Raw genomic sequence first — 72,089 nt, 5'->3', positions numbered from 1 at the left:
TTTCAATTGGAAGGTAGTAAATGCTTGTGATTGTCTGCATGGTAGGATTTCTGAGGGCAAAATACCAGGGTTATTCTAACAGCAAGTTGATACTGTCCTCGGAAAATGAGATATTTCAGGAGGTTACCTAGTTTGTACCAAACAGACCTCATTCCTAAATTTCTCATGCCTTTTATCATGCTCAACAAAAGCACCGTTCAGCTGCATCTTGCCTGACAGTTAAGACACATACAATGCCCATTTTGTTCAAATGAATGGCAGTAACCTTTATTCTGAACAAATAGCTAGTACACCAGGGGAAATGCAGCATTGTCTCTGCAGTTCCTCTGTGTTAACTCCTCATTGGTTATGGCTGAACAACAATCATATTTTCCTCTTCTCCATTTTGCCAACTCCAGTTCCGGTCTCCGTCAGTGATCACTGTATGGTTCATTAAGTTTTTGTACATATAAACTGATATTTAGAGTTGTTATTAAGATCTACAAGTGATGGGATCTGACCAAGTTTCTTGCACTTCCTCAGCTTTTCACCTACGTGTCTGGCCAGGTGTTGGCAGTTCCTTTCTAGGGTATACAGATACTTGTTACTAGAGCGAGAAGTTCTGCCTGAGCAAATTTCCCCTCTTATTTCCAGGTATACTTAGTGTAGCGCTGTGTGGATATCACTGAGCAAGCCTCTGAGGTGGCCTGCATCTCTGAACTATGATTCATTGTGCTTTGTCAGCATGTTAAGTGTCTTGAAGCACAGTGCTGCAGCTGTGGCCAAAGGAGCTAGTGAATTCAGGACTAAAAAGGCCATTAATTATAAGACCACTTCTTTAAAAGCAGGAGCCAGAATCTTCTAAAAAAAAAAGACTTAAACTATGATACTAATGCATTTGAAAATTGTACCTAGTTTGATGAAAACTTTAATTGATGGTAATCAGGACCCTGCCTGCATGTGTTCAGTAAATACATAAACTAATACTTTCCTTACTTTTTAAGTTATTGTGTATGAAATATTAATTACTTCTGCCATGTATTAGTATTTCAGGGTTTTGTGCTACAAAAGATCCATCACTTGAATAGTTACTTATAGTCTATTGTTCAGAGTACTGGAAATGCACAGAGACAGCCCACTCTCAATTTGGCAGATGGAGTTCATGAAGCTAATTAACAGAAGATACTTGATTGAAATAAAGACCCATTTAGGATGAAGCTTTGCACAGACGGAATAGCCTGAATTACCATGGTCTAAGACCATGGACCTTCTAATTATGTTTAATTTTGCTCTAAACTTGGTTAACATGTAAGTACCCAAAGTACTGCTTTTATAACTAGAGCATGATGATAAGTGAGTGTTCCTGAAGTGACCAAAAAAAAAGGTTAATATTGCACAGAACTGTGAGCTGTTCCCTGTGCTTGAAGTCCTAATTTCTTGCAATGTGTTTTCCTTAGCATCTTTGGTTACTTCTGGAAGTGAGGAGTCTTTTTGAGTCTGTAGCCACCTCAGAGAGCTCTAATAATACACTTAAGAGACGCATTATTCTTCATCCTGCTTCAGTAAATGCATGAAATGCATTTCGTGTGACGCCCCGTGCTTATGTTAGTAGACACAAACTGATCAATTTTCACTTGTGTTAATGTCTCCCAAATCTGAATCAGGATACTGATCTGTTTCTGACATTCCTGAGCTGTGCTCTCTGGGGAGTCAGACAGCTTGAAATGTATCTGTCAACTTTGTCCTGAGAATTTGCAACACAATGCAAACTGACAGCCATAAGCATAGAGCAATGCTAAGGCTGCCTGGCCTAATACAACTGAGATAACTCAGTTCCCAGATTGTACAGGCCATGCTTCTGGTGGAGAAGTAAGGACTTCTATGACTGGGAGTAGTTCTCTAGTAACTTCTTTACTGCTCTGTCCTGGTAGGTTCCCTTAATTCTTCACTCATTCTCCTGAAGGGATTCAGGCTTAATCATTTTTTTAACATCTTTCTCCCACTCTTTCCCCTGGGTTGCTTGGTATGCATAGGTAGAGAAAGGACCACCTTCTCAGCACTGCAGCTTTTTTGGATGTGGTTTAATAAGCTGAGACAATGTGTTCCAGCACAAGCTGACTCTGGTTTTGCGGTGACAGGGGGAAAGAGACTTAGTGAACTGGCAGCATGATTGACATGTAGCTGGGGATGCGGAGGCTTGGAGCAGTGGAGAACTGGGCTGTAGTTAGAGCAACAGATTGCTCGGCCGTGGGTTGAGAGTTTCCACACAGTGTATGTGAGTCGGTGGCCATTGCATTTGCTGTTGCTATCTGTTACTGTTGTGCTCTCTGTGTAGTTGGTGCTGTGTCTGTAAGCAAGTGTCTATTGCTGTGTCAGGTATTACATAGGATGGCGTGGTCCTCAGAGTAAAGAATCACAGCAAGGTAACAGCAGAATCACAAGAATGTGCTCACGCCCAGGGGGATGGGGGAGAAAGAAGCAGGAATGCCCGAAGGTAACCTAGGACTAATTAGCATAGTAAAAATCATACCCCTCGGAGGGGACCTTACATGCTAATATCAGACCGCCTTTGTATAATGAACTAACCCCTAATCGGTACACGCTCAGAAGACCATTAGTTATCTAATCGATAGCTAACCAACGAACGAGTATTGTGCAACTTCTTCTTTGTTGTAACCTGCACAAAAACCTACAACTTCTCTAAGGTGGTGTGCTAGCTTCGCTAACTATTGCCTGGCACCCCCTTCTGTACAGAACTGGATTAAAGCTTAGAAGGTGGATTTCGACCCCATGTGCTCATTGGCTCCTGCGCACCAGGCACAGACCTAAGCCCCGACTGAGGGACAACAATGGTAAGGCCTATAGGGATTTTGGCACCTGCTGGAGCGACCTCATGGCTATGAGGTTTCTCCTGCAGAAGGATGTAAGCACATGCAACACCCTCTGCCAAAGAGTGTCTTAGAGAAGGAAGTTTCTGGGCATTTTGAGCAACCAGAATGGTATTTGGCATACGGTTTGGATTCTGGGACACATTTCCCATTGGAAACTTCAGCATGGAAGACTTGTTAATTCTACACCTCCTTTAAACCACAAAGCCCTTGCACAGAAAAGAACAGGTCAAATGTAAAGCGGTGCTTAATTTATTTCGTGGATTGAGGGCCAAATGAATTATCTGGCTGTATTGTCCTTTCTTTGTCACATTCAGTTAGGTAGTCTGTTTAAAAAAAAATAACCTAAATCTTTTGCCTTTCCCCCCCCCCTTTCCTTTGTCCCCTTTATTTGTATTAGTCCAAAAGTTGAATAAACAAGGTGTCTTCAGCCAAAGATGTGGCAGGAGGCAGTTGTCTGCAAAGGGAGATGCTGAAAGTTACACTTTTAAGTATGCAGGTCTAAGGAATAGCCTGCCTTCCTAATAAACCATTTCACTCTTGCATGTCTCATCAGCATTGTAAATATAGAGCACTTCTCTGCAACTTAACCTGCCATCTGGGACTGAATTCCAGTAACAACCCGCCATAAGGAGTAAGTAATGAATAAATGTGAGTCAGCTCTGTTGTTAAGAAATACAGCTTTGCATGTTCCTGCTGTAAATTTCACAGAATTTTTCCTCTCTTCTGATTAGAGATCTGCCAAATTATCATGGAACAATTTGGATAGTCTGCAAACAGAGCTGTTTTCTGGATAGCATAGTGAAATTTCTAATAATTGAGAGCCCTTCTGTCTACAGAAACTTTTGCTTGTTTGTTTATTTTAATAACATGGGAGGCAGGAGATAAGAGCACAAGCTGTCATTAGAGCTCTGCAGATACCAAAATGGCCTCTAGCTGTATGAAGACCAGCATACAAATGTACTTCCATAACAATCACAACAAATATATGTTGCTCTTACCAAGGCACTTCTCAACTGCAAAATATTTCATGAGCGCTAACCACTTGGCTGTGTTTCCAAATCAGCCGTCAGTGTCTGAGAAGCCATCTCAGCTACATGCGTAGGTGAAAGCTGGAGTTCATTGTGTAAGTCAGTAAGTAAGTTGCCACATTGCATTTTGTTTTAAATCTCTGGCAAATCAGTATGTCATAAACTACTGGAGGCTAATAGAAACAGGGGTAGATCTAACAGAGCTTTTGCTGGGAATTTGGCTGTGATACAAAGGGCTAGATGCAGCTGTGGATGGGGAAGGGGAAAGGGAACTAGCAGCTGTGCAGCCTTGTAGTGTGAGTGTGAGAACGTGCTGCAACAGACTGTATCAAGGGGTGGCCGAAACCCTTGAGTCTTCTTCCTAAATTTGCTCTCATTTATGGCATTGAGACACATTAGCTGTGCTTGACCTTTGATAGGGGAAATGGAATTTTGCAAGTTTTTTTAAACATGTCCAGAGCGTGAGAGGAAGCTTGTGACTTGTACAATGCAGTGCCTCCCACATTTCCATAGATATGCTGCATATTTTGCAAAATCTCAGTACGTTACAAGCAAGCAGGAGAGAAGAGGGCAAGAGGAAAACATCTGTTTATATAAAGCAGTGCACCAGTGCAAATTCAAAGTGCAAAGCTCAAGAGCTGACAGAGTGCAAGCAGGAACAGTGCTGGTGCCATTCCCGTGGCCAAGTACTCAACAACAAATTTGCAAATACCACTCTTGGACTGTGCTTCCTTTCACTTCCCATTCAGAAAGCATTGACACTGTTGCCAGTTGGTATTATTTATGCTAGTTTACTAGTATTTGTCATTTCTTTATAGGAAGGAAAACCAAGGCTACTACCATTATTCCACAAAGGCCATGCAATATCCATTAGCAAAAACAGTTTCGTTCATTACCAGGCATGACTTAATTCAAACTGTGATTTAAGATGTATGGCCTTTCATTTAATTTCCAACCCTAGCTTCAAAACATGTTTGCCCAAATAAAGAAATGTAGGTAATCTTTTACAAGTATATCAGCATAACATTCTTGTCTGTGTATCTTAGAGAGAATGTTTTCTTAAAATAATAATATGCATGAACTGCCACAGTGCTTGCACTTTCTAAGCATTAACTTCCTTCAAAAAATTTGTTTTAAATCTCAGCCTATGGAGACTGAGATGGTCCAGAACTACTGTGTTTATTTTCTGCATTTTTTTTCCCCTTGGAAAGATAAACCGTGCTATCTAACACATGTGATCTCATGGAAACTCATGACACTCCAGTCCAACCCTTGTTTAACAACTGATGTTTATAAATGTGTGACTTTCTTAATCTGCTTTTCAGTTTTCTGGTAAGTCTACAAATGAGGCATAAATATAGATTTTTTTTTTTTCCCAGAGGCCAAGTTAAAGCTGTGACCACTTTTGTTTGATACACCGCTATATTTCTGTACATATGTATTTACGTACATGTATGTATTTCTAATGCATAACTATGAGCTCATAGAAATAGTCTCAGAAATACCTGAGACATATCCACATGTTTTTGCAGAAAACCTCTTCAAAGTGCTGAGATGTGTTGTATGTGTTAACTCTGCATGAATCTGAGCAATCTCTTTTTTTCTTAGTACGAAAATGTTGTTATGCTAATTCACCCTCATTTTTTGGCTGTGTGCAAGTCCAGGTGTTGATTATAATGAAAGTGGAGAAAAAGAAATTCAGACAGGCCTGCATGAAGCAATGACACGTGCTTTTAACTCACTTTGTTGCGGTAGAAATTCCTTACTGACATGGCCTATATCTGTTAGTCAGTCATGTAGGGACTGCACTGTCAGTAGCACTAATGGACTACAAGCATGGCTGTTACTACCAATACTGAATTATATAAAGGATGGCCAAGGTAAAGAAGTGGGAATACATTAGTCAGTCATCAGTTATCTGTGTGTATCAAGAATATATACCCTGAAGTGTAAAGCATCTGGACAGTGATAAAAAAGGGAAAAAGAAAAGGGTTCTGTGAAGGTAGTTTACTTCAGACCATTAAGCTAGGGAGATCCAGAGAATGAGGTTATTTTCCTGACCAAGTAGAATATTATTTAAAGTGTGAGTCTAGCTGGGTATGGAGTTTGTCTGGATCTGGATCTGCCGGGAATGCAACTGAAGAGCAGAGGCTGTCTAGCATGTTCCTGCTGCTTATTGAGAGCCATTGTTAATGAAGAAATTGGAGAGACGGCAACTACAAAGGGTGATCTTTCAGACCTGATTCTTACTAATCTGTTAAGAGTGAAGGTAGGAGGCCATTTCGGTACATGTGACAATAAAATATACTTTTCAGCCTTCTCAGGAAAGACAAGGAGGAGACAGCAACATAAAAGCAGTGGCTGCCTTCTAGTATTAATGTGAACTGCAGTCTTTCTTGAGGCTATGTCTCCATCTGCTTGCTCTGTGCCATTTTCCAGAAGATTTTCCAGAACCTGTCCTGTTAATCTGTTCTCACAGAAAATGATTCCTGCTCCTTCCTCACGTCCAGAAGATTTAACAAGAATGCAGCAGTGAAGACTAGGAACAATGCAGCTTCCTCTCCAATACTAACCCTACCTCTTTAGCAAAGCATACAGCATATAGCATGTATATTACTTTGCTGCAAACAAACATTCAGCTGTTCTTTTAAAGAGAACCATGAGTGAAATTTGAAGCCAGTTAGCCATGGAGAAGTCTGTGACAGTACTCACCGTGTGCCACCATAAATCTATAGAAGCCTTACTGATTTTTCCACCCAATTCCAGCCACTGTTTAAGGAGTTCTACAGTTCTGCTGCTGCTTTACTGGTTTTCGTCTAAATGCAGAGGGAAGATGGACAGGATGGGGGAGATGAGATGTGTATTCTCTATCTTCTGGTAGCTTGGTGTTCAGGTTGGGAAGTTGGAGCACAGCACTGTCAGTCATTTAGAATAACTAGGAAATCAAATGATCAATTGTTTATGTGTACAGCTTTTACTGCACTGTAACATGACCTGAGGTATACTGGGGAATTCTTAGAAGTATGGTTAATACATTGAAAGATAAAGAAGAATATGAGTAATTTTTTTTTATCTTTCTGGTCCATGTTTTAGTTTAAAAATTGGTTGTCCTCCATGGTAAAGTGACTGCTCATCTGCAGACCCCTACAGTGGAGGGAAAGGGAGCAAAATATTGAGGAAACAGAAGTTTAGGAAAATATAAAGTGGGGTGATGGCAAGGCAGAGAGACATCTTTCAGCAGAATGCTGCCAACTAAAGGATGGTTAATTTCCCAGTAGGAGGAGCCAACATGGATAATTTGACAGGATGAACATGTTCCTGGTGATACACTGGAGAAATAGGAGAGAAAATGATGAGTGGCTGCATGGAAAAGTATGTATGTACCTTCCCCTGCAGGTGTGGAAAGGATTGACAGCTGTCTGGCAGAAGACAGGTAGGAACATGAGTGTAAGCATAAATAAAATGGATGACAAGTGAGTGCCTTGACTGTCTCCAGCTGTGTGGTACTTCTTGGCTTGTGTGCTGTATTCCTCAGGAGGGTCACAGACAGCAAATGGGAGAAGGTAGAATGGAGATCCACACATTTAATGACAATATCTAGAGCAAAAATATCAAATTGATAAAACAACTTTGAAATAGGCATAAACGGGGAAAGGAGGGAAAGACAGCATTATTTAGTAGTTGTGAAGGAGCTCTGTACAAGTGATATGTGAAGGAGAGCTCTTGATGGTAACTGTGTGACTGCAGAACATGTAGAAATGTTTGCTGCATACAGATTATAGCATGGTCTGACACAGTGGATCTGGCTCTGAAGCAGAAGTCAAAGTGCCTGTATGTGATCAGGCTGGATGTCTCAGCAAGGGTGCAGCAGACTATAGGAACAGGAGTCAGGAGCAACTGCAACAAACATCTTCAGCCACTTCAACCATGTGTGCACAATCATATGCAACTGTGGTGGTTATGAGTTGAAGAAACAAATTTCCCCTAAGTCACGCAGGCATCTCTGGATAGTCTTACTGCTAGGAACTTAAGCTTAGTCTCTTATTTCAGGGCTTTTTCTTTTTGGTTTACATGCTTGTTCCCCCAGTAGAGAGGAAGCCTGGCTGTCGTGTGCTCACGGCAATGAAAAAGCAGAGAATTTTTTCTCACTTTGCATGTTCACAATACAGTATGTATAAAATAACCAGATATTTCTTTTCTGTAAACAGTGATGCAAGGGAATGTTGCAAAAACATTTTGCATGAGTACATTTTGAAGTTGTCTGTGTTTGGCATAGCCAGACAAGCACTGGGGAGAACTACTGAATATTTTACTCCAAAATGCAGAAATTTGACCTGTGTGTTATTTGACAGATGAATTTGCAAATTATTTACAAATTTCTGACGGTGAGTTACTCATTAAGAACAACTTCAGATATTCTGAATGGGATGTGTGATAGCTGAATGTCAGGTTTCTTACCCGCTAACTGAAAGTTTCAAAGACTTGAAAAAAGAAAATCCGTGGTGCTGTTAAGATTGTAGCAACCTGGAAGACTGCTTTCTTGCAACTGTCTCCTCTGCCTCCACATGCTATGGTCCTTTCAGGTTTTTAGTATAGATTTTTAGACCATGCTGTCTCCTTAATATGCTAGCAAAGGCTGAGACTAGAACAAGGCAGAGCTGGGGTTATAATGATTTGGGTGTTATGTTTGTTCAAGAACATGCTTGGGATGGTGAAGATATGGGACATTTTTTGGAGGTGATAATGGTTTAGAGTGATATTTCTGAATGAAATTGCTCTCCTTCAGTTCTGATATAGTTTAGTTGTCATGCCTCACACTTGCTTACAAGCAGGGTATCAACCCAATTCAAGCTTTTAATTACCCTTTTCAGAATAGTGCTGTGCATTACCTGGCCTGGGTCAAAAGCCATCCTCACTAAAATCAGGAGTGAGGCAGCTGCAGATTTTGAGCAAGATCAATGCTATTGATGGTATCACATCCTGTATTTAAGCTACTGTTTCTTGTGAGCCTGTGAGCTGCTTCAGCCACTGAAAAAAAAACCCTAAACCAAACACTTTATATTTAATATGAGTTGTTTTAGTATAAGAGTGTTGAGTCTGTGGAAGAGACAGAGATACTGTGCACCTGATTTGGCTGAAGGATGAAATAATGCAACAGGCTTTTTCCTGCAACACTGAATCTGCACCAAAAAAAGAGAGGAGGCAAATTTTTCCATGAAGTGATGCAACTCTGTTACATTAAGATCAAATCATCCTTGAGCTTTCTAACTGCATCCTCGTATTCCTGGTGAAATGTGATTAGTTTTTCACATGCTGAAGCTGATAAAAATTGGAAGATTTAACTGTCCTGTGAATTCTCTTATGGATTTGTGTGTGTTTTTCATGTCTGGTAGGTGCTTGAAGTAACATAAGTTCTCCTGCCGAGAACTTGTCAGTGTGATATGGTGCTTTAGTTTGTCATTCAATCACTGGTTTCTTCATTTCCTCCAAACTGTGATCTACAGATCTTTTCACTGTAGCAGTGCACCATAATTCATACAAAACAGTTTCAAGCTCTTATAATCCTACCATGCAGCAAAATTGGCCAGAGTCCAACCCAGAGGAAGGTGAAACAGCCAGCATCACTCCATCCATCAAGGTAGCTCAGGCCCCTTGAAATGAATCACTACGTTCCAGACAGCCCTGAACCACAGACAACTGTTAAATTTAGGACCTGTCCTGCAATCCTGTCAAAGTAAACCTCATGCCCCCACCCAGAGAAATTTTATCTACATGAATGCTACAGGACTAGGCCTTAAAACAGCTTGTCATTTTAAGAGTATGTCCCGAAGTTACTTTATAATAGGAGAGGAATATTGAAATACATGATACATCAAGGTGGGGTATGGGAGTTGTATGTTCTTCTGAAAAGCCTAACTGACATTTTGGGTTCAGGAGCATATTTTTTGAGTTTTCTGTCCCACTTTATTCAAACAGTTGGACAGTTTGAAGGATGGTGGACAGCTGGATACTAGACAGAAGGATAATTGGACAGTTTGAGGGACAGTGGGTACATGCGAGAGATCAGATTTCATAACCCAAAGGCAAGATCTGAACAGCTTCTTCTGAGGATAATTAAGGGGTGGGCTCTTTTTCACCTCAGATGGTTTCTGGGGGTTGAGGTCTTTGGATAATCTTGTTCTTAGCAGCTACCAACATATGCGATCCTTCCTGCCCCCTCCTTGAGCCATCTTATATTTCATGGGATATATTGTACCTGTTTTTTCATTTTCTTAGTCGACTGCAGTGATGCCCACAAACAGGTCTTTAGAAACACCACTTTCGGTAACATTTGTCACATAATCTCAAATGGCTACAGAGCAGATGTCTTTCTCTTAGGCAGTTATCAAGTCATGCTTAATATTTAGTGAAAAGTTAAAAAGCACGTTAAAAGAGCAGTTCAGATGGCCTATTTTGGATGTCTTTCTGGGAAGTGAGGAGTTGAGAAATATTTCTCTCCATTAACTAGGAAGGTAGATAGTACAGTACCAGGTGTATGCATTATACAAGTCTGCAAGAGGTCAGATAAATTCTACTTTCGCAGGATCTCATAAAACTCTTCAGTTTGCTCTTTAGCCTTCAGCAAAGCCATCTTCCCAAGATTTTCATATAGATCTCTTTAACTGTTAATTAAAAGGTATATGTATATTCAATGCATTCCCAACATTAGTGATATTGTTCAGTAGTGTCTCTCGGTGGATAGAGCACTAGATGAGGTTTTTGCTCTCACTTCTCTCCCTGGCTCACTGGGGACCTCTCTCCTCTACTGTTTATATTTTGTAAAATAAGAACTAAAAAATCATACCCACCTCCATTGAGACTTACTGGACTGTATAAATTTTTTTGTTGTTGTCATTTGAATCAGGCTTCTGCAGTATTTTCATGTTTAATTTTGGAATTATTATATAGGGAATTTATTTTGGGTCTTTGTGCTTGTCAGGTAGCAGAATCCTTGGTAACAGAGAAGAAAATATGTTAACTGTCTTTGTCCCACTCTCTGATGAAGTGTGTATGTTTTGCATTATCTTCATCATTCTCCTCTGGGTAAAAGACCTGCCTAAAGTGTATGTAGGAAATCTGAATCTAGCTGGTTTCTGTCAGCACAGACCTCTCACAGTGAGTTCAATCATGCCAACCTATGGCCATCTATTGGGCAAAAAGAAAAATCTATCTTTTCCCTATTATCATCAGGGTTTACAAGCAGTGGGGCAGTAGAGAGAAAATCTTTCTCCATGCATGCCTTACAATGCCTTTGAGAAGTTACAGCCTTCTAAATGGTGCCCTTGTGCAACTCCATTGGACTCTGTGTAGTTGTTTTACAGAGATATATGGGAATTTTCTTGGACATTGGGAATCCCAAAGCATCATTAAGCCCATTTACAACTTTCTCAGTCAGCAGGAGGACAAAAAAAAAAAAAAGGAAAATTTGCAGAACTTTTTTTTTTCCTCTAGTCTAGATTAGAGAAGAAAGATGAGGTGCAATGTCTGGATCCTCTAGAAGACAATTAGTGGAATGATTCTCCATCAAAAAGTGCAGTCTCATCAAAACCAAGATGTTTCACAGAAATATGCTATCTTCAACAGGAGCTTTGGTGAGGAAAAATTTCAAACAAATTGCTCTGATGTTCCCATTTCATTTCACTAATATCAAGCAGTTGGCTTTCTAAGAGAAACATGAGTCATTTTGATAAGGTAAGTCGCTTAAATGTTATCATTCCAAATAATTTCATTTGGACTGTAATGCTAACATTTATTTTCACAACATATTATACTTCATGGATTCTGTTTAATATTTGAGTATGAATTCAAATCTAAGCTAACCAAGGCAATAAATCAAATCTAATAACTAAATAAGGTGAAACATTTTGACATTTTAAAAACAAATTAGGTCAACATTGTGTAAATTAAATTTTTGCTAGTCCCAACTGGCAATATGTCACAGTTTTTATTTTGCCTGTATTTTCAATTGTTTAGGTTTTTCTTCTGATTGAAATAGAGTTCTGACCTGTTCTAGTGGCATCTTTTCTACTGCCATTACTGCTGAAGCAACTTGGTTCTGGTGACAGTGGTGTCACAGAGAAGCCAAATGCAGCATGGCAATTAGTGCAGCTGCTGCTGTCTTGATAGAAAGAGATAATTTGATCATCCCTGCAGAGTGCTAAAAGATTTCCCATCTTATGTTAATTTCCACTCAACTGCATATTGGGCAAAGAATAAGGTTAGACAGCTTCTTCCTAATATCCTTATGGGTTATGAAAGCAATGCAGCCCCACTTTTTAAAAGCAGAAATTATCTGGCAGACAAACACGTAACCCTGTAATCTGGAGACAAAATCTCTGAGACAACTGATGGGATTTCCTTCCCTGTCAGATTATCAGTCAGGTATTGTAATTCAACTTGTGCTCCAGTGCACATAAAGAGAGATGGTATAGATTAGTCACTGTTATGTGTGTGGTAGTCACACTGCTTAACAATGCTGAACATCCCTGGGCTATGTATACTCTTGTGGAGGGCCAGAGGTCCTCCTCCTAGTGATTAAGTGGCAGAACAAGGACGACAGATCAAGGAAGTACTTTTACCCTGAAGCAGAAGAATTGATGACCAGAGACAGCAACAGACTTGCCGAGACCATAGTCAGCCTGTGGCAAAGTCAGAAACTCAGTTTAGAGCCCGAGACTATCACCATTTATCAAACCATCTAGGAAAAAGAAATTTGGTACTTTTCTATTATTCACCTAAAAATTAAATTAGTGAATGGAAATATATAATAAATTTATATAAAAATTACTAATTTCATATTTTGGCATTCAGGTTTCTTTTCGTATGCTATAACCTGAACTGTCATTTACATTTCTGCTTGTTGAAGTCAACACATAACCACATCCACTTGTGCACTGCAATATCTGATCTGTTCCTAACTCACCTCAAATAGGCATGTTTAACTCCAGTGAGAACTAGATTCAGAACAACTGAAGATGGTTGTTTTCCCTCACAGAACAACTTCTACTTTAAGGATAGAATCAGGAAACCTAATGTTTTGCCAACGTTTTTTAACCATCCCATACCTCAGATAACAATGGACATGTTGGTAGAACAGACAAGAAAAGAGAATCACAAGTGGACTGTTGCGTTTGAAAGGTTCCATCCAAAATTATTAGTAGAGACAAGAACTTAACTCAAGAGGAAAAAAACACCTTGAGAATGTTAATTCCACTTGAATCTTGAGACTTCTTCCTCTCGTCTCTTCATTCACAATTCCACTCTTTTGCAATCACATTCATTGCCCTACCTGCAAAGAATCAAGGCTCTTAAGTTCAGAGTGAGAACTTTTAATTCCAATTTATCCAGTTTTACTGAATCTTATATTCAGTATTTTTCTCATGTCTTCAACCATATTTGTCATTTACCTCTTCCTGCCTCCCAGCATAATATGTGACAAACACAGTACGTACTAGGTGATACACCTGTATGCTAATTAATGCTTTTTTGGCATTGGTAGTAATATAATGAAAAGAATCAAGAGTTTTAAGTACTTCAAATTTTAAAGCAGCCATAAAACAATGGCTATAGCGACTCAGACCATCTTACTACCTGTCTCTGACAGTGGCTAAATGCTTAGGGACACATAGAATAGGGTTAGGCTTCTCCCTTTACATCCTCCATCTTCCCACAGTCTGTGGCTTATGAAACTTATATAGCATTGTTTCCAGCATGTGGTTTTTATTAGCCCTCAGTAACATTTTTTTCCATTAATTTTTCTTGAATTCTTTGTATTGAGTCTCAACAACTTCCTGTGATAGGGAGTTTCCTGTTTTAACTGTACGCTGTACGAAACAGTATTCCCTGAAAATTTCATTTGCTTTGCCATAGCTCTTGTATTGCAAGACACAATGAATAATTGTTCCTAATTCACATTCCTCATATTGCTCATAATTTTAGGTACCTCTGTCATATACCTGTTCAATTGCTTTCCAAAATGCAGTGTTCTATCTATTTAATTTTTCCTCAGAGAGGAGCTGTACCATGCATTAGATGATAATTTTCTTTCTGTGTCTTTTCTACTAAGTAAGAGTTAGGGAAACAAATATTAATTACACTAGATATAAGAAAACAAGATGACTGAAGCAGAAAAAAAATGTTGCTGCATATATAATGTGTGATTTGAAAGTAGCTGAGGGGTAGCTAAAAATAACAGGTCAGCAAAGTAACGCACAGATGCGATTTCAAGGAGGGTGAATGAAATGTTCATGAATTACACTACTGAAAACAAAATGTTAGCAGTATTTAAAAAGTGATTTGGCCTTGATTTAGTGCTGAAGTCAATAGTAACAGCGGTAGGCCAGTGTTACTGGTGCACATGAAAATATCACTCCTAAGGACACTGCTATACTTTGAGCTCCCCTGACTGGCTTGTTCTGGATGTTAAACACAACAAATAAAATGAAAAATATTCACTGAGCAGAGACGAACTCTGGCTTTGCTGTATTTTGCAGAAATAGAATAACATGTACTTTCACAAAGATCCATGCACAACTAATGCAGTGCCAACACAGTGATGTGCAGAATGCAGACCTAAGAGATAATTCTGCAATAAAACATTTAATTTAATTGATTTAATTTTATTTATTTAGAGAGTAGGCATCTGAACTTTGAAAACCTGTTGTGAGCCTGGGCTACCTTTAGGTCCTACTCTGGGCAATAGTGCAGTATTTCTTTTCCCTCTTTTCATCCCCTAAAATTTGGTTTCATTCAGATTTTGTATGTAGGGCTTCTAAATCTTGAAAATTGTCACAGCTAGGAAAAAAGCTTCCCACCTGTATTCCTGAGCAAGGCAGACTGTGAGGATTACTCTGGAGGTGGGACAGCTTGAAGCAATGGCAATAAGAAGGACTGGAAAAGGTCAGATTTGGATATCTGCAAGTAGAGGCAGGGGTGGTTTGAACACAGTTAGGTGAGAATGTGAAGGAAGAAATAAGCTGGGAAGATTGGAATGCATTTTGAGAGGGGGGCAAGTCACCACTGCAGCCTTCTTCCCTCCCAGGCTCAAGTGTGCAGTGTTGCAGAAGCAAATGCTATATATTAAGAAGATACTTGAGTCACCTTCAAGGACAGAGGCCTTCAACGTGGCAGTGGTCACACAGTGATTGCAGGACAAATGGGTTATTCCAAAGAAATCTTGTTACGTAGACATCAATATTTAGAAGGCAGATGTTTGTAGGCAATGGAAGCTAACAATCTGAGGGCTGCTAGAAAAATTTCAGGAGAAAGATGGGACTGACTGAAAGAGACTGGAGTAATGCATAATATTTTCTAACATTAAAATATCGCTACAAAATGGAAATGTGCGGAGGGGCACAGAAGTGCAATGTCTTTGCCTGGACTAAGAAATATCAAACGCTTCAGCCAGTTCCTCACATTTCCTTGCTTTGTACCCAATTTTGAACAGGTGGGTTAATGTCTTATGTTATTTTTCCAAACAAAGAAAATCTGAGCCCATAGTCTGTTACATGTGGTTAGAAAAAACGTGTGAGAGTCCCAAGAATGAAACAGAACAAAACCAAAAAGACTAAAGATCACATGAAAGTCAGTCAAAGAGGATGTATAATGTACTTACATATACAAGGTGATCAGCTCCTTGAATTCATTCAGCCAATAGCTGAATTCTTTTTCATGTCTATATTTTCCTCACCACAGGGAGGAAACACGGACTCTGCAGCCCCTGCAGTCAAATACAGTTCTGTGGGACAGCGGGGAGAAGAAAGTAGAGAAACCTCAACAGGAAATTTCCAAATCTGTGAAGAATCAAGTAGAAACAGTTGCAAAGCATAGCATCAATTTACAGAAATTTAAACCTGATGGAGCAGAGTAGTAGAAGTGAGTATTACATAGAACTAGAGGGGAGCACAGCAATCAAAACAGTAAGCAATGCAGACAGCTCTAACCGCACATTTTCACCTGACTGCCTTAAACAAAACAGGCTTAGGATCCCCACTGCTCACTTCACCCTGGAATAGTCCTATTCCCTGTCTGAAAGCTACTGTGTGTCTGGCTGAGGACAGATACAATCCACACAAGGAGCAATCAGAGCTGAACGCCACCCTTTTTCCTTGGTGAAGTTTCCTTGGAAAAAATACATAATTTCTAAAAATAACTTGTTACTGCAAGAACCAGGAAGAAAAAATCTCTGACAGGTTGACTGGAACTTCCCAGCTGTGGTAAAACCATCCACCCTCTGTACTCCCACTTCCCAAAAGCCAGCAGCATAACTTGGATGGGGGGAAAGGCATGTATCAGACCTTGGGGCCGAGAGAGGGGTACGAGCATCTGCCAGGGGAGCTGCATCCAACCAGGAGCACTCCCCACTTGCTTCTCTGACAACAAAGCCCCGGTGCATGCTCTCACCAGGAGGGAGAAACAACTTCCATGTCTGGAAATTCCCATTTATCAAAGGCTGTCAACAGGGATGGGGTTGTCCATGAGCATGAGACCCACATGAAGGCCTGCGGACAGCAAAGGCACCTGGCCTGTCCTCGCCAGAGCATGCCTGCTCCAAAGCTTGGAGCTGCCTGTTGGAGAGGAGGCCACTCTACCTTGCCATGGCCTGCAGACATAACACACCGACCTCCAGCTGTCAGGGCTCAGGCTGGCAACCCTCGGGGCAGCAGCAGGAACCACTCTGACCCTGTCTGTGGGGTTGTCCCTGGGGCTGAGCACTCGGGCACAGGGCTGGTGAACTAGGTGATGGCGGAACCCGTGGTCAGTGAGGTCTCCAGGTCCCTCCCCCCAGGCCCATCTACTGGGAAATTCCTGTTCCTGCGCCTGCGCCTGCGCCTGCTCCTGGCGCCCTCACCCCAGCTGCTCCTAGCCCACCTCGCACTCATTTCTCCTCAGGCCCCTCGGCCTCCGCCCCCTCCGCCCCGCCCCAGGCCGGCTGTGACTGACAGGCCGCCTCCAGCCCCACTGATGGGCTCAGCCGTGGCCAATGGTGCAGCTGTTGCTGGACGTGCACAGGCGGCCCGAGCCCCTCTTCACGGAGCCGCCCTGTGCCTGCTGCCCGCCCCAGCACAGCAGCGCCTCAGCCAGACGGGGCACTGGGAGACGGCCTTCAAGAAGGGCCGTTGTACCTGGTGCTGTTTTCTCAGCAGCGCAGGGTGTGTGCACAGCTCTGCCGTCCCTAAGTACTCTCGTGGGGTCTGGGCCTGCTCAGGGAGGGAGGGAAGGGAAGGGGGGAGAGGAGAGGGAAGGGGAGGGGACAGGACGGGACGGGACAGGACAGGACGGGAAGGGAGCTGCCAGGAGGGGAGCTTCCCTGGATTTGCTCTGGATTGGCAAGTGTTTCTGAAAATGCAGGTCTGTCTGTGTTGCCAGCCACAGCCCTGGGCAGGAGGAGCTGCGTGATGGAAGCTGCTCACATCAGCAGACTGGCACCTGGCAGGAGACAGGGCTCTGCCCCCGGTCACACCACCCATGCTGAGCCTAGCACTCAGGGCTTTCCTCAGGCTTTGCTTTCCCCTGGGTGATGAGGATGACAGACACCCTGTCCTGGTGTGGCCCAGGGAATCTTCCTGTGGCCAGAAAGAAGGACAGAGCCCGTCACTCTTCCCACAGGGGCTGGCCACTGTCCTTCACTTCTGTCCTGGGGCTCCCCAGAGGGCCCCACAGAGCTTCAGGGCCAAGCAGATGCCTTTCGGGCATCTCCGAAGCCAAGGTGTGGCTGCCCCTTTGCTTCTGCAGATGCCGCTGTCTGCTTCCCACTTAGTGGTGAAAACGGTTTCTCTTCATGGCACATGGACTGAACAGAATCCACTTCCTTGTTAGTCTGGGAGGACTGCAGGGAAACGAAGTCACAGAATGCATGCAGATATGAGGAAAGTGAAAAGGAGCCATGTCAAGGTTTTTCTGCTGTTTCAGATCTGAACATTTGTTTGAATCCCAGCACCAAAGTCAGTTTTGTTTCCTCCAAGCTGCACAGCTTTTCACCAGCAAAAGTGAGTTGGGCTGAGCAGACTTCAGGATAACTTGACTCCTTTCTTTTTTAATTGTGTGCCTACACTTTCCTTTTTTTCCAGCAATTTCTCTCTTCCCCTTTCCCCCCCAGTTCCATCCTCTTTCAAAGGTAATTATGATTTGACTTTCTGGACAGATCATCAAGTAGGTAAACAGAGGATATACATATAGTCTGGTCTATACCTTCAGAGCTGTAGGCTGAGCTATTCTACCTTTAAAGGCTAGATAGAGCTGGGCTATGGGTAGAGTTACTGTTTTCCAGTTATTGTTTCTTTTGAGGTCCTGTGACAGTGATGGTAAGGTCATCAGCCTGCAGCTCTGCAGCAGTTAAAACTACCACTGAAAGAGTTTTGATGGCAGATGCTGTTCTGTGTGTCATTTTCAATAATCATTTCATTGAGCTGGAATTATTTCTATGTGATTAGGTGATGATGTTCTTCTTGCACTGGTTTTCTGTTTCTGGAGCGTGTCCTGACAGCAATTGTCATCCAGAGCTTTCCCGTCTGTTCCCGAGAGGAGTGATGGCCACGACGTGGAATGACTCCTGTGAGTAATGGCTTCACCAGTAGGCTTGGATTTAGTGAATCCCTATGGACAAATGGATATAGCACGTGCTCCATCCAAGAGTTTTGATGTGCTGACACTAGAGTGAATTTGGAGGTGTTTTCTCCTTCTCTTCCTCTTCCCTGTTCTTCCTCCTCTTTTTCTTCCTCCTGCTCCTCCTCCTCTGGTTCTTCCTCCTCCTCCTCCGGTTCTTCCTCCTCCTCCTCCTTCTTCTCCTGTTCTTCTTCATCTTGTTCTTCCTCCTCCTGTTCCTCCTACTCTTGTTCTTCCTCCTCCTCCTGTTCCTCCTCCCCCCTTCTGTTCCTCCTTATCCTCATCCTCCTCCTGCTGTTCATCCTCTTCCTCCTCCTGTTCTTTTGCCTCCTTTTCTTCCTCCTCCTGTTCTTCCTCTTCCTGTTCTCATTTCTCCTTGTCCTCCTCCTCCTTTTCTTTCTCCTCCTTTTTTCCTTCCTCTTCATCCTTTTCTTTATTCCCCTCCTCCTTCCCCTCCTCCTGTTCCTCCTCCTCCCCCGCTTCTTCTCCTGTTTGTCTTCCCCTTGTTCCTCCTGCTCTTCTTCCTCCTCCAATTTCTCCTCCTCCTGTTCATTCTCTTCCTCCATTTCTCCTTCCTCTACCTCCTGTTCTTCTTCCTCCTCCTCTTGTCCTTCCTTTTCCTTGTTATGTTCCTTCTCATATTTCTCTTCCTGCTCTTGTTCTTCCTGTTCTTCTTGTTCTTTGTCATGTTCTTCATCCTGTTCTTCCTACGGTTCTTCCTCTTACTTCTGTTCTTTTTCTTTCTCCTCCTTTTTGTCTTCATTGCAGTTTTTCCTCCACCTCTTCTTCCTCTTCCTTATTCTCCTTCTCTTTCTCCTCCTCCTCCTCCTCCTCATACACCTCTGCATGTTTATCCTCTGCATGTTTAACCTCCTCCTGTTCTTGTTCTTCCTAGTCCTTCATCTTATACCCCCCCTTCTCCTCCTCCAACTCATCCTCCTCCTATTTCCTTCTGTTTTTCTTCTTCCTCTTCCTGTTATTCTGTTTACCCTCCTGTTCTTTATCCTCCTCCTCCTGTTCTTTGCTTTTTTCCCCACCTTCTCCTCTTCTACTTCCTCCTCTTCCTTCTCCTTCCTCTTCCTTCACCTCCTGCTCCTCTTCTTCACCCTCTTCCTCCTCTTCATCTTCTCCTACCTCACTCTTTTTCTCTCCTCCTCCTCTTCCTGTTCTTTCTCCTGTTCTTCCTTCTCCTTCTCTTCCTATTCTTAATGTTCTTCCTCTTATTCCTTCTCCTCCTCTTCTTCTGTCTCTTCCTCCTCATCCCCCGTTCCCCCTCCATTTTTCTTCCTTCTCCTCCTTCTCCACCTCTTCCTTGTCTTATTCCTGTTCCTTTTCCTATTTCTTCTCCTCTTCTTCCTCCTCTTGCTCGTTTCTCATCTTTCTCCTCCTCATCCTATTCCTTTTCATCCTCATCCTATTTTTTCCTCCTCCTTTTTCTCATCTTCCTTCTTGTTTTCCTCATTCTCCTCTTCCTCCTCCACCTTTTCCTCCAACTTCTCCTCATGCATTTCCTTCTGTTTCTCCTCACCCTTTTCTTGCACTTTCTCCTTGACAATTGTATGAGATTGAGTAAGGCTCAGTGCCGGGTCCTGCACTTGGATCATAACAACCCCATGCAACGCTACAGGCTTGGGGAAAAGTGGCTGGAGAGCTGCCTGGCAGAAAAGGACCTGGGGGTGTTGGTTGACAGCCGGCTGAACATGAGCCAGCAGTGTGGCCAAGAAGGCCAGTAGCATCCTGGCTTGTATCAGAAATAGTGCGTCCAGCAGAACTAGGGAAGTGATCGGCACTGTACTCGGCACTGGTGAGGCCGCACCTGGAATACTGTGTTCAGTTTTGGGCCCCTCACTACAAGAAGGGCATTGATATGCTGGAGAGTGTCCAGAGAAGGGCAATGAAGTTGGTGAAGGGTCTAGAGCACAAGTCTTACGAGGATCGGCTGAGGGAGCTGGGGTTGTTTAGTTTGGAGAAGAGGAGGCTGAGGGGAGACCTTATTGCTCTCTACAGCTACCTGAAAGGAGGTTGTAGCGAGGTGGGGGTCAATCTCTTTTTCCCAAGTAACAAGTGATAGGACAAGAGGAAATGGCCTCAGGTTGTGCCAAGGGAGGTTTAGACTGGATATTAGGAAAAATTTCTTCACTGAAAAGGTAGGCATGCATTGGAACAGGCTGCCGAAGGAAGTGATGTATAAGAAAAGTAGAGGTGGTGCTTAGGGACCTGGTTTAGTGGCAGACTTGGTAGTTTTAGGTTAACAGTTGGACTCAATGATCTTAAGGGTTTGGCCAACCTAAATGGTTCTGATGCTGACACACGTCCTGAGCACAGAGTGCAATGTGCAGTGTTCACATACACACAGAGTGCATGCATATGATCAGAGGATGGAATGCCTCTCCTATGAAGAAAGGCTGAGAGAGGTGGGGTTGTTCAGCCTGGGGAAGAGAAGGCTCTGGGGAGACCTTATTGTGGCCTTTCAATACTTAAAGGTGACTTGCCAGGCAAAGCATGCGCCAGGATATGTTTGGGCAGTTGTGACAGGGCTGCCTGTGCTGCTGGGGGTTGACTTGTAGCACGCTCCTACCTGGCAGGTGTCAATGCCACCCTGTGGATAGCCAGCACAGAAGTTGTGGGCGTGGATGGCCCCTCTATACCACCAGCTGCTGTTACAGAGGTTGACATCAATGAGACAGACCTTGGCCTCCTGCAGGACATCAGGTGATCCTCCAGCTGTGAGCATAGAAAGGAATTAACACCCAGCAGCTCGTTGCCAGTTCTCCTTCCCTGTCTGGGTGAACCCCTTCCCTAGGGCTTGGGTTTGCATCCTGAGAGGCATTGTACCGGTGTTTCCCTTCTGTCTTGCTTTGGGTAATGGGTCAGGCCCATCTATCTATAGGCATATGTCCGCGCAGCCTGACTCTGGCTTTCGCCTCTGCTCTCAGGAAGCCTAGCCCATCTCTCCAGTGTGCCAAGCTTGCACTCAGGACACGAGCACTTTTTGGGAGCTCACATCTTGCAGTCAGGGGGAACCCCAACCACTGATGTAGCAGGTTGTCAGCTCTGACACTGTCAGTGAGGTGTCGGGCACACAGGCAAGCTGTATGTAGTAGCTGCACTGGACAGGCTGGTCCAATTCCAGCAACGCAATGTCATTCCTCTCTGAGATATTACTATAATGTTCGTGAATCAGTAGCCACTTAATATTGCGCACTTGGGCCTCAGGGCCCAGCTGAGTCAACTGGATGTCCCCGATCACCATGTGCCACATTGTGACGTGCCTGGAAGGCAGATGGAGAGAGGGGTCAGAGGAAGTGGAACCATGTGCTGCAGCAGCCCAGCAGTTCCCTGCCTTCTGCTTCACGAGAGAGGAAAGCAGTGCTACAGAGGGTGCGACTGCTCTAGCATGTCTTAGGCATGAGGAATGTCGAACTGGAGGCTGCTAGGAAGCAGTGGCATGAGCCCAGCCTTGTCCTGAGCAGTCTCTCAGCTGGGCTCTGGACCTGGCACTGGGCGTACTGCAAGGAAACGGGATGGGAGTAGTGCATGGTGCTGCAGACAGGGCACCTGGTAGTGTTGAGGGGATATGCCCTTTCTTTGGTCCTCCTTACCTCGCCTTGAAGCAGTGAGCTGCTGTGAGGACCCACTGTGGGCTGATGAGGGACCCTCCGCATATATGCCCCATGCCTATTTTCCAGGGATCCTGGATGCTGACAATCCAGTGCCAGGCCACTGGCTGCGCATCTCTGCCACCCACGATGCACGACGTGCTGTAGCGAGAAGCCGTAGGCTGGAGCCCACACATCTCCCTGTAACCAGAAACTCATTACTGCCCTGCTCAATGGCTTGCTGCTGTTCAGGCTGAAGGTCAGCCGTCTTCCCTCTCCACAAGGGGTTGCACGGAGAGCAGGGCCAGGGAATCCTGTGGTGTATGCATGTGTCTGTCTGCCTGCCCCTGTTTCTGCTTTAGCCCCATAGATGAGTTGTCCCAGCAGCCTGGGTGCTGGCAAGGAACTGACGTTCCCACATGGGGTTTGGGAAGCAGTGGTGTGGCCACAGGGGACAAGCAGGCACCCTCCAATGAACCCTGTAAGGGTTGCCCAAGCTCCCTCCTGGAGCCTTGGGCCACTTATGCACAGTTGTCCCATGTGCCATTTGCAGACCAGCACTTAGCCAGCAGGATGAGGAGAGGGAGCAAATTCATCGGTGCCAGTGGCATGTGGCAGCTGCAAGAACTGAGGGCCCATCGCTACCAGTGGAGCAGCCAATGTAGTGCCTGCAGTACTCGTGTTGCCTGCGGTGCCCTTGGCCCCAGGGCTGATGTCACAGAGTTGCTGTTTCCGGCTGCTGGGCACGGTGGCCTCTCGGGGTGGGTGGGGGTAACATGGCGGGTTCCAAGCAGGAGGTGAGGCAGAAGCTGGGACTGGACACCCCCGACAGACCCCCGCTGAATGCTCTGCTTTCAGGATGAGGTGTGACGGATGTGCTCGACCCCTTGACCAGACTGATGGTGGTTTGGTGCGGGCTCCAGAAGAGGGGTCCCAATCCAATGTCGGGGGAGGTTTCAATACGATCCCAAGGACGAGATTAAGATGGTCAGATGTCGTACAACCTTTTACTTCTTTTTGAGGGGAGAAGAGAATGGAGGGAGGAGGGAGGGCAAGGGAGGAGGGGAAAAGAATAGGAGAGAGAGAGAGAGGAGGAGTTTATCACCACCACTTCGAGTCCGATGATCTTCACGCTGGGTCTTCGGTGGCCTCGGGGTTCGTCGGGGACCGAAGGGGGGGGAGCCTTAAGGGTGCAGGAACAGAAGCAGTGGTCTCGCGCGCCGCCCCCGCCGAGGGGCACGTGCACCCCTTACATAGGGGCTCTCACGCATGCGCGGATCACAAATGCGTACGTGCGGTTCGCCACGGACGTGCTGCCCCCGCCTCTGCTCTTTCCGCGCCTTTTGTCCCTGGCTCGGCTCTTTTCGCGCCTTTAGTCCCTGTGCAGGCGCACGAGGTTTTTTTTCTCAAAACTGTGGAGAAGAGGGTTTTCTCGAAGCGCGACGCTGATGGCGGTACAGCGGCAATGTCGAGACAAAACCGCATTTGGTACCGGTTCTCTACAAGAGGTAGAGGCCTGAGCCGTAGCCAGGCCATGAACTCTAGTTTCAACTTGTTCTTTGAAAAGCCACAAACGAGCAGAACAATGCAGTGAGCATTAATGCATATGAGCTGGGAACACCTATCATGTGATTAACACATGAACAGCAGGTGGCTTTTCAAGACTCATTTATAAAGGAACAAAGAAAGTTGTGGGAATAAGGAATCTCCTGCATACCTTTTCCATCACATGTAGTTTGACTACAAGCCAACCACTTTATCCTATAAATATGACAACCTAAGTAAGCCTTCTTTGAGCTCTTCCTGCTAGGCAGTGTGGCTGCATGGCAGTGATCTCCCCTTGAGCTGGGACACCTCTCAAGATTTCTTCTTGAGGTAGAGAGACCTTTTACCAACGACAGATCTTTGGTAAGTGACCGACATTGCGCCTAACCTTGTAGTATGGTAACTTTGATTTTGTCTTGGTAACTTTGTTTGCATGCCGAATTGATGCTAATAAAACATTATATAAACTTTGCATGTACAATCCCTTAGAGATAACCAAGAGTTGACCAAGTCTGAGACTAAGGTTGGACCTAGCTGCACCTAAGCTCCATCAGGAGTTTAGAAAGCAAGGGGGTCTACTCTGAACCTCGTGGCTCAACAGGAGGGTCTTCCTTACTCTTTGCATCTCCAGTCTCTCATGAATCATTCTAACTCAAGTGTAACTGATTTTTCCGTTGTATGATTCTTCCATGCAGTAATTAATAGAGTGAACCTTACCATCAAACAAGTTGCACTTTTACAACATCATATTAAAACTACTTTTGCTAGTACCTTTGTCAGTGATGCCTTAAGTATTCTAAATCACCCATTCACAACACTGTGTGCCATTGAACTATTTTCTTCTCTGTTCATTTAAAACCTAGATCTCATGAAATACTTCCCAGGTGTCAAGTCCTGAGCCAGTAAAGCACTGTGGGAAGTCAGCACTATTCCAGTTGGCAGAGGTAAAGTTATACCCATTAGCATCACAATGGGAAGATGTGTGTATCTTTTCCCCCAAAGAGTACGAATTGTGTAAGCATTGCTCTAGTATCAAATTTATTATTTCTAGAAGCATAAATTAGTAAATAATGGAATTGTAAGAGAATCAAGCAGTGGCAATGGCTCTAGGGACCTAGCTTTTCTTTATACACTTGTTAATGTGCATGGTTTCTTGAAGACCACACAGAAAGTTAAGCTTCTTTTTAGAAAAATTAGCCTTATAACTATAATAAAAACAATGCTCAGGACAATAGCAAAGACAAGAGACAATGTCATTTTTCTTAATGAGGAGCTGGGTAACAGGATTCAAAAGGTAAAGCTTTGGTTGGGGAAGTTTAAGTTGGATATTAGGAAAAACTTCTTCACCGAAAGGGTAGTCAGGCATTGGAACCGGCTGCCCAGGGAAGTGGTTGAGTCCCCATCCCTGGAGGTACTTAAAAGACGGGTAGAGGTGGTGCTCGAGGACATGGTTTAGTGATGGACTTGGCCGTGACAGGTTAACGGTTGGACTCGATGATCTTAAGGGTCTTTTCCAACCTTAACGATTCTATGATTCTATTCTATTCTGTTCTATGACTGGAAGGTGCATTGCTGAATCGGGGACCAAGAATAAGAAGAGAAAAGTAGACTTACAGATCCTCAGGGATCTCTATGAAGAGTTGGGAGTTGAAGTAGTGTATTAAGTTCTGAAATTGGCAGCTGCCAGCAGTAATCAAGAATACTAGGTCAGGTTTCCCAACAGTCCTAGAAATTCTCTGTGAGTCTTAAATATACCTTGTAGAGGTCTCCCCTTTGATATGGATGAATTACTCAAAAACCTTTGAGGCATGGTGTGCAGATATTATTCTTTTTGATGATTGAGAGATGAAGAAACATGCTGCATTCCAGGTAAATAAGAGAGGATGCTAGCACCTTGCTTGTATACTGTTTTTGCCTTTTTTTTTTTTTCCCCCCCTTCAAAATAACTTCCTATTTCAGTGAGGAAAATGGTTCTCTCAATCCCATCTAGTGGCATCCAGCCATATATTCTTGCTGGTGAGGTTAATCCCTCTCAGGGAAAAAAAGACAGAGATTGGATGCACTGAAATAGAAATATTTCATGCCTTGTTCCACGGATAGTAATGCTACTATCTGACTTTACAGGAACTTACATGAGTGGAAGAAAACCTGTCTTACCCTACAGGCAGTCCCTGGCAGTAGTAGAGTTTGTGGGTACGTGCTACATTGTCAGCAGTGCCTCTGCAAGGGTGATTACACCTAACTGTGATCAGCGATCCATAAGGGCGTTTGACTACTGCAGCCCTGGGACAGCAGAAAGGCTGGTAACACTTAGCCAGGGACACCAGAAGTTTTTGAGGTGTCCTCTTAGGACAGCAGCAGGTCTTGAGTAGTGCTATTCTGGAGTAAGGCTGTTGCTGAGTCCAGCCTGACTTTTGGAAGTCAGAGTTAAAAGTTGTGATGTGACTGTGAAGCTTGTGAAGTCCTAATTTGGGGGAAGGACAGGTGCTTGTCCACAGGAGTGCGGAGTTTGCACTGCAGTTGGCAGAAAAAGTGAAGCTGAGTCTGTCAGCATGACGTTTGCATGTTGGACAGGTTTCCGTAATCTCTCTCTTAGTGATTGCTCAAATGGATTCCTACAAGCCTAATTTAATATACAAAATGAATGTTAAAGGCTCCGATTCAAACTGAGAAAACTGTGGCAGACGTGCTAAGGACATCCTCCTTATCTCTAGCTCTTGTAGTATATTAGTGCTGTTGATTTTTTTCTAGTTTTTGGAGGTCTCTGTAATGTTGGATTGTAATTGGATACATAAAACGTGAGAGATTCAGCATAACTTTTCAGATAGCTGTTCAGGACCTGGTGTGGAGCATCCCAAATAAACGGTGTTCATTATCACCTTGAAGGTGTCTTAGGTTTGCAAGGTTATTTGGCAGACATCTGTGCCATGCTACTGTAACTCCAAACCGCAGATGCTGTGCACTGGAGGGGATTGGACTGCTGTCTCCATGCTGCTGACTTGGCAGGGGTCTGGCGCGTGAGAGCCTGTCTGCTTCAGCACGCCACGCTGCTCTGCTCCTCCTTCATCTCTCTGCTATGTGGATTAACTAACTTCATCTTTTTTCTTTCTTTTCCCCTCCTTCCCTATGTCTTCCTTTTTGATATTTCACAGTATTTCACAGATGGTGATAAAATAAAATGCAGAAGTGGGTTAAATTATTTTTTTAAAAAATTCTGAGAATTTCTAAGTTTCTAAAAATGGTTGGAGCAGCTGCTAAGCAGTCTGAAGCCTGGGAAGCTGTTGCTGATCAGCTCTGCTCAGTCTCTTGCTGTGCCTAAATGCATGCTTTGTCTTTAGCCTTCAGCACGGAGGCATGAGAGTGAAGGGAGGCAGTGGTGAGGTTGCCGGGTCACCTCCAGAAGACAAGGAGGCCACTTCTGCCGCAGAGGGCTAACAGTACTAACAAGGCTTGGCTGTAAGCGGCGTTTGGAGACTTGAGCTGTAATGATCACAGCTTGGGAGATTTCTAGTTCTTGTTCTTTTCTAGTGCATGCCACTTTTGGTATTGATTTTTATATTTATATAATTAGATGTGAAACAGTCACTTTTGCAAAATTAGACTTGTGCTAATACCAAGTGAGTTCTGACTTCAAATGCCTTTCATTGTTTTGTGGTATATATTTGATGGAACGACTTCAATGAGCATGAATGAATTGCTTTACAGTATGATAATACAGTGGTTAGTTAAGCAAGGTCTGTTGGGAAGAAGATCCCCTCATCTACCGTGATCTGGCAGTTGAAGTTGTAATAGCAGCTCCTTGGATTTCTTGCTACAGTATTTACCTGTTCAAGTGTCTAAAAATTTTGCAGGTGATAGATTGTTTGGGAATGGCATGTTAGAGTGCTACCTCAAGTCACGTAGCCCAGAACTGCCTTCTGCTCTCGGCTAGGTTCATACATGAGAGCTTAATTTTTATCCTTGTTTGCATCTCTTAAAAAGCTTTGGAATATTTTCATCCATGTCTCAAGGGAAGGTCAGAAACGTAACTGCAGGCACGTTACGAGCCTGATAGAAGCAGTTTTGGCACAGCCCTGGGGAGGAGGCCATGGACCATTTGCCTCTAGCTGACAGTAAGGGCTCTTTACACTAAGCCAGCTGGCTGCACTGAAGCAGATGGTGAACACTCACATGAACTTTCCCACCAGCTGAGCTGTGGGGTTGCAACAAGCAGGCCCAGGGCAGGAATATCTGATAGTGACACTGCTGTTTCTGTAGTGAACATCTAACCACAGCCCTGCACTAAATCCAGATGGAGCTGGTGATATCTTCTCCTAATTTCAACAAATGTTGAATTCACTCAAGTTAGCTGGGCAAGATGCCAGCTTGTGTCAGTCATTCCAGCTCCCTGGAGAGCTTAGGGTTCGGATTAGGGTTTAGGGTTTAGGGTGAGGCTTAGGGTTGGGGTGAGGCTTAGGGGTTAGGGATTAGGGTTAGGATCTGGGGTTAGGATCTGGGGTTAGGATCTGGGGTTAGGATCTAGGGTTAGGATCTAGGGTTTGGCTTAGGGTTTGGCTTAGGGTTAGGATCTAGGGTTAGGATCTAGGGTTTGGCTTAGGGTTAGGATCTAGGGTTTGGCTTAGGGTTAGGATCTAGGGTTAGGATCTAGGGTTTGGCTTAGGGTTTGAGTTTGGCTTAGGGTTTGGTTTAGGGTTTGGGTTTGTCTTAGGGTTCAGTTTAATTTTTGGTTTAGGGTCTAGGGTTAGGGCTAGGGGTTAGCATTCAGGTTTGGATTTGCTTTAGGTTTAGGCATTACGGTTAGGGTTTGTGTTAGGGTTAGGGTTAGAGTTTAGTGTTTGGGTTAGAATTTAGTGTTTGGGTTAGGGGTTATGTTTAGCGTTAGGGGTTACAGTTAGGTTTCAGATTAGGTGTTAGGGTTAGGCTTTAGGGCTTGGGGTTAAGGTTATGGGTAAGGTTTAGGGTTAGAGTTAGCCTACAGCTGAATTAGTTTCCAGCAGCCCCTGAGGTGCTTAGAAACACAGAAGATGTCAGTAACTAAATTATTTTTATTCTGTGTTTTGATAGAGGTTCTAAATCTACGGCTGCCTAAAAATGTTGGCATTTTTTTTACTGACTTTTAAAAATTTTGTCTTTTACTTATACATATTTGCACACACATGCTTCTCTTTTATTAGACGTTGTTTCTCCCTTTTGTCTCCTCCCCCTTCTCTCCTACCAGTAAAGGGGGAGTGCGGTATAAAGGAGAGAAAAATTGTATTCCTGCATGTTGCTCTAAAGTCAAGACTGTTACAATAATTTTGTATATTTTTCTCAAAAAGTTCTCCTACAAGTACAAATGACATTACAGTGATATTTTTCCCCCAAGAGTTTAGATTTAATAGAAACACTGTTGACAAGTCCTGACTTTAGTCTGAGTGTCCCACTTTGAGTGGGCCAAAATCGCTGTGGGCCAGAAGAGACTGACCCAGAAAAGATAAATTAAGAGGAGGGTGGCAAGCAGTAAATAACAGCTGCAGCTGAAAAAGGACATAAAACTGTTTTTATGATGGTATGACAGGAAAAAAACCTAAGTGGAGAGAAGATGGCTTTGCTAATAAATGACAAATGGTGTAGCTCTGAAAATTTTACAGATCTGAAATGATTTTATGGAAGTAATATTAAAGCAGCCTATGCAAAGATATATTTGCAAAATAGAAGCATAAACAGCTCTAACCTAACTAGGAGACATATGGCTGGGTTTCCTATCACAAAACCCAGTATGCAATGCCAGGACAGAAAATGTGTGCTACTTGCACTTTCATTATGAATTTGCTCTCAGTCAGCCACAGAATTGCTCCAGGACCCATGCTCTGACACTTGTCCTTGGCGTAAGGAAGCAAGCAGTAGTCCCCAGGATAAGCTCCCCTCACATGCACCCTGGGCTGGTCCTTAATGTTAATTGTAATTCAGTGAAGTGTCAGCACAGGGCATGTAATAACAGGAACTTCTCAAAGGCATCTGCAAACTCTAAAACCCAAACAATAATAAAAAAGTCTGGTTGGTTTCAGTGTGATGCACATTTGACTCAGTGGAATGTTAAGTCTCTGAAAGTCTTAGAAATGAAACCATAAAAAAATATACCTCAGGGAAGAAATCTTTTACTTCCAGAGAGGCTGGGAGTCAGCTGCTTGGCTCAGGATTTCCATTCTGTTTTTGTAATGTAAGGAGAGATGTCTGTAATGCAAATCACCCACAAAGGAAAGTGGATGATCCATTTTCCTCAAGCAACAAATCCTGCCATAATCTTGCAAACACCATAAAACCCAGTTTACTCAATCATTTGATGCTTTTTTTGCCCCATGTGTTAAACTGACAAGGCAGGATTTACGAAGTGTTCCTTGTGGGATGGGACAAAAAAGAAAAGAAAAATTGTAAAAGCATGTAGCGCTTTAATTAGGCCTTTGTGTAACACTTGGTAATGAGGTCATTGCCTGTTTCATTACTGTCTGGTACTAAAGGACTTGCTTTCAATCCTTTTCCAGTCTCCCTTTAGCTGTGACTGGAGTCACTGGGCAAATGATGTTCTTACAAACTGGATTAGTGGCTCCTCCATACCATGCAGTCTGTGGAAAAATTTTATTAGGAATTTGTGACTTCATTTATTTCTGACGAACCATTCCAAAGAGGAGAGTTTGCTCTGTCCCTTGATCCTTCCCACTGTAGCCCCTTGGGCAGCACATCATCTCTCTCTGTTTATCTTCTTGCTCTTAGGTGGGCCTGTTGTAGATGCAAGTAGATGCTCAAGAGGGATGATTTTTCCACTCCTTGAAAAGATTTGGGATTAAAAATAAAATCACATCCCAAATCAGCATAAAAGGCTGAAATGTTGTCAACTTCTGTGACTCAAACAGTTGAAGGGGAGAAAACAAAACAGTTGAAAGAACAAAGTTACCCTAGCAATTATGGTAACATTTTATCCTCTTACTATGCATTCATTTAAATTTTTAAACAAAATGCTTCCAACTGAAAAGTATTACTTATTTTAGGAAATATTAAAATGTGGTATTTCTGAGGATATTTTTTGAAAATTTCAGAGAAAATTTCATAGAAAAGCATTCATGGAAAATTTCAAAGAATTGGCAGCATCCAATAGAAATCTGGGGATTTGGGGTTTGGGATTGGTTTTTGTTGTTGTTGTTGTTGTTGTTGTTGTTGTTTTTTAAAAAATTCCCTATTAACTATGTGTGCAGGCACTTCAGAAAAATAACAATCTCTTATGGTTCTTGGGTGATGAAGCCTTTGAACTACGATTAAAATAAAATAATGATACATCAAGGTTCTTTCAAAAACAACAGCCCCTATCTCTCATACTCAAAACATTGCAACACATATATCTCGCTCATCGAAAATAAACTTATGGGTAGCCAGAGTTCTAATGCAAGAGCAAGATTTTGCCCATTTTACAGAGTATTGATTATTTTACCAGATCTATAAAGCAAAAATAACTTCTCTGGGAAATAATAGCATGCTAACAAAAGAAGGTTTTGTTTCTAGCAGGGATGCACGAGTAACAGAAGGAACACATAGCATCTTCCTGGGCAGGTGGATAATAATAGCCTAAGAATAGAAGACAAACCTAAAGGCAACAGAAGGATGATTAATTATTATTGAAGAAAGCCCAACAGGTATCTAGGAATAAAATTTGTGATTTGTCACAAGCTGTGACTGGAAAACAATAAAAACCTGGAACAAAGAGGAACACTATATGCAGTATAGTGGATGTAAGACATGCATCTTTTTTTTTATTACATCTTTATCTAGGCCTGTAAAGGCTAGCATAGATAGGAGAGTAAATAAGGTTGTATTATCTTGAGATCCTGGTATAAAACTGATAATTCCTCCTATGACATTAGAGTATTATTTTTTTAAAAACCTGTTATTTTATTATTTTTAATAGCTTTGCTCTGAGGATTTTTAGCAGCAAGTATAATCAGAAAAAAATAACCATTGATTTACAGGAGTATCCTGATGTGATGAGAGTGTTCTTATTTTGTTGCTTTCCTGTATATGTCATGAAAGCCAAAAACTTCTAAATACCTCCCACTCCAGTCATGTTCTGTCTAGAAAAAGGATTATCAAGAGATTCATTTATGCATTGTTTGAAATCTTTCTTGGAAAGGTCAGCTCCCTCGAGAACTGATACTAGCAATTTGTTCAGAAGCATAACTAGCTGTTTGCATCATCTTTTTTCTAGTTGTGCAAGTTCTTGGACTAAATTAGGCTGAAATAGAAGTGTTTGAGTTGATGTCTCTATTCAAGACATTTTTCTTTTAGAAAGGACTGGGGGACAATTGCACCCGCTTTGCTCAGCACAGTGATCTAGAAAGTTTTGTTTGTGTGTGAAAGGAAGTGTCTCCTGCTTTTGCATGAACTATGAAGTTCTCTTTTGGCAGTTCAGGTTAAAATTGGCATTTTTTTAAGAGCTTGTTAGTTAGTCCCCTCTGGCAGCTGCCATCTTCAGAGTATAGTTGCATTTGCCATCACATCTGACACTCTCTGCAGGGGTCCTTGTCAGTACGTGCTGGCTGTGTGATGCCTTCATAATGCACCAATCAAATGGAGAGCTTAATGCTTTATAGAACATTACAAAAATATGTGCGTAGTCTTTACATCTGGGGTGATGTGAAAGCTGCAGAATAAGAAACAGGTGAGTTTAAAAAAAAAAAAAAGTCTTTATGAATGCAAGGCTATTAACTCCGTACCAGAGCTGTGTGGTTTGATTAGCACAGGCAGAACTATGCTCAAGGAGGAATGCCAAGGAGATTCAGATGTCCCTTGCACAACCTTAAATTCGATACATTTATGACAGTGTTCCTACAGCTTAGTCTGATATTATGGGCTAGATGCAACATGTTTCTGGGTCAGCTGCTCCAGCCTTTGCTATGCAGACAGGATAATCTGAAATCTGTGAACCTTTGTGAGGGAATGATGTAATTCCAGGTCCTGGGGGCAGGAATGGACTGAATATGTTTTTATGTCATTACTATATATCCCCCTTCCCTGTCTTGCCCCATCTTCTGTGCTTAAATAGCAATGGATGCCAGGCTTTTCCAGCCTCCTAGTTCATGCTAAGGAGTGCAGTTTGTTCTGTGTTGGAACTTCCTGGGGTGCTTATCCTGTCCAAGGGATCAAATAATCCAAAATGTCCTGGAGGCAAGGCAAAACCATGGAGCTGGACCAGCACATGATGAACAATTGGTATCCTCCTGATAGTGTAGCATGTGTATCCTATGCAGTGTGTGTTGTTCCTCACAACTTGCTCCCACCTTCTATCATCCTATAAAGCAACTTTTTAAAACTATAGAACCATGGAGAGCCTCAGCTGGATGTGAAATAATGCAGTGTAGCTTGTCCTAACTCCACAATACTGTGAGAATTGGTTATAGTCCCTGCAAAACCCCTTGGCACAGGATGTACGTGATAAGCCCTAAGAATGATTGCTTGTTCACAGCAGTGGGCTACACAGTCTTCCAAAAGGGGAAAGTGATTCTTACTAGTCTGATCTAAAGATGATCAACAGTAGGTATGTGCTGGCAGATGTCTTTAGGAAGGGCCAGTCCCTGATAATGCAATGGACCAATTTAGTTCCTAGAACAAAAAATGAAGGGCACCTGTCACTTCAGGAAAATAGCATATGATTCGCATTTTGAACTCTTGGATTACAAAAAGCGTGCTTTTTAGCCTTAGTATGTAAATGCAAAATTACATGTCTGTTAAAACATTCAAGAGCTAATGTGCTTCTGGCTGCAATTGACTGCATTAATGACTACTGTACGCAGTTCAAGACATATTCTGGAAAGTGATGTATGCCATCTATTTATTGGTTGCTTAGTAAAGGGATATGCAGGAAAGCATTAACATCTGTTATCAACTCTTTTAAAAAAGAGTTTACATTGTGAGCTTTTACTTCCATGCTTCTCATCTTAAACCTGTGATTTGTCCCTGTTCCCCAGTAGTCTGTCTTACAGCTGCAGGAGCTCTTTGTATCTGTTAAGCCCCAAGAGTGACTACAATTAAGATGTTCTTATTCTTGCTGATACAAAAAGGTCTTCTTAAAGAAGCCTGCCTCTTTTTAATTTTTTATTCTCCTCCCTGATTTTTTTTTCTTTTTTGCATGAAGTGTCAAATAACTAAAATGAGCATTTATTTTCACAGCTTTGCAAATTAGATGCTCATCAGTTTCAGGGGAAGTAATAGATATTGAATTAGTGAGATAGATTGTGTAAATGGTGTTCTAGTCTATCTATCTGTGTTATTGGTTTAGTATCATCTGATTCTTTAATGGCATACAACTTTTGTTGACTATATGTAAATGTAGTGGTGGTTAGGTCTCCTCCAGAGATATGAACTAGACTTTCAAGATTTAAAGCATTTTAACAGAGCTTGGACTGAGAAGTCTACATCCCATACTTTTGAAAGCTGTCTAGTCTTAGACATTGAGGTTTCTTTAAAGACTTGTCCCCAGATGTAAGCACCAAACACTTTTAAAAACCTCTCTTGGTGCATAATGCTTTCATTTTAAATATATGTATAATTAGTGAATGTGATACTTACATCCTTAACATTTTATATATTGAACTGTTAATCTACTTATGTTGATTGCACCCTGCTTTAATCAGGATGCAAGAAACAGGCTATTAAAATGACTGCATTAATAGTCCATTTTTAAGTGGCTCATTCACAGAGACAGGAGATCTTACACTCTTTGAATGTGCTTTTTCTTGGTGAAAAATTCTACTGTTATGGAGGAAGGCTATTTATAGCTATGTTGTTTAGGCAAAAAGTAGACCTGGTTGAATAATTTACTGCAAGGAGTATTAGCTGTGAATTTAGTTCTATTTTCTGTTCACAAATCATTCATGAAATGACGTGATTCTTTTTGTGAATGAACAATGTCAGCCTATGGGTTATTCTATCGAGCTATTTGCCTGATTGCTTCTGGATATGAGAAATTTTCCACCTGTAGGTAGTTTCATCCAACAGCTTGTTTTCCATGGGATTTAATTGGCTGCCAAAACCAACCTCACTTCTTTTACTTCAGTGGACAACTGAACTTGAAAATCACAAGTATATTTCTGCAATAACAGTAGTACTCACCTGTAGACAAAGGTCTACAGATCAATCTGAAGAATAACCCTTCCTCTGTCTTCATTGCAAACAAAATTTCTTCCCTGAAAATTGGCAAAAATAGCTGACAGCACATAGCAGAAAATTTGTAACTGAAGGACAGTCTAGTTTTGATTTATGTGCTTAATTTTGAATGAATGCACTGTGTTCATTGTTCACCTATGTCTAGCAAGAAGTCATTTGTCCTATGCAAATGACTTTAAATGAGGAATTCTGAAGTATGGTTACAAACAGCCTAGTCATGTCACCTGCACTCATCTGTTTATGAAAAACTCATACGTGTGGCAGTGAAGGTTCAAAGCAATGGAAAAAAAGATTGAAAGTGCCAATTTTACCTGGGTGCTGGAATCCCATTACTAGAAGTAACATAGGCACTTAACACTTAAATCCTCAAAGATATTTAGGTGCTGAATTCAGTAGTAAGTAAGTACATAATGCCTTTAAGGAGTTGAGCCTTAGTTAACCTAAGTCTCTATAAAAGCAAAAGATAATCAGATTCCTAAGTGTTAGGCCTCAGTTGGAGGCTTAGATATTATTATGAATTAGCTGAGAGCCAAAAACAAAGCAAAAGGGCATAGAGGAAGGCATGTTTCTCCTCTTTTAAAGTTTTCATGTAGGAAAAGTAGTTCAGAAAAAAATCTGTTTTGAAATGCTGTCTTTTCTGAGGATTGAAAGGTGCTGACACAGAATAGAGTTTCCTTGTTTTCTTGAAGTCCATGAAAAATTATTTGGTTTAATTCTTTTGTTTTGTTCGTGGTCTTTTCTTAGAATCAGGTTATTTGCAGCAATGTTAACAGCAGGTTCAGTTCTCTCCAAACTATGCTGAGATGATTAAAATTGAAAAGCAATCTGTGAATAGTTCTGAGGATAATCTTAATACTACACTGTGATTTACATGGTGCTCTACGTTCCCAAGCTCTTAGCAAGATCTCTTCAGATATTTTGCCCTAAACCAACTATAAAGCAAATATTTTCCTGCTAGTAATTAAGTCCATTTCTGTGTCATAACATGGGTCCCCGAAGCTGCATTAGCCTCTCTGAAATTACTCAAGTTAGAAAACTGATAATAAACCCATAATGCATGGTGAATCTCAGTACTGTGCAATTAACATTGCAGTTTAAACCTTAATTAGATTTTGCCTTTGAAGGCAGCGGATTTCAATGTAATTTAATGGTTTGTTTGTTCAGTGTCTCTCTGCTTCCATTTAGTTATGGCACTTTTAAAAATAATTTTCCTTACTAAAAAGGCAAGAAGAGGCTGAAAAAGGTATTACTACTGCTCAATATGGGAAAAGGTAGGTGGGGAGATTCTTAAAATGCTTGACATGCTTGAGTGGAACTGCGTGGATATACAGAATCCTACAACGTAGCGGTACTGTAAAACTATGAGGCATCCTTTTGACTGCTGTGTGGATAGACTGGAAAGCATCAGTTTTGTAGTCCCTTAAACTCTTTTCAGTGAAATAAACTGCAGTTCTTCTCTAGGCAGATTTTAGTTTAGATCCCACTATAAATATATATTAGTCTTGCATGTATTAGATCAGAAACACATTAACAGCATCACCTGTTGGGGCCTTCCCTTTTGTAAGTGGTAGTAATCATACTGTCCCTGGCAAAAGGCTGACCAGCTGGCCTGCTAATTATGAACTCCTAGTAAGAGGTGGCATGCTGAAGTAATACTTCCTCACTCAGCTTATCACTGGCTCAGACAAACAAGCAAGTTATCATGACTTAGCAAATTGATGGTCCCTTCCAACCCAAAACATTCTGTGTTTCTATGATTCTGTGATCTATATCAAGAGTACTGCAGCCATGTGTAAGAACTAATTTGCTAAAAATAAAATTATATATGGTTAGCCAGTTACGACTTTGAAGTAAATTTCACTCTTCAGGATTGTCCTGGTGAGGCCCTAAGCCAAGCTGTTGACAGAGGTAAACAGCCACACCACAGAGCTTTGGTATAAAATACTTTTCTCTAGCTACCCACCTGGCATAGACTCTAATTACTCTGAAAATTTGGAGTCTAAATCACTGGCTTGTTCTGAGAAGGGAAACAAGCCTTACTCATTAATGGAATGATGCCAGGGATGTTCCTCGTTCCTGTCCTTATTCCTTCTGTTATTGTTTAATATTTCATGGTTTTATACATGCAAAAACTACACAAGACCTTTATGATCTTGTAATCTGATCTCCAGCATCTGGTTCATGCATTTTCACCCAGAGATTCATCTGTCAGAAGCTGTGTTCCAAAACCCAGCAAACCTCAGAAAAAGCCTTTACCCTGAGGACCTTAGGATAGGTCAAGAACAGAAACACAGGAGGGGTGAGTGAAGGGGAGAGAAACGCAGTCGAGAGTCATGTATTTTTCTCTGCATGTATTTTCTGGTCTCCCCCGCCCCCACAATGTTTACTGAAACACTACCTCTGCAGTTGCTTTTCTCTTCTGTTCCTTGGACCTTGATAAAAGCTGCCAATAAATGTGCTGAGGTGAGCTGATTGGAGCAGTGTTTGTGTCTATGTGTATGTTTGCAGCTGCATTATCTTCTCTATACTGGTATAAATGTTATCACCTAGGGAAGGTCTAGTTTAGTGGGAGCAGTGCTTCTGGAAGCAATGCAGCCTGACTGAAAGAAAATGCCCTATTTCTTGCATACTTATTTGGGAAAGCTACAAGAAGTAGTGTGGTGTGTATTGACCTTTTTGGTTTGCTGCTGCCCCTGTTGCTTGTTCTTTTGGCATTGGGGCAGAAACACAGATTGCTCTTTGAACTGGACAAGAAATGTGTGTAATCCTAGTATGGCTGACTGTACAGATTCTGCAAAACCCCTACACTCAGGTCCATCCAAGGCTTCTCATTGCCAAAAAGAAGAAATAATGAGTGGAATACTTTCCTTTAAATGGGGGGAAAAAAATTCTCTACTTAGAGGTGTACCTCAGGAATGGTCATAGAAGCATAGCAGCTTTAAGCTGTTCTCTTTAATTCCCTTTCTTCTCAGTGATGTTTCTATTGCAGAGGTATCAGTGAGAAATCCTCTGATTTTTGGTTTACAATCCTGATGGTTCAAGTTGTCAAGTTCCAGTTTTAAAACCTGGTGAGAAGGTACATGTAAGGAGAGACATGTGATACTAGTTGTACATAGCAATGGCATTAGAGACAGGCATTAAAGGAATGAGCTGACCTGTCAATATGGCTTTCATCTAGACTAAAAACATTTAATTTTCTGAAGTAATCCTTCAAAAATGAGTCAGAAATTTTATAGATTAATTTTCAAAAAAGTTGACAAAAAAAAAAAAAAAGAGGAGACAGAGGAAGGGGTTAAAATATGACTATAACATACCCTAGGAGAACCAATACAGTGGTGAAATGAAATGTGAAGAGGTGAATAAAAATAAGGAGAATGTTTTTTTGTATCAATGTAAATGCACTGGAAGACCACTGAAGTTCAGACTCCAAGGCTTTCAGGAAATCAAAGATGAGGGAACTAGGCTTTCTGATGTTAAATTGTAGAAGCAACCCGATTGGGGAGATCATTTACTGAATATAATCTAGAACATCTCAGACTCTGTGGGAGTCAATCTGATGTTCTGAATGTTCTGTGTAATCTTTAATGCAGTAGTGGTGTGTCACGCTTCACAGTAAGATATGGTGAATGTACCTATCATGCTTTGCAGGTTGCCTCTGGCAGAAAAATTGCTTGTGCTGGATTGTGTTGGAATTGCATGATATGTGAAGTAGAAACAGAACACAGATGAAACAGTAATTGGGGGAAAATGGAAAAGAAGGTGTGGGGTGAGGGAGATGGAAAGCAACAAAAAGTAATAAACTAGAGGAAATCCTTAGCCTGGAACAAGTGGATCTAATCAGCTGGGGAAAGGGGTTCCTCTGCTTTTTCATCAGTAGGATTTTGGTCCAAAGCCAATGCATGAACAAATGAAGAGTAGCAATGTACCAGAGATTCTGCTGCCATTTTGCTGTGCTACTTAGAAATAAATGAACAAGCATTCAGGTAGCTCTACAACTACTGCTCCTGAATACAAAGATTGTATGATTAAAAATAGGTTTCAAGGCACATTTAATTTTTCCTCAAGTCTTTAGGCAGTTTCTCTGCCACATCAAGTTATTATTTCCTACATGGCATGGGGAGAGTGGACAGCTTGGGTACAAAACCAGATAGTGCTAGTGATCAATATGAAGGACCTGTGGTGGAATGTATATAACTAAGAGGAAAAAAAGAGAACCAAAGAGGGCACAGCTTTCATGTTTGTTAACTTATTCAGCTTAAAAAAACCAACCCAAACAGCAGAAAAATGTGAAAAAGTATCACAACAGTGGACTGTTCTTCAGGGAGTGGCACTGGTAAGTCTAACTTGTGATTTCCGTAGATTTGTTTGGTTGGTTTCCCCTTTGGGTACTTTCATAATGTAGCCCAATGCTTTTGTGTTTACTTTAGTTTTTAAAGTTTAAAAATACATTTGAAGCAATTTGGAAGCACAGCAGAAATGAAAGGTTGCCAAAAGTGTGTTTATCATGTGCATATGGATAGGAAAATTAATAAATCACCAAAATGCACATACACTATGCGAAGACAAGTTGATTGCTTCCTCCAAATTAAGTCAAGTTAAATGATCTCATAGATGACTGGCATCTTGGTAAATAAGTAATGACCTTTGTTTTAGGTGGTTGCCCTCCCTGGAGCACCTACTCTTGTATAAGGAAGTCATTGATTATTCATTGCACCTCTCTAAAATGTCCCAATAAATTTTGTGACAGTTACTGTGCATTTGGGATAACATGGGATTTGTATTTGTTTTGTGATCATAAAAAAAATTGCAATTGCCTTTTCTTGGGGTTGCTGTTTTTGTGTTGCTGTGAGGGACAGATGTTTCTTTTCCATCTCATTCTGCTGAAGATATTTATTTCTTTCATCCCTGCCTAAATTCATTGCAATCCTTTTTCATTGTTGCACCCAACCTCAACTCTACATCCTAATAACACTCCACTGTTTAGGCTGGCCATCATGTTCCAGAAATTGTTCACTCTTTCTTCATTATACCTGCTCTTTCGCCCGCACTGTACTTCTTTCTAGAAACGAATGCTGACTTCTTAATGTCTTACTGCCAACCTAAATAGCATATTTTGTCAAGAGTACATCTTTATGCCTTGCATTCATAGGAAAAACAACTGTTGCAAATATGAAATAATTTCTGTTAAGTCCACCTCTTCATTTTAAATCCAGTCAATTTCAGTATCCCATCGCAAATACAAACTTTCTTCGATTATGACTTTCTGTAATCATCTTTATTCTCCAAACTGTTAGAGCTCCCTTTTCTTTTCTACTCAACGGACTTACCAAAAAGCATGACCTGTATTCAAGGATGCACCTAGAATACATTTTAGGTGGGCCCCAGAAGCCAGCCTCAGATTTGCCTTTTGCAGTGACAAGTAATAAATGTTTGCTAGCAAAGTCTGTGGAAAGGGAAAAAAAAAAAAACACAAGGCACTTTCTGTCAATAGAAGAGAAGAAATACAACTGGATTTCTACACACATATATATGTCCAAATCTCAGTCTTTTTCTTCTGATGTTTCTTTGTTTGCATACTTTCTCAGTCCCTTCATTAACATGGTTAGAAGTTTTTTTAAAAAGAACTCAGTTCACACTGAGATATCTGACAGAGTAGTCAGATTTTCAGTGTAACTTAAAGTAGCAGCTCCTCTTTACAGATACAGTGATGGGAGTGTGTATTCTGCAGTGGGATGTGTTCATTTGGATAGGTGGCTCCTGCGTACTCACAGATTGGTCCCAGGTAGGCCTAGGTTCCTGTGTTTAGGTTACACACTATTCCTGGCAATAAGCAAGCTTGATGTAAACTGACATTATATTGCACATGTTGTAGAAATCATAGAATCATAGAAACACAGAATGTTTTGGGTTGGAAGGGACCATCAAAGATCATCTATTGCAACCCTCCTGCCAGGGGCAGGGACACGTTCCACTAGACCAGGTTGCTCAAAGCCCCCTCCAACCTGACTTTGAACACTTCCAATGACAGGGCATCCACGACTTCCCTGAGCAACCTGCTCCAGTGTCTCACCACCCTCATTGTAAAGAATTTCTGCCTTATATGCAATCTAAACCTACCCTCTTTCAGTTTAAAACTGTTGCCCCTTGACCTGTCACTACAGGCGCTAGTAAAAAGTATCTCTCTGTCTTTCTCACAAGCCCCTTTTTAAGTATTGAACAGCTGCAATAGGGTCTCCTCAGAGCCTTCTTTTCACCAGGCTCAACAATGCAATTCTCTCAGCCTTTCTTCATAGGAGAGGTGTTCCAGCCCTCAGATCATTTTTGTTGCCCTCCTCTGGATCCACTCTAACAGTTCCATGTCTTTCTTGTGCTGGAATCGTTTAGGTTGGAAAAGACCTCTGAGAACATCAAGTCTAACCGTTAACCGAGCACTGCCAAGTCCACCACTAAACCATGTTCCTAAGCACCACATCCACACGTCTTTTAAATACCTCCAGGGATGGGTACTCAACCACTTCCCTGGGCAGCCTGTTCCAGTGCCTGACTACCCTTTCAGTGAAGAAATTTTTTCTATCCAACCTATACCTGCCCTGGTGCAACTTGAGGCCATTTCCTCTCATCCTATCGCTTGTTACTTGGGATAAGAGACCAATGCCCACATTGCTACAACCTCCTTTCAGGTAGTTATAGAGCGCAATAAGGTCTCCCCTGAGCCTCCTTTTCTCCAGGCTAAGCAACCCCAGTTCCCTCAGCTGCTCTTTGTATGACTTGTTCTCTAGACCCTTCAACAGCTTCATTGCCCTTCTTTGGACATGATCCAGCACCTCAATGTCCTTCTTGCAGTGAGGGGCCCAAAACTAAACACAGTATTCCAGGCACAGCCTCACCAGTGCCACGTACAGGGGCACTATCACCTCCCTGGTCCTGCTGGCCATGCTATTCCTGATACAAGCCAGGATGCTATTGGCCTCCTTGGCCACCTGAGCACACTGCTGGCTCATGTTCAGCCAGCTATCAACCAACATGCCCAGGCCTTTTTCTGCCAGGCGGGCGGCTTTAAAGCCTCTCTTCTCCAAGCCTGTAGCGTTGCATGGGGTTGTTGTGACCCAAGTTCAGGACCCAGCACTTGGCCTTGTTGAACCTCATATAATTGGCCTCAGCCCATCGATCCAGCCTGTCCAGATCCCTCTGTAGAGCCTTCCTACCTTCAGGCAGATCAACACTCCTGCCCATCTTGGTGTTGCCTGCAAACTTACTGAGGGTGCACTCAATCCCCTCATCCAGATGATTGACAAAGATATTAAACAGAACTGACCCCAATACTGAGCCCTGGGGAACACCCCTTGTGACCAGCCGCCAACTGGATTTAACTGCATTTACCACAACTCTTTGGGCCTGGCCATCCAGCCAGTTTTTTACCCAGCAAAGAGTATACATGTCCAAGCCATGAGCAGCCAGTTTCTCCAGGAGAATGCTGTGGGAGACAGTGTCAAAGGCTTTACTAAAGTCCACGTAGACAACATCCACAGCCTTTCCCTCATCTACTAAGCAGGTCACCTTGTCATAGACGGAGATCAGGTTGGTCAAGCGGGACCTCCCTTTCATAAACCCATGCTGACTGGGCCCGATCACCTGGTTGTCCCATATGTGCCTTGTGGTGGCACCCAGGATGATCTGCTCCATAACCTTCCCTGGCACCAAGGTCAGGCTGACAGGCCTGTAGTTTCCCGGATCCTCCTTCTGGCCCTTCTTGTAGATGGGCATCACATTTGCTGACTTCCAGTTAACTGAGACCTCCCCGGTTAGCCAGGACTGCTGATAGATGGTGGAAAGTGGCTTGGTAAGCACCTCCGCCAGCTCCCTCTGTACCCTTTGGTGGAGGTGAATCACCTCCCTCCACATGCTGGCCTCCCTTGTTTTCATTCAGCCCAGGATACAATTAGCTTTCTGGGCTACAAGTGCACAGTGCTGGCTTATGTCCAACTTTTCATCCAGCAGATGATACCCGCAAGTCCTTCTCTGCAGGGCTGCTCTGAATGCATTCTTCCCCCAGTCTGTACTGACATTGGGGATTGCCCCAATCCAGGTGCAGGACTTTGTATTTGGCCTTGTTGATCTTAATGAGTTTTGCATGGACCCACTCCTGAAGCCTGTGAAGATCACCCTGGATGACATCCCATCCCTCTAATATATCAACTGCACCATGTCCTGACGGTAAGTAGATTCGAACTTGATTCCAAGACTTTCAGAGTTTTGCAATGCAGTTTGAATTCAATAATGGAGAAATAAGAGATGCATAATCCAGCTTCTGTGCTCAGGATAGCCTGAAATGGGCATGGTTTCGGCCAGGTAGGTGTGGAAGACTGAAAGAGAAGTATCTATGTACTTTTCTGTATGTGAATGTCATCAGACATTTATGTATTTTAGTTTCTTGCTCGTATACTGGAAATATTTTTTGAAATACTTATTAATTTAGTAACTGTTTAGTAAGCATTTTGCTGGTTAGTATTCCTGCAATATACTACCTCTAATGTAGTAGTTTCCTCTTGATCGATGTAGGTAGGTCACCCAGCTGGCTTTCCTGGATTCCCATCTCGGGGCCTGCTGGGATGCCTGCCTGTGGATTGAGGATGTGGGCAGTGAGGTTGTTAGGAACTCGGAGCTGGATGGACTGATTTACTTGTTTGTTAGTATCTTTTTGGTTGTGTGTGATTTACTTGAATTAATATGACTTCAATTTGTCTTTTAGCCACTCATCACACTTACTGAGGCACATTTCTTGTAATCATTTGCAATCCAAAGATTTTCCTGTGCTCTGATTTTTAGATATACTATTTGTTACTTAACACAGGAACAGAGGTGGCTGATGATGTACAGATTATTTCTAAAGCAACTGCACAGGCAGGTGTTTTTCAGAACTGAAACCATAATAGTTAAGCCTGTTCCTGGGTATAAAAAGTCATTGAAGTTGTGATCAACTTTACAGATGCTGTGAAATATTTTCTTTGAATAAAGGCACGTGTTTTTCTTGGAGCTTAAGTTCAGATTAGAGCTAGTGCTTGCTCTTGGACTAATAGCTAATGGATATCAATGAATATACCTATTCCTGCTTTGTGTCTAGTGGAGGCTGAGGGCATCCTTCTGAGTATCATCAGGTCATGCCTCAAAGACCATAAACTCTTCCTCCTATAACCGTCTCTAGCACAGGCTGATGACATTCCCTTTGGTGCCTCTAGTTCTGAAATTATTCCTCTTCAATTCAGTGTTATTTTTGGATCTAGAGTGCAAGAAGCTGCTGGAGCTGTAACTTGGGTTTCTTTCTCCCATATGGCACTTAATCCATAACACTTGACATCCTGCTTTGCCCTGTTATGTTTTGTAACTTCATGTCCCCAGACTGCCTGCCAGGGCATCAACATTATGCCACACTGAAAAAGATTGCTGGATGACCAGCTGGGTGACAGACCTAAAAGCTCTGCCTGGTAACAGATTCCCCAAACAGTCATTAGTCAGTCCTCATATCAATTTTTTGGGCTGTCCTTTTGAGGCACTCCCAGGTTCTTTTAAGAGCACCTTTACTGAGAATGAAATAAATTATATAATGTAGGACAGCTCCATATTGCATTCTTCACATTATGTGTTTCCCTTATATACGTAAACCTAGAAAGCTTGAAATAGCACTTTCACTCACTTGCAGACCTGTCAAGTCTTGCAGTAGACTTAAGTTCCCTAGAATGTTAACTGTATTTAAATGAATTGCCTTCTACATACTTTAAGCATTATTTCAAAGGATAAGCATCTCAGAAGTCCCACTTTGCATTTATCCCAGGCCTACTGGGATATGCTGTCTTGAACTTGCTGTGTGCGCTGGACCTGAGTTACCCTGTAGACATGGAAGAAGAAAGACGGAAATAATCAGTGTGCAAAAAGGGATCATTAGATTAAAGTTGGTATTAGTAACTGGATGTCCTCTCAAAGTTTTTGGAAGATTATCACAGAGGAAATTTTGTTTGACCAGTCTGAATTTAAGGCTTAGTTGTATTATGACACATACAGTTGTGTTGCTGTGTATTTTGAAAATTTCTGTTCACTAGCGCTGTTGTAGGGCTTTAAACATATGCTTATGTGGCTAGTTTTGGGCCTGAGCAATTTGCAAATAACTTCAACCGTTCCCAGGCAGTTAATGAGTCTCACAGAGATTCCCAATCATTGTACACAAGAGGGCTTGGGTGCACTGATGTGAAGAATTTGATTTAAAAACAAGCCATAAAAGTAAGATTGTAGAAAAGCCTATTGGCTAATTTCTTCTCTGTGTGGCATAACCACATAGAAGATTTTTTTGGAGAGACTAAGGCAGCCATTCCACAAGTTTGGCACTTTGAGCAACAGGACCAGCTTAGGGAAGCCTTGTTTCCCTCCATTATTTCCCCATTCCCCTTCATTTTCTGTGCCTTTTGCCCCGTACCTTGCCTGGGTCTCTGCAAAGAAAAGGATTATAGTCAACCTGGATCAATTCACTGATCTGGTTCACAATATGGTGTTGTAAATTGGTAGTGTTAGCAGTCTGGAGGAGATGACATGCTGCAGCAGGGAGCAAGAACAGCTTGGAGTGAGGAGAAGGGAACTATTTTAGCTGGTTTCACTACTGCATTCCCTGTACTGTGCAACAGCCTGAGAATCTCTGTCCCTCAGCAGCTATTAAAAATTCTCCCTGCACCTTTTGGATTCTTGAAATTGAGATGCAGAGACTTTCAAGAGAGCTGTCCTTCATTAGGCATAGACTTCGTCACAACTTTCAAATCCTGGGAGAAGGGACAAAAGCTTGCATTCACATTTCCAGGTAAAAGTAAAAGCATTTTTCTAGATGTGTTACAGAAAATTACAGCTACTGCTATTTAAAAAAAAAAAAGGAAACAAAAAAAAGCCTTAATCACTTTTGAAAACATATGCTAGCTGTGGCTGTTGTACCAGTTAAGGCCATCATGGGTTTAAAGTTTCTTTAGCATTTAAAACCACTACCAAGGAAACTTCGAAATACAGAAAAAAAGAATTGCACTTTGCGCCTTTGTCTTGTGCTTTATTACCGTTTTCAATACAGACCTTAACTTCATTGGACTCACAGTGATCTCAAGCTTTTTCAGTAAACCACAAAGTTTTGCTGCCAATTTGCTGTGACTGCTCAACCACATTTACTAGGAAGACAGATCTATTATTAAATTCAAAACCATCATCTGAACAGGCATAAAACATGACATGTTGCAGATAACGGGAAACAATACAATGATAAATAGAACAGGTGTAAAAGATGAAAGAACAGTATATCAAAAGGTGAAAATATGCCTTAGTAAAGAGAAAGCTTTTCAAAACAGGCATTGATTACCATAAAATGACTACAAATGACAAATTAAATTAAGTGATGCTGTTGCAACAAGCAGAAGATAGAACACAAAGATGTGATAGACAGAAAACATAATGAAAGACAGACAGCAGCACAATGCAGAAGAAAATTAAAATGCATCAGAGAGATCTGGTGATTAAGTCTTTTTGATCCCACTAACAAGTATACGTGCATTTAGCTTTCTGAATGGTTTCAGTGGTGCTTTTCACATGCGTTCAGTGAACACATACAAAAATAGCAAAAAATAGAAGGAGATGATTGAAATGCTTGCCCTAAAACGAATCTAGAGGTGCTGATGAGACTTTACACCCAGAAACTTTTTTTCTTAGTCAATTCTCTGGGAATAATGAATTAATCAAAACAGTACAGTGGACATTTGAAATCTGGAGTGTTGAGCGCATCAAATGTCTTTAATCTTCAACTAAATTTTTTGACACAGGAACGAATATGTCAGTAAAATTCTTAGACTTGTGTTTTTAGTCCCTTGAACAAAAGTCATTCTTCTAGAAGGTTAAAATTTCAAACAGAGGAGGATGCTAGCAATCATTCAGGGCTTAAAATAAGCAGAAAAAGACACACATGATATATGTTACAGAAAGCTCATTGCACTTAATGTTTTCTGAATAGCTGAGAGGCTCACACGTTGGAGGCAGCAAGAGCAAATGTTATGGGGGAGGAAGTTTTCAAAAGGCTGGTTCAGAAGTTCTTAGTATAGCAAAATCCTAAGCCCAACTGCTATTTCCTAATCTTATTTGGGATATAGGCTCCACACTTCTGAAAATCCTGGTGTAGTCTCATGCTCAGCTTTAAATCAGTGAGTTTAGTCTCACTGAAAGGAAGTAACTTTTGTATGCTTTCATGGAGAAGGCTGTGTTCTTGAACTTGGCAAATTTTATTTTATCTAGCACAGACCTGCTGCTTCTTCTGTGAGGAGATTCCAGAGGCACTGGCAGCCTGAAGCAGACCTACATACTAATAGAGCTGTGTTTCCCTGTGAACATGAAGATATCTGAATAAATGTTTTGTTTGATTATAGATTTTATCTTCTATAATAAGAGGATTACCTGTACATAGATTTCACCTAAAATGGGCAGAAAGTTGTGTGGAAGACTACCTTACTAACTATACATTGCTAATAGCAGGAGTACATAGGGATCTTTGCTTTCTTCAGTGGCTGGGTTTGTCAGCTGAGAAACTTGGATGCTAAGTCCCTGAAGGCAAGAGCTGTTTTTTAACATCTGCAGAGTGTATACTTAGCATAATGTCTGCTTTTTCTCATCTTCTGTCTTTCTATATGTTGCACTTTCAGGGCTTTTTTTAAAATACATTGAAAATAAGAGATTTAAAATGAAAAGGGGAAAAAAGAACAGTCTCCCTACAGGATTTATATTGTAAATAACTTGTCATTGAAATTAATGTCTCTGAGCTCCTGCTTTCTCTAAAGATGATAAAGCTATCTTTGATTTTCTCATCATTTGTTTTACTTTATATATCAGGTCCTTCCTGGCTTTACCTTTTTTGTCAAAAATAAGCACAAAGTCCTGTGGGCAAAGTCATCCTTTGCCAATAAAACCCTGCAGTGGACGCAAATGGAAGAACCCACAAACGCTGCTTTTTCAGGAACACTTTATATGTCCCTGTTAACTTGCATGAAGACCCAGAATTTGGCCATCCTGAAAATCAGCTTGGCAGATTGCTGGGCCTGGCCATACATCCTTTCCTAGAGTGTCACAGTTCTTTTCCCTTATGCATGGACAGCGGGTGATTTAGAGCTTATCAGCCAGGCTTCTGTGGTCCACTACAGCATCTCCATAGCTCCAGGCATGCTGGAGAATTGCAGGAGTTGTTATCAGGGTGCTTCTTCTAGTTTAAGAAATCAAGCTGCCGTGAAGTCCTGGAATGAATGGTTAGCAATGAGATTATCAAAATCCTGCAGCTTTCTACCACAGTTTCAAAGCAATTGGCAAAGGCAGATGACAATTAAAGAGATGCTACTGAGTAGAGAGACAACAAATCACAAAACACACATGTTGACACAGCTTATGTTGATACCGCAAGTAAGTCCTACAGGAAGACAGGCACGTAGCTGGTGTGAGCCACCAACAGATGTTTTCCCGTGAGTACGTGATGGAACAGCATTGCAAGCAGTCATGGCAACCTGCAAGAAAACTTGTATCTTTACAGCTGTCTCCCAGAAAACGTAGTTAAACTGCAAGGAAGCATTGATGTCTTTAAAAATGCTAATAGTAAGAGATGTACAGAGGATGACATCTTTCCTGCTCTAGACACAGGAGCCAGGATAGGCACTAGAATAAAATCTCTCATAACAGCCACTTGGTAAATCAGATTCTCATATCTGTAAGGGAGAAAGTAGTTTGTTGCAGGAGTAATGAGATCTTAAAGATTTGATACCACTAACACAAGAGCATATTTCTTTTTTCAGCAAGGACTATTTAGTCTGGCTCCTCCATGACATGGTTAATACTTGATTAATATTCCACTTTTGAATGCCAGCAAAGAAAATCGGCAGAGTTTTACTTCTTAATTAGCTTCTTGCTTTCCATTTGCAAAGATTATATGTCTGTCATCTAATGTGCTGGATTTTGTCTCACCAGAGAAATTGAACACTTTTAAGGAGAATATACTTTCAAGCTGTTCATAGCTGGAATAATTGATTCTAAGGGAACTTCCACTGTAACAGAGCCAAAACTTCATTAAAAAAAATGGCCTTCTGGTTTAAAGTTGTAAGAAAAAAATATATTTATTGCAAAGAAATTGTGTGAAATATGGGGCCATATATATAAGCTTTAACATAGGAAGCACATAAATAACATAAAGGGATGGAAGACTGCGAAGAGAAGATCTATTCCAAAGTGTTACTGTGAAGGAGTGCTACAAGAGTTGATAGGAGGCTTTTCTTCAAGAATAAAAATGAAGATAAATGATGAGACAAACTACAGAGTTTAGTATATGGGAGTATAATAGGAATATTATAATCTAATTTAAACTTATCCTTCATCCCACATGTGTAAACTCTAATGGACCATTAGAAACTCGTGACCTTTTATTGTCTCACTAACAGTACATACATACCTGCTTCTGAATTTGAGTCAGCAAGCCTACATGGAAGGGGATCTAAGCTGGTGTAATTTGCATGCTGAGAAGATGTAGGAGGAAAGGTTAGAAAAGATGCAAGTAATAAAGAGTACATGAAAGTATGATACCTTATGCTGTTATTTGGGTGTTGGTTAGACCATATTGTGTAGCTACGAAGGTCATCAGAGATGTTGAAGTCTCTGAGCAAGCTTTAGGCTAACCAGTGAGAGTACTGTAAGCAGACCAATTTTCAATTACAAACCAGAAAAAAGCCAAGTAAGAATCAAGTGTTTCACGGAGAAATTAATTGCAGCACTCAGATACACTCATATAAAGAGAACTTGGGCATGGCTAAATGAACGTTGTTTGCAGCAATGACTGTAGTGGGAACAAAGTCTTGGGATCCTAGTCTTGGATGTCAGTACTCCTAAGTGTGTCACTGAACAAAACCAATGGCTCTCTGTTTTGCCCTGTGTCTACCAGTGCCATTCTGGAAAAAGGTATGTGATCACAGAATCATAGAATTTTCAAGGTCGGAAAAGACCCTTAAGATCATCGAGTCGAACCAGTAACCTAGCACTGCCAAGTCCACCACTAAACCATGTCCTCAAGCACCACGTCTACCTCCAGGGATGGGTACTCAACCACTTCCCTGGGCAGCCTGTTCCAGTGCCTGAATACCCTTTTGGTGAAGAAGTTTTTCCTAATATCCAACCTAAACCTCCCCTGGTGCAGCTTGAGGCCGTTTCCTCTCATCCTATCCCTTGTTACTTGGGAGAAGAGACCGACCCCCACCTCGCTACAGCCTCCTTTCAGGTAGTTGTAGAGAGCAATAAGGTCTCCCCTCAGCCTCCTCTTCTCCAAACTAAACAAGCCCAGCTCCCTCAGCTGCTCCTCATAGGACTTGTGCTCTAGACCCTTCACCAACTTTGTTGCCCTTCTCTGGACATGCTCCAGCACCTCAATGTCCTTCTTGTAGTGAGGGGCCCAAAACTGAACACAGTGTTCCAGGTGCGGCCTCACCAGTGCCGCGTACAGAGGCACTATCACCTCCCTGGTCCTGCTGGCCACACTATTCCTGATACAAGCCAGGCTGCCATTGGCCTTCTTGGCCACCTGAGCACACTGCTGGCTCATGTTCAGCCAGCTGTCGACCAACACCCCCAGGTCCTTTTTCACTGGGCAGCTCTCCAGCCACTCTTCCCCAAGCCTGTAGCGTTGCATGGGGTTGTTGTGACCCAAGGGCAGGACCCAGCAGTTGGCCTTGTTGAACCTCATATAATTGGCCTCAGCCCATTGATCCAGCCTGTCCAGATCCCTCTGTAGAGCCTCTGTAGAGCCTTCCTACCTTCAGGCAGATCAACACTCCTGCCCATCTTGGTGTCATCTGCAAACTTACTGAGGGTGCACTCAATCCCCTCAACCAGATCACCAATTAAGATGTTGAACAGGACCGGCCCCAATACTGAGCCCTGGGGAACATCACTTGTGACCGGCCGCCAACTGGATTTAACTGCATTTACCACAACTCTTTGGGCCTGGCCATCCAGCCAGTTTTTTACCCAGCAAAGAGTATACATGTCCAAGCCATGAGCAGCCAGTTTCTCCAGGAGAATGCTGTGGGAGACAGTGTCAAAGGCTTTACTAAAGTCCACGTAGACAACATCCACAGCCTTTCCCTCATCCACTAAGCAGGTCACCTTGTCATAGAAGGAGATCAGGTTGGTCAAGCGGGACCTGCCTTTCATAAACCCATGCTGGCTGAGCCTGATCCCCCAGTTGTCCCACACGTGCTGTGTAATGGCACTCAAGATGATCTGCTCCATGACCTTCCCTGGCACTGAGGTCAGAGTGACAGGCCTGTAGTTTCCCGGATCCTCCTTCCGACCCTTCTTGTAGAGGGGCGTCACATTTGCTAATTTCCAGTCATCTGGGACCTCCCCGGCTGACCAGGACTGCTAATAACCGATGGAGAGTGGCTTGGCAGGCTCCTCTGCCAGCTCCCTCAGTATTCCCAGGTGGATCCCATCTGGCTCCATGGATTTGCGAGCATTCCGGTGGAGGAGCAGGCTGGTGACTGCCACCTCTTCGACAACTGGGACTTCACTCTGCATCCTATCTCCATCTCCCAGCTCAAGGGCCTGAAAACCCCAAGGATGACCAGTCTGACTATTAAAGACTGAGGCAAAGAAGGCATTAAGTACCTCAGCCTTCTCCTCATCCTTTGTGGCAATGTTTCCCTCCGCATCCAATAAAGGATGGAGATTCTTCTTGGCCCTCCTTTTGTTGCTGATATATTTGTAAAAACATTTTTTGTTATCTTTAACTGTGGTAGCCAGTTTAAGTTCTAGCTGGGCCTTTGCCTTTCTAATCTTCTCCCTGCATAACCTCACAATGTCCTTGTAGTCCTCCTGAGTTGCCTGCCCCTTCTTCCAAAGGTGGCAAGCTCTCCTTTTTTTCCTGAGTTCCAGCCAAAGCTCTCTGTTCAGCGAGGCCGGTCTTCTTCCCTGCCTGCTCGTATTTTGGCACGTGGGGACAGCCTGCTCCTGTGCCTTTAAGACTTCCTTCTTGAATAACATCCAGCCTTCCTGGACTCCTTTGCCCTTCAAGGACTGCCTCCCAAGGGACTCTGTTAACCAGAGTCCTAAACAATCCGAATTCTGTCGTTCTGAAGTTCTTGGTAGCGGTTTTGCTGACTCCCTTCCTTACTTCTCCAAGAATTGAAAACTCTATCATTTCATGGTCGCTGAGCCCAAGACAGCCTCCGACCACCACATCACTCACCAGGCTTTTGCTGTTCATAAACAGCAGGTCCAGCGGGGCACCTCCCCTGGTTGGCTCACTTACCAGCTGCGTCAGGCAGTTATCTCCCACACACTCCAGGAACCTCCAAGACTGCTTCCTCTCTGCTGTGTTGTATTTCCAGCAGATATCTGGTAAGTTGAAGTCTCCCAGGAGAACAAGGGCTAGAGATTGTGAGACTTCAGCCAACCGCTTGTAGAATACTTCATCTGTTTCCTCATCCTGGTTGGGTGGTCTATAACAGACTCCCACCAGAATATCTGCCTTGTTGGCCTTCATCCTGATCTTTACCCATAAGCACTCAACCTTATCATTACCTTCGTTGAACTCTAGACAATCAAAACACTCTCTAACATGTAGAGCTACCCCACCACCTCTCCTTCCTTGCCTATCCTTTCTAAAGAGCTTGTAGCCATCCATTGCAGCACTCCAGTTGGGTGACTCATCCCACCATGTTTCCGGGATGGCGACCACATCATAGTTTTCCTGCTGTGCAATGGCTTCCAGCTCCTTCTGTTTATTGCCCATGCTGTGTGCATTGCTGTAAATGCACTTCAGCTGGGCTATAGATCTCTTCTCCAGCACAGGCATGCCACCCCTAGGCTCATTCTTAGCAAGCCTGGATTTATCCCCTTCCGCCTTCGCATCTAGTTTAAAGCTCTCTCAATGAGGCCTGCTAACTCCTGAGCCAGAATCCTTTTCCCCCTTTGCGACGGGTGAACCCCATCTGTCTCCAGCAGGCCTGGTGCCAGGTAAACTGCCCCGTGATTGAAAAAACCCAGAATTCCACTGCTGGCACCAGCCTCTGAGCCACGTGTTAATGAGATGGGTCTTCCTGTTCCTTTCCGTATGCCTCTCACCTACTGACGGGATGGGGGAAAACACTGCCTGCGCTCCTGATCCTTCGAGTAATCGCCCCAGTTCTCTAAAGTCCCTTTTGATCGTCTCTGTGCCTCTATCAGCTACCTCATCGCTGCCAACCTGAACAACCACTAGCGGATAACAGTCGGACGCTTTTACCAGCCTAGGGAGCTTCCTGGTAATGTCTCTTATCCTTGCCTCAGGGAGGCGGCAGACTTCCGCATGGGATGAGTCTGGTCGGCATATTGGACCCTCCGTTCCCCTCAGAAGGGAGTCGCCTATGGCAATTACCTTTCTTTTTTTCTTACCAGTGGCCATTGTAATGCGTGGGGCTGACTAGTTCCCCCTAGTCAACTCCTTAGATGGATCACTGTCCGTATCTTCATCCTCCTGGCCCTCGAATTCCAGCGCCTCATACCTTTTGTGTAGGGGCACCTGCGGGGGGCGAGGTAGGCAGGGAGAGGATTTGCCTGCTGCGCTGAGCAGGGATCTGTTTCCATCCTCCTCCTTCTCTTGGGTCCCCTCCTTCTGCCTGGTGGCAAGAGGGTAGGGGAGCCTGTTCTTCTCTTGATGCTTCCATCTGGTGTGCTCATCTCAGGGATGGTAGGGAGTGGCTCCACCAGTCTATCTCCCTCTCACGCTCCCTGATACTCCTCAGTCTTGCTACTTCTTCTTTCAGCTCTGCCACCAGGCTGAGCAGATCCTCCACCTGCTCGCACCTCATGCAGGTGTTGTCTCGGCAGCCCTCCATCACCAGAGCAAGGCTCTGGCACTCCCTGCAACCAGAGACCTGGGTGGCTGCATGTTTTAGTGGGAGCTCTGTCTGTGTCGCCACATCCCTTCTGGCGATGGCTTTTGTCTGAGTGGAAACCATGGCTAAGTCTCTTCCGGGAGGGAGTAGACCACAAGGAGAGCTCGCCAGCTGCCTGCTCGAACTGCCGCACAAAGTGCTGCGCCACGCCCTTTCTGATGTGTCACACCCTGTTTGCTTGTCCTGGTTGCCGTGCTCCTGGTCGCTCAGGCTCCGTAGGGGCCTGTTTAAATCTCCTGCAGTTGCCCCAGCAACGCCCAAGCCCCATCTGCCTCACTTGCGAGAGCAGCCGGTTTTTCTTTGGTGCGAGGGCCCCACCAAGCTCTTTATCGTGTTCCCCAGTACAGGAAACCCCCTTTTCCGCCCCAATCTAGTGCCCAGTCACAGGACTTACCGTTGCTGCTGCCGCGCGCCTCGCGGCTATCGTAGAATAGTTTGGGTTAGAAGGGACCTTTAAAGGTCATCTAGTCAAATCCCCCTGCAACAAGTAGGTCTAATGATGTGGCATCAACCTCTGAATGGAGACCTTGTTTGGCGGAAGGCACTTGTTAGAGAAGAGAGATTGCAGGAGAAGAACTCCCAGGAGAGTTTAAAACCTGTTTAAAAGAACTGTTAGAAATCAGAGAGATGAACTGAGCTGTACCAAGCCTGCTAAGGAGTACAGAAATTGTGAAGAAGAGCCATTTCACATCTATACAGAATCAAATATCTGTGTTTGTATTAAACCATCACATGGAACTGCATGAATAAATTGGCTCTCTGATAAGCAAAGCTAAAGCTTAGAGCAAAAGAGTTTGATAAAGACATGGGAACTCTTATGATGAAATTACAGTTCAAGAGGCAAAGTGCATCTGATCATAAAGCAAAATAGCAGACATGAAGGAAGTAAACAAAAAAAGTTTGCACAGCCTATGATGAATGTGATTAACTGAGCAGAACATTTGAGCCAGAAGGAAAAAGAAACAGGATATCAGAGAGAGCTGTGGGAAGGTCTCATTTCCTACAGCTCTGATGGCATTTTTCTGGTGGTGAACTCACAGGTTCTTTAAAATTATTATAACTTTGTCTTTCCATGGTTTCTTGCCATAAACATCCACAACTCTAGAGAGAATTCTTAAAGAAATAGCTAATTACACCTCCCATGTATTTCTTACTCTCCTGTTTCAGAAAAGTTCCATATACACAATACCTTGCAGTTGGTCTTTTCCTAACTGATATAGCTGCCTTGTCATCCTAATATCTGAACAATTTTAATTAAAAAAGGAATCAGCAGTGGTTCTACCCCTTGGAGTCACTGATGCTTTTCCAGAGTGTAAATTTTCTTTGGATTAGATGCTTTTGTTTAGGTGATTTCAATCAAGGAAATGTTGGTGTTATGAGTAATTGTACAGTAAATTCTCAGATCCTTTTCTGAGATTTCTTTTTTTGACAGTTGCCTAAGAGTTCCTTCTGAAAACATGAATATCACTTGTGCCCCCAGAAACCTGGGAAATCCAAATTAAGTTGATCAGATGTTCTCCAGCGCATTGAGCTGCAGAAGGAACAAAATTAGGAGGACTGTTTTTTCACCTTCTGGCCAGTTCTGCTAAAAGTATTCTCTGTATCCTTGACAGTGAACACTAACTTCACAAAAGCCTAAGGTCTGAAACATAAAATAATGACATTTTTCATTAAGTTGTAAAGGGGAACATCACTGGGAATGAAAAAGCAGTATATACACTAACTGTGTGCATGTAGTGTTCTTGGAGAAACAGGGCCCGATTCTTACATGCTGCTGTGCATCAGAGAAGTGAAAGAGTTACTTTGATGCAAAACTTGGGAGCGTGAACACTTGCAGTACTGAAGAGACTGCTTTCAGCTGAACAGGGAAGTAAAAGTTTAGCCCACTTCATAATGGAGAAAGTCTTAAAACATGCTGTAGGAACACCTTCAAGTGTCAGGGACTAAAAGGCGAGCTGAAATGTGTTCTTCTATACGGAAGTCCCTCCACTAATATTTTTGAATGGTTGAGGCTGGAAGTCTTGTTACATATATGAAAATGAACACCCAAGCTGTTTTAAATTAAGTTCAGATAAATTCACGAAGTAGCACATTTCTGTGTTTTCTCTTTTTTTCTCCAATTTAAGGAATTATTTTGGAAAAAAAAAACCATTGTCATCCTGACACAGTACATACCAGTCATTTAATAATGCTGTAGAGTACCAAGTGATGGCAGTTCTTCATCAACTTGCCATTTCAGAGGATTTTCGTTTTTTATCTGGGGTGGGTCAATTGTGCTATTGGGGACTTCACAGACATCAAGAAAAAAAAAGTTTTTTCAAGAAGGTGTCCTCCCAGATAAAGAGTTCAAAAAATAGTGTTGTATGTATATTAAATACTGAAAAATGTTCTGAAAAAGCATTCTGCTAAGAATAATTCTGACGTTTTAAAACATAATCCAATACTTGGTTTTGTGAATGTAGAAATGTGTAAAAGATTGAAGGTGTGTTAATAGACATTTCAGGAAACATCAAAAGATGTGTTGTCTCCCACCTGCAAATCTTTGAAAAAGTTCCAGGCTTTGGAGTATGCATTTAAGATAAACTATAAAAAAAAAAAAAAAAAAAAAAAAAAAGGAAAAGAGAAAAAAAAAAAGGAAAAGGAAAAAAGCTTCCATTTATATATAAAAAGAAAAAAAATCCAAAACCTGAATTTTTCAATCATGGAAAAAAAATGTAAAGGGATATTTCTGAGTAGCCCTAGAGGATTTTAAAGCATTATCTTGCAAAAATCTTTTTGATGTCAAAGTATGAGGATTGAAGCCAATAATTTGGAAAACTTGAAAATCTGGTATGTTCCTTAAAGTAAGACTTCTAAAAGCAATTGCTATGGTTTAGAATTCACTCTGAAATCTATATTTGATCTTTTTAACAAAGGATGGTTTAAATTTCTAAAGTCCTGGAAGTGGAACACATTTGTTTAGAAGGCAATTGACATTTTAGAATGGTGTTTTCACATTCTTTTGTTTGACTATCTGGCTCAGGGGCTGCAGTACATCATTCTGCACTATCAGTCACATTTGCATAATGTTAGGATAATAAATGAGTACATTATTTGCTACCAAAACCACAACGAGATTGTAAACTTTTTTTAAAGATAAAATCAGAATTCATACCTAAATAGGTGGCTGCAACAATCAAGAAAAACAGACCTCTCCCTTCTTCCTGAAGTAGTTACCGTCACAGTGGTCAGGAGTACAGCACCTGAAAAAGCCACTAAAGCCAAGGGACTTTCTGTCAAATAGGGACTGAAAGCCAGCTCTATGCTTTGATCATTAAATGGCATATTTGTGCTCCTTATAGGGAATTTAGGTGGATTGTAGCTGTCTTTTGAAGGTTTAGTATCTACCTAATGCTGGTAGTGATGGAGCCTTTGTATGGTAGAGCTTTGACGGGAAGGAACTGAAGGAATAGCAAGGCATCATTCAGTGAATTTGTACTCCATTGTACTTTTGGAAGTCAAGTTTTGACCATTAGGTTCACTGAATATTTTTGTAACTTTGTTCTGTAAAACCTGCACAGACTTCTCAAAGTGAACGTGTTTTGACATGCAGTTCCTTTTGATAGAGCATGCTGGTAGGACGACCATCAGAAGAACATGATGTTAATAATTTCTACTCTAATTTTAGTAATGAACGGGGGAAAAATCTAGGTTTCTGAGGAAGATTCACTGCAGAACTGCAGTATACTCTTTCACATGGGCTTCAGGAAATTGAATAAAAGAAAGTCAATAATGCATTGTTCAACATTGTAACTATTTGCCAGAGAAACTCTGATACTTCAGACTGTGTAACTGTACCTTTTGGCCTGAAGTTTAATTTTCTGGGGCCATATGCACCCGAATGTATAGCATATAATATTCCTTGAAGATCAAAATCTGAAGTCTTCCTTTCCTTCTCCAAATATAATGATTTGATACTCATTTACTTGTTTTAGGGATTATACAGTACTTATCACTATAAGTACCTGAGGACCTAATACCATAAAAAACACATTAGATTACATTCAAAAGATTGATAGTTTCTTTCCTTCCATCACTGCCTGACCTGACTTGCCATACCTGATCTGGGTTCTGATCAGGATGTTGTGACAGCTTGTAGACCTTCCACTGCTCTTCCATGTGACACCAGAGCTAAAGTGTGAGTCACCTGCGACATCATTATTGCTTTACAGTGAACAAGCTCTTTATGCTTTGCTCATTCTTAGATTGCTTGGAGGGAAACCTAGTGACAAGTTATGTCTGGACTTTAAGCTGGATGTTGAATTGTCTTTGAAAGACACTGGAAAGTAATGCAGAAAGTTACGCAGCTTTCCAAGGTGTTATGGTTTAACCCCAGCCAGCAACTAAGCACCACGCAGCCGCTCGCTCACTCCCCACCAGTGGGATGGGGGAGAGAATCAGAAGGGTAAAAGGGAGAAAACTCATGGGTTGAGATAAGAACAGTTTAATAATTGAAGTAAAAAAATTAGAACAGTTAAATAGGCAAAGAAAAACCGTGCACGCAAACAAAACAAAACAAGGAATTCATTCACTACTTCCCATCGGCAGGCAGGTGTTCAGCCATCCCCAGGAAAGCAGGGCTCCATCACGCGTAACGGTTACTCAGGAAGAGAAACACCATCATACCCAATGTCCCCCCTTCCTTCTTCTTCCCCCAGCTTATATACTGAGCATGACGTCATATGGTATGGAATAGCCCTTTGGCCAGTCTGGGCCAGCCCTCCCCCCAGCTGTGCCCCCTCCCAGCTTCTTGTGCACCCGGCAGAGCAGGGGAAGCTGAAAAGTCCTTGACCAGTGTGAGCGCCACTTAGCGCCTATTTAGCAACAGCTTAGCACTGCTTAGCAAGAACCAAAGCATCAGTGTATCATCGACATTGTTCTCATCCCAAACCCAAAACACAGCCCCATACCAGCCACCAAGAAGAAAACCAACTCTATCCCAGCTGAAACCAGGACAGAAGGTTTGAACTAAATTATGACCCTGTCAACAGTTGTTGGAACCTTTTCCCTGGACTGTTTCAGGAAGAAAGCCAACTTGGGGGGACACAATTAATGTTCTTTCACCTTAAGAAATAGTACTTTCAGCTCCTCCTCTCCCTGTTTTTATCAAGTGTTGTACTGTCTAGATCAAACCTAGACAATCTGCAAGTCCAAATAATGTATGGTTTGGTCTCTGGAGTTTCTGCAGAGTGTTCAGCTCAGTGCTTTCGTGTCTGGTTTTGTTTACTAAATATCAAGGTGTTTGCTAGCCTTCCCAAATTTTTGTGGATTTTTGTTCACTTTCACACTAATTTCAGGGACTGCAGTGACCATGAAAGTATTGTGGACTGCCAGGAGATGATGATATGCCATGTCATCCCTGGTGCTGCTCTGAACGACACAAGGATTCTCTTAATCATTTTGACAGTAAGCAGCAGCTTAATAAAAGTTCATGGCACTCTGAGCAGGAGCTAAGCCAAGCCAGGTGGTTGATTCCTGTGTCTCTTTTTAGGCATTAGAAGACCTACCTCATTAACAGTCCCGAAGATGGGTGAATAGGTCCCTATTCTTATGCAGTGCTACTCAGTTCAGCTTCAATTCTGGGTGCTGTGAAATAAAAGTTTGCTCTTCCTTGCACCTAACTCATCAACAGGTGTAGTAATTTAGCCTTTCTATTTCATGCTCTTAGGTTTGTTGATCAAATGATTTCTGACAGACTCATCTGTGAGAACAAGCTGTGGAGGGGCAGAAAATTTTGCTTCTGTCTACTTGAGATCTGTTACTCAAGCTAATGGTGTGCCAATTGATCTAGTAAAATCATCTTTCTGTGGAAAAATCAGAGATTGAATGATTTGCTTGAAAAGTTAGAATGAGTATTTTGTGAAAGTTGGAATATTTTGAAATCATAACAACATTGTTTCCTGTAAGGAATTACCAGCAAAGCAAAAATGAATTTTGAGTGCAAAGTTTTGCTGACATTGTAATGTAATATACTATAACAAACCAAATGAACAAACTGCGTCAAAAAGGCAAACAAATTAAGTGAAATCATTTTAGCTTATCAATATGAAGCATTTCTTGTAGAACATGTTGATTTGATTGAATCAGCATTTTCTAACAGCAAATTATTCTGTTGGGAGAACTTTTAAGCAGTTTTTCTATAGACACTGTTCCAAATAAAACAGTCTGATTTTTTTTTTTTTAAATGTAATAAATATTTCTTATTTTATCCACTTGACCTGTACATCAATAAGATATCTATCTGAATATTTGGAAATATTTCTAATTGGAGCAGAATATATATTGTAAAATAATTATTTGCAGATGGTACACCAGAGAGAAAATTAGTTCTAAATCACTTGAGATGACAGTGTGAAACATTGTGGAAACTGCTGGAAAATATTGAAGTGAGAAAAATAAATGGAGTCAGACAATGTATGCCTTATCTCAGGGCTAGAGTATAACTGGAATAAGCTTTTTTCCTCAAAATCACTTACACATTGTGCTTCTGAAACATACTTAGTAGCAGTGGTGCTCATTTTTAGCAAGCATCTGTAATTCTTAGCTCTCTTCCCAGCAGAGGTCCTGGCAATCTTGCCGCCAGCCCAGTCATGAACTTTCATTTCCCTCCTTTATCTCTAAATCTGTTTATGGCTGAGAATATTGCTAGGATTTTTCCTTGGCTTTACTCTGCTTTTATGAAATCTGTAGTCATGCCTTAATCTTCTCTTGTCTTAATCCATCTCTATAATTCTCTCTTTTATGGCCTTTTTAAACTCCAAGGTTGAAAATCTGGACCTTGGAAATCCATTGGAGTTTTTCCACTGACCTCAATGGAGCTGGGGCTCTAGCCCTTTTTTCCTGTATATTATATTGTCCTGAATGCTGAGATTTCATGTAGCACTCAATATGAGAGAGGTGTTGGGCTTCTCAAACGTCATCCATGGGTTTTGTGTGAAAATGATGGGCAGTCCTTACCCAATGAGGCTTCCAAAGCAGTATCCTATAGCAAAAGGAGAATCAGAAATAACGTTGGTCCGTTGCTTGACAAGGTTGGTCACCTCACAGATAGGGATGTAGACAAAGTGGAGAAGTTTAATGCCTTCTTTGCCTCTGTCTTCAACATAGATGATGGGCCCTGGGACTCCCGGAGCCCTGTGTTGGAAGACCATGACTGGAGGGATGATAAACTCCCAGCCAACCTTGAACTTGTTCAAGACTTGCTGCTCCAGCTGGATGTGCATTAATCTATGGGACCCAATGGGATTCATCCCAGGGTACTGAAAGCACTGGCTGATGTCATCACAGGACTTCTCTCCATTATTTTTCAATGATCTTGAGAGTCTGGAGAAGTCTCAGTAAACTGGAAGCTGACAAATGTTGTCCCAGTTTTCAAAAAGGGTAAGAAGGAAGACCCTGGTAATTACTGGCCTGTCAGTCTTACTTCAGTGCCTGGAAAAATTATGGAGAAGGTTATTCTGGGAGTTATTGAAAAATACTTGAGAGACAACGCAGTCATTGGTCATAGCCAGCACAGGTTCATGAGCGGAAGTCTTGCTTAACCAACTTAATTTCCTTTCATGACAAGGTCACCAATCTAGTTGATCAAGGGAAGCCAGTAGATGTCATATTTTTGGATTTTAGCAAAGTTTTTGGTACTGTCTCTTACAGTATGCTTCTGGACAAACTGTCTGGCATACAGCTAGCCAAGTCCATAATACATTGGATGAGCAACTGGCTGATGGGCCAGGCTCAAAGGGTGATAGTAAATGGGGTTACATCAGGCTGGCGACCAGTCACCAGTGGGCTTCCCGAGGGCTCAGTTTTAGGGCTAGTGCTCTTCAATATTTTTATAAAAGATCTGGGTGCACGAGTCAGATGTACATTAAGTAAGTTTGCCAACGATACTAAACGACCGGCGCTGTGGACTCCCTCGAGAGTAGAGAGGCCTTACAGAGGGATCTGGATAGACTAGAGAGCTGGGTAGTCACCAACTACATGAAATTTAACAAGAGCAAGTGCTGGATTCTGCACCTGGGACAGGGTAATCCTGGTTATACATCCAAATTGGGGGACAAGAGGCTAGAGAGCAGCCCTGTGGAAAGACATCTGGGGGTTTGGGTTGATGGCAAGTTGAATATGAGTCAACAGTGTGCCCTGGCAGCCAAAAGGGCCAACTGTGTCCTTGGGTACATCAAGCACAGCATAGTTAGCTAGTTGAGGGATTTGATTGTCCCACGGTACACTGCACTGGTGCCACCCCACCTTCAGTACTGTGTGCAGTTTTGGGTGCCTCATTATAAGAAGCACATCAAACTATTAGAGTGTGTCCAGAGGAGGGTGACCAACATGGTGTAAGGTCTCGACGGCAAGACTTACGAGGAGCGGCTGAGGTCACTTGGATTGTTCAGCTTGGAGAACAGAAGGCTGAAGGGCTGAACTCATCACAGTCTACAACTTCCTCAAGGGGGGCAGAGGAGGGGGAGGTGCTGATCTCCTCTCTCTGGTGACCAGTGATAGGACACAAAGAAATGGAATGAAGCTGCATCAGGGGAAGTTCAGACTTGACATTAGGAAAAGGTTCTTAACTGAGAGGGTGGTCAGTCACTGGAACAAGCACCCCAGGGGAGTGGTCATGGCACCAAGCCTGTCAGAATTCAAGGAGCATCTGGATGACACTCTTAGTCATATGGTTTAGTTTTAGGTAGTCCTGCAAGAAGCAGGGAGTTGGACTTGGTGATCCTTGTGACTCCCTTCCAACTTGAGATATTCTATGATTCTATGAAATTTTAGCAATGAAATTCTCAAATATCACATCAATGAATTGCTCTCAAATGCTAGCCTTCTTATTTGAGTCCATTTATCAGGATTTGTTTTCACTTGCAAAGCTACCAGGAGGTATATTGAACTAACTGAGATAGCTGAGAAAGACTTGGAGAGGGGGCAGACAGAAGCTCTTCTTCCCTCAACTGCAGTACGAAGGCTATCTTAAACATGTAGTCGAAGGACTGTAGACAGTAGGAATGGTAGCCAAATGTTCTATGACCTCTCTATCTTTTCCATCACTACTTAAAAATTACATTGGGGATTAATTAGCACTGAAACCCAGTATTTATGAACTATATACTAATATTCTAATAGATACTATTAGTATATATTATATACTATTATATACTAATATATTATATTGTATACTATTATTGTACTATATATTGTATATTAATAGCTTAAAGAAGGTATATATTCTTTGACAAACAAGTATTGCATATGATTGTCCTGAAAATTAAAAGTCCACAAAGATAAATTAAGGCATTATTTGTATTCAGGGTTTATCTACCTTGGCTACATTTTTGGTGGTAGGACATACCGCCACTGGGCTGTGGTGCTAGTCGCCTTCATGCCAGTAGTGTAAAGAATGCCATGTCAACTTTAGTCTCTTTAACAGCATGTCTCTTTCTTTAGTAAGAAGAATGTAGCTTTCCTTGACTTCAGTAAGCATCCTCTGAACAGCTGACTAATTTGTCTGTAGCATATTTCTGTACTCCGTTCAACTTCTGCAGTAATTTTTAATAGAATAATTACTTAATGAGGGGAATGTTTCTTTTATAGCTTCCTTTTTTAGCTAAATCAGTTAATATGAGTATTACAAAAGCAGACGTTTAACCTCTAGTTGAAGAATTAGTCAGTATTACTACTTACGTATAGAGTAGCTTTGGGCAGGTCAGCTGTACATTAGTTGGGATTTCATCTTCAGGTTTCCATAAGAAAGCTTAGGTTGCTGTGGACTAACTTGGAGATAGAAATCTGATGGCATGTGAAATTCATAGAATCATAGAACAGCCCAGGTTGGAAGGGACCTCAAAAAATCATCTCGTCCAAACTTTCATGGGAAAGGGAGCCTAGATGAGATTATCTAGAACCCTATCCAATCATATCTTGAAAACCTCTGGCGACGGGGACTCTACCATGTCCTTGGAGAGGTTGTTCCAGTAATTGATGAGATCCCCGCTGAGCCTTCTCTTCTCCAGGGAGAAAAGATCTAAGTTCTTCTGAGTAAGACTAATATCCTAATCACTTTTACTGTTTCCTAGGAGACCGCTATATCAGCACGTAACCTTGCAGCAAGAACAATTCTATTTGTAAAGATGCTACTTTATATGCTAGGTGTTCTTTATAAGTGTCTAAATCTTTTCTCGATCCCATTGACAGAATTAAAGGTGTTTGACTATGCCCTCATCCCAGAATCTGAGAAAACCTCCTTGACAATACTCCCAGTATGACAGTTTACTTTTCACTTTGCCATGGAAGCTACTGCCATTGTGATAAAGCAGCAAGACATCACTTCGTTTTGTTTAAAAAGCATTGAGCACGTATTTCCCATGTTTCATTGAACACAGCGCAGCCCACCTTTTTAGCTCTTCTACTTGTTTATTTCAGTACCATTGCCTGCTGTGGAAAAAAAAATATGTGTCTATCATAAATAAAATTGTGAATTCATAGAATCATAGAATCGTTAAGGTTGGAAAAGACCCTTAAGATCATTGAGTCCAACCATAATTCACATGCAAATGCAATAGAGGAGGATGAAAATAATCACCAAATGCTTTGTTTGATTGCAGTCTATTTTTCTAGTGAATATTCAAGAAGTAAAGACATTTGTTCAACCTCTCTGTATCTTTAAAAAAAATTTTGGTGACAATACCTTTATTGGCAGTTTGCATGACTTACGTGAAACATAAAGAATGAGTTTCCTAATAGAAGTTAGTAACTGAATCCTATACATATTCACATATAATTTCTAGAAATATTTGTCTTGAGGTACTGAGGGGAATGAAAGTCCAACTGGAATTAATATTGCTGAGTTTCTTCTGCAGCATGGCCCCCCTTGCCAAGGGGGAAATTGTAGTCTCTACAGTATTTCCTTGGTAGAAAAGAAAGATCCTAGTGTATATTTGGGGGAGGAAGAGTGAAGAAACAAGGGATGACAGGACTTCCATTAAATATACCAGTTAAAAGAAAAAAAAAAAAATAGCCTCATGATGAATGAAGAGGTTTACCCTCACTTAGAGCCCTCCACCAATGAACTTGTTATCAAATGGGCAAGACTGAATAATTGTTTCATTGTTATTTCTTTTTTTTTGAACTTAATATAATCCATCTGTTCAAGCTAGCAATATCAGGACATCCCCCCTCCCTGATTAGGTAGAATTCCAGATGTTTAATAGTGTGTGTTTTATCAGCTCACTGTTTATAAAACTATAAGATTTGTCAATTAAATAGCCCAGACTGAGCCCCAGTGAAAAAGTACTTCTAGCAAATTTAGGCCGTAAGAAAATACTTACTTGTTTCAACTCCGCAAGACAATTAAACCAGTATGAAATAATTCAGTTCCTTTGTACAAATTTTATATATGTTTTCTTCCTTGTTTTGAGGAAATTCTCTGCTTTAAATTTGAGTTTTGGTACAAGGAGTACATTATGTATTTCTTATTGAACATAGTTACATAGACCTTTAATTTTCAAAGGTATAAATCCCGTACCAGAGACAATGAAGTATTCAGTCAAAGAAAATTGCAGCAACACATAGCTTTGATGAGCCTTAACAGTGAATAAGTGCACAGTAAGTTCCCTACTTGCACCAGTTTAAATGTCAGAATAAAAAATTTAAGCTTAATAACATATGTTCATGCAAGAGCAAGACAATGCCTAGCTTTCCTTAGAAAGCATTGATTTTATTTATGAATTAATAGAAGTAGAAAAGTCCTGATGATGGTCTAAGTCCTGAACTGAGGCATAAGGAGGAATGTAAAAAGCTACCTTGTGCTATGTGTAACTATGCTACCACCTCTGATAGAGATTTCTAAATGAAGATTTTTTTAAATACTACCTCGAATCACAAAGCTCTTAAGAAATCAAAATATTTTAATTTATTTATCATCTTTTTATGTCTGGAGGATACTTCTGAGATCACTTGACTGTGAGATGTCAGTAGGAATATAAAACAGCAAGTGTAAGATGGTTATAAATAATGTATCAAAACACAGAGGTGCCTCCAGTGTGTCACTTGCCACTTACCTTGACTCGCTGCCATGTTCATGTAGAGACAGATCTTGGAGCTATATAAACATGGGTCACAGCCTACTTGCAAAAAAACACAAAGAATTTTTTCGCACATGGATATAAATAATGCTAAAAAAATTATTTTTATTTCATTGTTATCATTATTATCTAAAAGATATCAGTATTTTTGCAATGGCCTGTTGTAGTGAGCTGAAACCATTTTCAGAAGATGAAACACATGAAATCCACACTATTGATCCTGTCCTGTGCTGTATGCAAGACAAGTTTTGCCAGCCCAGTTGGCCCACAATCTAGGGACTGTTAGATTTGTTAATTACTATTAACGATTGGTACAGTTTTGTTTCTCCACACTTGACATACCTATTGATTGGCAGCACAATGAAAGTATATTCAAGGACTGAAATACAACCAGAATAAATAATGGTATGATGCAGTTTCTTGGTAGGGTACACCTGAGAAATGTCCTGTTGTCTACTTAACACTGTAATATAATAACCTCCCAGAAGTCTTTGGAGAATTTTCCTCCAGTGTTTTTACTGTATAAGGTTATGGGTTCAAATGATAAACATGTTACAAGAAGGGTTTTCCTCTTTGCTGCTTGAATACTTAGCATAGCACGTGCTCACTAACATGCACACATATAACACTAGGATCTAGTCCAAAACTTAATGAAGTTGATGAGAACATTTCATTTGACTTCAAAGCAGTTGGTTTTGGATGTATTTATCTGAGGAAGAATTTTGTTCTTTCCTTGTCTTATGAGCTCGTCTCAGTTTGACCCTGTCTACAGTCTGTTGCATTCTTTATTTACCTTTCACTTTAAGAATGCTTTTCCTTCTTCTAGGTTGAGGGGATTTAATTAAAAAAACATGATCGAATAAGATCTTTGAAAACCTGCTGGTTTTTTCCAAAGAATTCTTTGAGATTGAGAAGCTGAAATAATGAAATGTTTTCAGTTAGCTTAAAAGAGAGATCACATTCTAAAAATATTCCTTTGGTCTCCTAATGCAAACATATGACTCAGTCATTCACATAGGTGTTTATCTTAAAATCATAGCACTGGGAATATTGAAATGATAGCCCATCTGGCATGACAATGTTTCAGCCATTTTTATCCCCCTGTGGATTCCTGCAGTTTTTTAATTTTCTATATTTACCAAAAAACTACCTTCAGATATCTGCCACAGCTTGGTGTTATGAGTTTGAGTAATGCATACATCCGCTCCTGCTGAACCTTTATGATAAGATTGGCTTCTCCAGCTCAGAGGTTAGCTTGCTGGCCTCAGCAAGCTAGGAAAGGGTTTTTTTTTGGCTAGGAAAGGTTTTTTTCCTCTGGTCCAGTCTTCCAGAGATTGAGGGGAAGTGGCACCTGAGCCCTCACTTGTACTCCCCAGAAGGCTCCCCTTCACACACTCCACCCATTCCTTTATCCCCAGCAGTAACCTCTTTGTGCTATATGGAATCAATATATTTGTATTTAGTGCTCAGAATAAAACACTCAAGAGCAATGTCTTTTAAAGCAGGACACAGATGCATGTGCATTTAGTCTCATCTATATATATGCTTTAACAACAAATTATTTTGATAGGCAGAACAGAATCAGTTTGCATTTCCCAGAAGCTCCCAGAAGCTTCTTGATTTGTTTTTCTCTCCTTTCCCATACAAGTCAGTAGGATTGCTCCACTAGGGAGCAAGCTAGGGTGATGGCATTGCTTAAATGTGAGCATTTTTACAGTTGTTGGAAAAGGCTTCCACCCTCCATCTTTGGCTGCTAGGCTTCCTCTGCTATCCAAATAATCCCATTAGTTTAAATGTTGCACTGTTTATGTGGGTAGCAGATCCCTACACTGTACGGTCTCTTCTCCTCAGTAACAAGTGATAGAACAAGAGGAAACGGCCTCAAGCTGCGCCAGGGGAGGTTTAGGTTACATATTAGGAAAAACTTCTTCACCGAAAGGGTAGTCAGGCACTGGAACAGGCTGCCCAGGGAAGTGGTTGAGTCTCCATCCCTGGAGGTATTTAAAGAACGGATAGATACCGTAGTTGAAGACATGGTATAGATGGACTTGGCAGTGATAGGTTGACGGTTGGACTCGATGATCTTAAGGGTCTTTTCCAACCTTGATGATTCTATGATTCTATGATACTAAGTGCTAAGGGCTCAGCTTGTGGGTTTTTTCCACCAAAAATTTCCCAAATGGAAACTGATTTCTAACTTACAAAGGAAATTATGTAATTTTCACCAGTTCAAATATATCATCCATCTGTCACACTGTTTACACTGAAGTATCTTGTATCAGAATACAGCCTGTCTTGTTCATGATAAGACATATTGTGACAGTACATAGACACTGAGGGTCCCTGTGCAATCTGTGATGTGCCCTGGGATAGAAAACTTTTACTTTGTATGCAATAGTGGAATATTACACAGTTTAATAATAGCTTTAATGTGAAGATCATTTTAGTGGAATTTACGTATGTGGCTGGAGAGTGGAAAAATCTTTTGAAGGCATCTATTCAACAAATAGCCAAACACGAAGCTGGATAATAAAGCAAGCATTCTAGCTTGGGACATGTAAAAATAAAAAGCATTCATTTCACTTAGCCCTAAGCATTCAGTATGATTTTTCTTCCAATTATTTGCAATATTGAGGAAGGTTCAGCCACAAATAAACCAGGTATTTATACAGCAATAGATGAATGGGAACTTTTCCTGTTGTCTGAAGAGAGAAATCTAAATCCCCTTTTAAAACACATCTGGATAGTCTCAATGTTTGTGAGAAGAGGCAGGGCCCATAGAAATGATTGGTGAAAAAAGGGCTACACATTTTTAGGACTGCTGTAAGAGGTGTTCTTCCCCCTGCTCCATTACAGAGCTGTACCTGGTAATAGTCTCTGCTATGTCTCATGTCTGTACAATCAGTGGTTTTGCCTTAAGCAAAATGCTGCTGTCTGTGCACTTAAATTTGCTCCTGATAAGATTCTTTGCTGTTTAAGACCAAAATAGCCCAATCAACATGGAAGTCTTTGTATCTGTGGTCTACATTGATTTATGCCAGCTGAGAATTTGGCTCTGTCTTGATGAGAACAGGAAGGAAAAGACTTTTTACAAATGTATTTTGAATTCAGGGATTTATTTGTATTTCCACCACTCTCTCTCTGTGCTTCTCTGTCCACACTCCGGTCTCTCTGTGCTTCTCTATCTGGAAAACATGGAAAAACACAATGATTTTTCTAAGCCTGTTGCAGTGCTGAGTGTCACAACAGTATTTAACTTACTTACAATCCTGCCTCAGCAAATTCTACTGGAAGTCCTAACAGTTTGAGAAGGTTAGCTATTTGTAGACTCATCACTCAAAGATTACACCCTGAGTCTACAATGTGAGCGAACCTCAGAAGATGCCGCCATCACATGGCACATATGGGACAACCAGGTGATCGGGCCCAGTCAGCATGGGTTTATGAAAGGGAGGTCCTTCTTGACCAACCTGATCTCCGTCTATGACAAGGTGACCTGCTTAGTAGATGAGGGAAAGGCTGTGGATGTTGTCTACGTGGACTTTAGTAAAGCCTTTGACACTGTCTCCCACAGCATTCTCCTGGAGAAACTGGCTGCTCATGGCTTGGACATGTATACTCTTTGCTGGGTAAAAAACTGGCTGGATGGCCAGGCCCAAAGAGTTGTGGTAAATGCAGTTAAATCCAGTTGGTGGCCGGTCACAAGGGGTGTTCCCCAGGGCTCAGTATTGGGGTCAGTTCTGTTTAATATCTTTACCAATGATCTGGATGAGGGGATTGAGTGCACCCTCAGTAAGTTTGCAGGCAACACCAAGATGGGCAGGAGTGCTGATCTGCTGGAGGATAGGAAGTTTCTACAGAGGGGTCTGGACAGGCTGGATCGTTGGGCTGGGGCCAGCTGCATGAGATTCAACAAGGCTAAGTGCCAGGTCCTGCCCTTGGGTCACAACAACCCCATGCAACACTACAGGCTTGCGAAAGAGTGGCTGGAGAGCTGCCTGGCGGAAGAGGACCTGGAGGTGTTGGCTGACAGCCGGCAGTGTGCTCAGGTGGCCAAGAAGGCCAATGGCATCCTGGGTTGTATCAGAAATAGTGTGGCCAGCAGGACCAGGGAGGTGATAGTGTCCCTCACTACAAGAAGGACATTGAGGTGCTGGAGAGTGTCCAAAGAAGGGCAACAAAGCTGGTGAAGGGTCTAGAGCACAAGTCTTATGAGGAGTGGCTGAGGGAGCTGGGATTGTTTAGTTTGGAGAAGAGGAGGCTGAGGGGAGACCTTGTTGCTCTCTACAACTACCTGAAAGGAGGTTGTAGCAAGGTGAGGATTGGTCTCTTCTCCCAGGTAGCAAGCAACAGGTCAAGAGGAGATGGCCTCAAGGTGAGCCAGGGGAGATTTAGATTAGATATTAGGAAAAATTTCTTCATGGAGAGAGTGGTTAGGCATTGGAACAGGCTGCCCAGGGACATGGTGCAATCACAGTCCCTGGAAGTGTTCAAAAAACATGTGGATGCCCATGCTTAGGGACATGGTTTAGAGGTGAACCTGACAGTTAGGTTAACAGTTGGACTTGATCTCAGCGGTCTTTTCCAACCTTAATGATTCTATGATTCTGTGATTCTAAGATACCATGGGTCTCAAAGATTTGGGTAAGTAAGTGCTGGGAATATCTAAACCACAAAAACTTTGTTACCTATTTGCAAGCTGCAATTTCAATTTAAGAGGTGACCTTTTGACCTCCTGCTCTCTGACTGTTCTCTCTCCTGCCACCTTCCAGCCTTTCTTAATCTTGGGGTCTTACGCACTTAGCTCTCTTAAGCACCTTCTCAGATGTATTTGTACAAAAGAACATCTGTATACTATGTCTCCTCTTATGGCTCCAGGGCTGAGGCTTCTTTGTGTAGTCTCTTCACTTGGGCTTGGCATTATTTCTAAGGTATGGGAAGAGCTATGAGGCAGCTCAGGAAGTGCATGTTGCAGGGACCAAATTGCAAACTCTAGTCATTGAACTAGGAGAGCAGCTGATAGTAGGGCACGTGGTTGGGAAGACTGCAGGAAGGCTGAGATGAGGGTCATTTTACAAAGATATTTTGTCACTTCAAAGTGCTGCATAGAGGAACTGAGAGAGTGGAGAGTAAAATAGTAAGAGGAAAATGGGGTCCAGTGGCCTGGGGTTTTTTTGTTTGTTTTGCTTTACTCTCACAGTCTATTTTATTTCAAGAGAAAAGCTGTTTAAATATAGCTCCTTTCCACTTACAGTGTATCTGTCATCTGATGAAAGTTTGTACATTGCCATTCACTGTGCTTTGGTCAGGCTGAGGAACAGCAGTGTGCTTCCCAGGAGAGTGGTACTGCAAAGAGAAAGGAGCACGGACTAAGAACAGCCCCCTTCCTTTCAGCCACACATATATATCAGAAAAGGGGCAGTCTCTGACCTCTGGAAAGAGCTGCCCTTTCTATCAAGGGAACAAAGAAGCAAGCACTCTCCTCTTTGTCCCATAAGATGAATAAAACATTGGGGAGATGAAATTACTCTGCATTTTGTACCTGTCTAGAGCTTATGGGAAGCCAATGAGAAATACTGTGTTTGATTTCACTAGGCAAGATCCTCTTCAGGTGTAAACTGATATAGGTCATTGAAGTTAAAATGATGTGCCCTATTAAAGAATCTGGCGTGGAGTGATAATGCACTAGAAACACTTCAGAGTAGCATCTCTCCTTTACAGTTGATGACTACCAGGGGAAACATATGCATTGATTCAGCAGAACACGTTTTCAAACTCAAGAATTTATGCTCCACTCTGACTGTTTTTTCAAAATCCATGGATCTCAAACCAGAAATCATTTGAAGAATTGCAATATTTAATTAGATTATCCCTGCACTTTAAATACATGGTCAGTCTTATTGCTTAATGGCATTGACGAAGCTTCAAAGGTGGAAGAGAAGGTAATAGTAACGGGTGAAGAACAGGGAGCCAGGATTACTCTTTTACTAGTAAGAAACATTACAAAAATGCCTGAAACGTACAATACAACACAAACTACATAACGAGCAGGAAGCTGTAAAGGCAAAAAGGGAGGTCACTTTTAAAGAGCTTATTTAAGAGCTTATTTCAATTTTGTTCAGAATATATT

At 42.0% G+C, this 72,089-nt stretch overlaps 1 protein-coding gene across 1 annotated transcript; it reads right to left on the bottom strand.

Annotated features, from left to right (window-relative positions):
- Window positions 1-17,603: 17,603 nt before the first annotated feature.
- LOC309592023 (acrosin-like) lies at window positions 17,604-22,337 on the bottom strand (the record flags this gene model as incomplete). Its single annotated transcript, XM_082315047.1, has 4 exons — window positions 17,604-17,765; window positions 21,120-21,265; window positions 21,566-21,813; window positions 22,144-22,337. The coding sequence occupies 4 exons, from the start codon at window positions 22,335-22,337 to the stop codon at window positions 17,604-17,606; spliced, it is 750 nt and encodes a 249-aa protein (XP_082171173.1).
- Window positions 22,338-72,089: the final 49,752 nt, after the last annotated feature.

This window comes from Platalea leucorodia (assembly GCF_965183815.1).
Source record: "Platalea leucorodia genome assembly, chromosome: 6".
In the NCBI taxonomy this organism is placed as follows: domain Eukaryota; kingdom Metazoa; phylum Chordata; class Aves; order Pelecaniformes; family Threskiornithidae; genus Platalea; species Platalea leucorodia.
This window is presented reverse-complemented; position numbering and strand designations above follow the sequence as displayed.